Below are 72089 nucleotides of genomic sequence, written 5' to 3' on the forward strand. Positions count from 1 at the left end.
GTCGTGTTTTGAACTTATTACACCATCTAGAAACATTTAAAGAGCCGGCGACTCTATTAGCATTAGACGCAGAAAAAGTGTTTGATCGAATAAATTGGTCATACGCTTTCTCGACTCTCCAAACAATGGGGTTTGATGGTGGTATCTTATCCGCTATACGGGCTCTATACTCTGCCCCATCCGCTAGAGTGTACACCAACGGTGTCCTCTCCGGGGATTTTGATATTTCTAACGCCACCCGCCAAGGATGTCCCCTGTCCCCAATAATCTTTATACTCTCTATGGAGCCCCTGGCGCAGCACATCAAAAGACATATCTTAATTCATGGTATAAAAATTGGTAACAGGATGCATACTATCTCATTATATGCGGATGATATTATCTTGTCCCTTTCCCAACCCGTTAGTTCACTTGAATCAGTTATGGATGTCATTAAATCCTTTGGTAAACTCTCTTATTACAAGCTGAACACTCAGAAATCCCAGATGTTACCCCTACATTTAGACCCCGATACACTGTACTTTCTGAAAACTAAATATCCATTTGATTGGAGATTAGATGGTATCCAATACTTAGGCATTACCATATCACCCTCCTTCCGTGAACTTTACAAAGTTAATTACGAACCTCTACTTCAAGCTATCCAAGTAGAATCGGATAGACTCCTCCAACATGACACGTCGTGGATAGGACGCATAGCGGCATACAAAATGCTTCTTTTACCCAGACTATTATACCTATTCCGCACCCTCCCGATCAGTCTGCCCCCCAAGTTCTTCGTAACAGCGCAAAAAACCCTGTCCCGCTTTGTCTGGTCGGGGCGTAAACCCAGAGTGTCCCGACATATCCTGTCTCGTGACAAAACGTTAGGTGGTCTGAGTGTCCCAAACATACACAGCTACTATACTGCCACCTTAGTGGCACAAATTACAGATTGGTGGCATGATGACCAAGATATTCATTGGCTCCAAATTGAGTCCTCATATATATCTCCGATAAGCTTGAAGACCGCCTTGTTTTGGAACTTCTGGGACATTCCGTCGATTTACTCACTATCCCCTCTAACTCAGGCGACATTACAATGTTGGTCTTTCCTGCAACACACATCTACTGAATGAATCCCACTACTAAAGTCATACATCCCCATTGATATTTTCTCCATGATTGTTCCCAATCTATCAATGTCTTCATGGTCTCACTAATGTGTCTCACCTGTTTAAAGACAATTGCTTGGTGAGCTTCGAACATCTCACATCTCATTATTCCATTCCTACCTCAGATTTCTTTAAATACCTCCAGATTAGAAATTGTGTCAAGACTTATAATCATTTTGACACGGTGTGTCTTTTTAAAATGTTTGGATATCTTTCTAAACGTAGCAAGGGTCTGAGACCTGTGTATAACCTACTGCACCCACACTCATTCTTCTCTAAAACACATCCCATGCGGACATGGGAGAGGGAACTGAACTGCTCTTTTTCTGAAGAGGCCTGGGTAGCTGCGTTTAAACTAATCCACAAAGCCTTACCTTGTATTCAACATGTAGAAGCTGCTATAAAAACCTCGCTGAGGTGGTATTACACTCCAGATAGATTACACAAAATGTTCCCTGAAGCATCTCCTCTATGCTGGAGAAACTGTGGCCACACTGGCACTCTTTACCATACGCTATGGGCATGTCCTACACTTACCCCGTACTGGTCTCAGGTTTTTGCCCTTGTGTCCACAGTATCCAAATGTCATATTACACAGTCCCCTCAGATAGCCCTCCTATCTTTAGATATGGATCTAATTCCTTTACCTTTAAGATGTTTGATTTGCAAAATCTTGGTCATGGCAAAACTAGTGGTGACCCGCCATTGGAAGGAGATCGCCGCTCCGCTATTAGGAGAACTGATAACACTAATTAATACGACCTACGCATATGAAAAAATCGTATCCTTGGGTAATTCCTCGTTTCACAAATTCTCACTGATATGGAATCCATGGTCATCTAGTATATATTCTAATATATAAAATGATTGTTCATGCGGTCATAATATCATCTTGTCTCCCCGACATGGGACACGACGATCTGTTCAGGTGATATGTGTGGCATATATGTTCTTTGTTTGTCGGTTTATTTCTGTTCTCTCTTACTTTGTTATGATATAATGACGTCTCTCCAACCACGACTGTATTAACCCGTGTTTTATATGTAGAGATTATTTATTGTACTGCGGATATTGCAATGTTGAATGCAATAATGTTGTTATATTTACTTGCAAAAACTAATAAAAATTATTGAAACGAAAAGTAAAAAAAAAAACCTTTGCCTATTTTTTCCTAAAGAAATGATAAAAAACCAATAAAAGTTTAAAAGTTAACATAGCTGGTATCATAGTGTGGTTTAACCTGCTCGGTGAAAGGCGTAAAAATGTTTTATAAAAAATTATATATATATACAGTATATATATATATATATATATATATATATATATATATATATATATATATATGTACATATTTAGAAAATACGCAAATTGCTGGTTTTAGTCACCTAGTGCCCCAAAAAAATGAAATAAAAAGTGGTCAAAAAGTTTCTTGTATACCAAAATGTATCAGTAAAAACTACATCTTGTCCTGCAAAAAATAAGCCCTCACATCTCTAAGGGCATGACCAGACGTGGTGGAATTGCTCTGGAATTCCGCTGTGGACAGTCCGCAGCATAAATCCGCAGCGTACAGGTTTCTCCATTGCCTTCCACAGCTTTTTAGTAGGGTTCGTTTACACGGTGCGGACAATTCCGCTGCGGAGCATAGGCTGCGGTGCAGAATTTGGTGTCCACAGCATACACTGGTTGTTGCGGATGTGTAGCGGACTTGTTGCGGACTCATTGCGGAATTTCTCCATTGACTTCAATGGTGAGTCAAAATTCCGCAATGAAGTCCGCAGATGTTATGTGGGCTGCGGAGCGTATTGGTTTTACTAACATGACATTTCTTCATTCTGGCTGGACCTATGTATTTCTAGGTCTACAGCCAGAATGAGGAAGTCAATGGGGCTCCCGTAATTATGGGTGACTACGTGTGTGCACCCGTAATTACGGGTGACTACGTGTGTGCAACCGTAATTACGGGAGCGTTGCTAGGCGACGTCAGTAAATAGTCACTGTCCAGGGTGCTGAAAGAGTTAAGCCATCGGCAGTAACTGTTTCAGCACCCTGGACAGTGACTTCCGATCACAATGATGCAGTTTTTGTGGCAGTTTTTGTCTCAAATTTTTTTAGCCAAACAAAGAAGTGGACACAAAAGAAACGAGATACATTAGTCTATTCTTTATATCTTTCCTACCTTTTGGATCCACTTCTGGCTTTGGCTCAAAAACTGCACCAAAAACTGCCACAAAAGCTGCATCAAAATTGTGTGTGTGATCCTAGCCTAAATATATAACTGAGATGTACAACATACACTGAATGCACATTTTTAGCCCTACATACCATAGGGGTAAAGAGGTTCCTGAAAGCAGCATCCCTATAAGGGTATGTTCACACGTAGTGACCAAAAACATCTGAAAATGCAGAGCTGTTTTCAAGGGAAAACAGCTCCTGATTTTCAGACGTTTTTTTAAGCCATCCGCGATTTTTGCGGCGTTTTTCGTGGAGTTTTTTTAGGGTCGTTTTTGGAGCTTTTTTCAATGGAGTCAATGAAAAACGCTGCCAAAAATGTCCCAAGATGTGTCCTACACTTCTTTTGACGAGCCGTCATTTTACGCGCCGTATTTTGACAGCGACACGTAAAATAAAGGCTCGTGGGAACAGAACATCGTAATTCCCATTGAAAGCAATGGGCATATGTTTGTAGGCGTATTAGGGGCGTTTGTTCAGGCGTAATTCGAGGCGTAAAACGACCGAATTACAACTGAAAACACTGCGTGTGGACATACCCTCACTGTTACTGAACCATCACAATTAACCGCTATTACTGAACCAGGGGGAACCAAAATTAGTTTCAATTCCATATGTTCCTGGGTACTTTTGCCAAACCGAAACCCACACTTTCTATTAACTCCAAATGTGGTGCAATACTTTTTCTCGTGCACCTATATGCAAATTTACTGCCTCCTCTACCCCGCACATGCTGCTACGGCTAACACCCAACTGGATGCGATTAAAAATTAAGGCTATAACTTTCCCTTTTCCTTGTGCTAACTGCACTAGATGCCACCAAATGTGTACGTCTATTTAAACCCTCCTCTTTTTCCGAGCAATTTAACTTCCTCCTCCTAATAAAGATACTTTTTCCAGCACGGGCCGGACACTGGATGAAAGGATAGGGGAAGGCCAACATGACCATGGGTACAGGAAGGGAATGGTTTAAAATTGTCCTGTGAGGAGCGGAAAGATGGAAGGGGTGGTGACCTCAGGGGGGGGCGAGTTTAAGGGGCATATAGGGTGGGAGCGGGCATCTTCACGCCATTACAGAGCAGACAGCATTTAGTTATTGTCCCATCCTCCCTCCGTAATTTTTTCTGTCCTTGTGTTCGTTTTGTGGTTTCTTGGTAATGCTTGTTTTTTCTTTTCTTTTTCACAGGTGGATGGCTAGTGGTGACCTTGTTGGTGCGGAGTCACGATGGTATTGTGGCGGATTGGGGGTCCTTGGAGTTGGTGGTAAATTGATGTAAGGGGATTCATCCTAGGTATAGGGCTTATTTTGGGCTCCTGCTGGGTGGTGTCCCGGGCAGTAGTTTACATCCTTGGCAAGCCAACTGTGGATTAGAAGGGTGCCCCTGAGCCTGTAGGGAGACGACTGGGGGTAAATATTTATATAGGTGGGCAGTTTGGCGAAAGATTTGAAGCTCCAAGGACTTCCCTTCCTCGTTATGTTTTACCTATAAAATATTGTTTATGTTTATGTAAATGTGTTAATAAAATGGCTGCTGTGGCCGAATTTATCCAACCCACTGTCTTGGTGTGTTTATTGGGTGGGTAAGGGGAGGGAACAGTGAAGTGCTGCATTTTTGCTAGAGGGGGTTAAGAAAAAGATAGAAATAATAATAATAATAATGGACGAGCTCTGTAATCCCATGGTCATGACCTACAGTATATGCTAACCACAATACCACATAAGCTAACCTGCTTCCATGCTTATATGCCCAGTTAGGGGGCACTTCACTATACTGCACACCTTTCCATCGCTTTCATTTTCATAGTTTTACAGGGGAGAAGATGTGACAATTGAGTCTTGAAAATCATCTGCCATTTTGCATGATTTACCTGCTCGTGCCAGAAGCAGAGGTGTAGCATGAAGCTCCTGTGTCCCACCTACCATATGCCCTTGATAATACTGATGTCTTCTTATGTGGCAGTAAGGCCTTAGTGCCCATCAAGCACCATAGTCCTGGTGCTACTGTCACCTCTTCATCCCCTATAGCTACTCCCCTGGTCTAAAGTGACCCAGTATAAAAGAGGAAATTCTATACAGCTGATTCTACTATGATGTTCTGCCGAGTTTAGTTTATTGGACTTTTTTAATTCCTCTATGTTTGTGCCATATAAGGTGGGCATTGGCTTATTTGTTCAATCCTTCCCCAGTGACCCTTTTACAGCCTAAATATATAAAGGAGATCTGGTTTACATCTCTCCTAAAGTACTGCTCACATCACGTTTGCCTTCAGTTTGGTCTTTACGTCAGAGAAACAGATGAACAGAAAGACAAACAGAAATAGTGTTTCCATTTGCAATACCATTGATTTCAATGATATTTTTTTTCCTTTCAGTTGGTGTCAGTTTGCGTCCATTCCACTAGCTTTCTGGTTTATGGACAGAAAAAATAGCGTAGTGTATATAACGAAACCTAGCAGAACGGACGCAAACTGAAAGCAACTAAAAGGGAAAAAATAACATTGAAATCAATGGTCTTGCAAACGGAAACTATACTTTCTGTTTGTCTTTCTGTTCATCTGTTTCTCTGACGGAAAGACCAAACTGAAGGCAAATGTGATGTGAACAGGGCCTATTAACTAAACTTAGAAATATATCCATATATAATTATCCATCTAGTTATATTAATTTTCTCCCTGAAGTAAACAATAGAGTTAGAGTTAAACTATTGACATGATATGGAGGGATTGTTTTGCATTGTTCTTTCTACATGGCTCAGGAACTAGTAAATCACTGGGTATATACATACAGTGTACCTTGAGAAAGCTATAAGCGAAACGCGCGTCGGGGCGCACTTCCACACTCTAGGTCACACGATTCTCCTCAAAATATGGGTAAGTGCATTTACTGGATTCATAGGGACACTTGCTATTTTCCTAGGAACACTAGTCTCCTTAGGCAAACGGTCTAACGGTCTGGTCTGCTGTACTTTTTGTATTTGCATCTTATTTCTTATAGATGTACCCTGTGTAGGAGTAAATTCGATCATTAATATAAACTGTATACTCTGATGTGACTTAATATTCTGTTTAATATTGGTACTTGTGACTTAGTCAAGGATTCATTTTTAGATTCTCTGTTTTTTGTAATTGTGTGTATTTATTATTAATAAAGATGTGTAATTTTTTCACATGTGGATAAATACGGACTCTTTTTCTCTGGTTTATTATGTATTGTTAGAGTCTTTATCTCTAATTGTGTTAATGGGTGGTTGAGATTCTTCTCCCACCTTTATACCTATGCCCTGTGAGACTTCGCGTCTAAACATACAGTGTACAGTCTACTTCTGTAAAATAATGGCAACTTGAAAGCATGCTAGCATGTTTCCATGGCAGTGATCCAATGCTTTCATTAACTGTGTGCACTATATTGTATACAGGGGTGAAATTATTCAGAATGTGTGAAATAATAAGACTATATACAGACCACAAAGCCACAAGTAATGGCCGCCATTGGACACACTCGTATACTCACCTGACCCGCTGTCTTCTTGCTTCTGGCCAGAGCCCCTCCTCTCCTCCTGTCTCGGTTACTGGCAGCTTCCCCCTGGCTTTGCTGACTTGGCTACTGCTGCTTCAAGGACTGCTGCTTCAAGGAGGCGTGCACACTGACCATTCTCCTCTTAAAGGGCCAGAGCATGACAAAATCCACCCAGTTTCCTGGGTATAAAGGGATCTTCCCATATTGCTCCAGTACCTGAGCAATTAGGTTCTACACTATCTAGATAGTTGGTCCCGGCATCATGTTATATTTGGATTTCCTGTTACTGACCTCTTGCCTGAACTTTAACAATTCCTGACTGCTGCCTGCCCTGACCTTTTGCTCTGCTAACCATGAGCATCCACCTGTCGTCTGGCCTAACCTACCCTATACTTGACCCTGCATACTGTCTGCTGTTTCTATACAATTCTTGTGCTTGTCATTATTGCTAAGGTAGACTACTCTGGGGGTAGCGACTTGGGGACTAGCTTATTAGACTCCACTCCCTAGTTTAGCCCTATGCCAAATCCCTTAGTAGCCCAGTGCTTCCGCACCATCCAGTTGGCCGCCCCGTGACGGTCCGAGTGACACCACAGAATTTTTTTTTATTATTCTAAAGGGGGTAGCTTTCTTAGTGTTAAGTTCTGTTTCATGGCTAGCCTTCAAAGGATTATGTGTATTTATAAATTGAATTGCATTACATTATGTTGAAACATAATCAGCATATTTTGCATTTACATGGGAACATTTTGTTTTGACAAACATACATATATTATATTCATCAAACTATTTGACGTAATACAATGTTCTTCAGTTTTCTCTTAAAATTGAAGTAATTTATTATTATAAGAATTGTTTCTATACAAGCAGGTGCAAGATGATATTAACCCTGCAGGGCAGCTGAAAGTTTTATTCTACTTTTGCCCTAATGACACCATTTACAGAAAATTGTATTCGATTATTATTTCTTAAATAACACCAACATATTCCACAGTGTTGTATAGAGATTGTCACCATTCACATTAGTCCCTGTCTCCAATAGGGCTCACAATCTAATTTCCCTATATCAGACACAAATATACACACTGGGGCCAATTTCATATAACCCCAATTAACCTATCAATATGTATTTGGAATGTGGGAGGACCCGGAGGAAATCCACGGAAATATGGGGGAACATACATTCTGTCACAGCAATGCTAAGTCTTCGTTCACATCTGCGTTGGGACTTCGTTCATGGGTTCTGTCTGAGCTTTCCGTCAGGGCAACCCATGAACAGAATCCAAACTGAAACAAACGGAAACCAAACGTTTCCGTTTGCGTCACCATTGATTTCAATGGTGACGGATCCGGTGCAAATAGTTCCCACTTGTCACCATTGTGTAAAGGTTCCGTCATTTTGACAGAATCAATACCGTAGTCGACTGTACTATTCATTCCGTCAAAACGACGTAACCCCTAAACAACGGTGACAAACGGAAACCATGTGCACCGGATCCATCACCATTGAAATCAATGGTGATACATACAGAAGCCTATGTTTTCCATTTATTTCAGTTTGGATTTCGTTCATGTGTTCCCCTGACGGAAAGCTCAGACGGAACCCATGAACGGAGTCCCGACGCAGATGTGAACCAAGCCTTATAGAGGCTGACAGCTTAATTTATTCTTTACTAAACGTCTTTGTGTCAATGGCGACACAGATTTTCAATCAATATTGACTGATTGTTTGCTTCTTACTTTACTATGTCATATTTTGTTGTTATGGAATCGGTGGTCAGGGAAGATTCTGCTTTGAGTACAGCCAGACCTGCAGCTCCAGAGGCCACTGATGTCATACAGAACACACAGAATCCATTATCTTATATAAGGTTATACTTTTGACTCATACACATGACCGTAGAGGTGTGCATGGTACGTGACTACAGCACGGAAGAGTGTCATCCGCAGGCGGTCCGCAATCACGGACCGTGCACACAGAAGATGTGCATTTACTTAAATAAGCCTAGACCGTAATTGCAGACCGTATAATGACATGTCCTTTACTTTTTGCGGTCCGGGCTCCGAGCAATGCACAGACTGTGAAAACCACGGTGGGCAATGACCCATAGGATAGCATGAGTTCTATACTATCTGCAATTGTGGACAGTATACGGCCGAAAATGCAAGGTCATGTGCATGGGGGCTAAGCCTTAGCACCACTGCTAATTGTAGCGATTACAGTTGCTGGGTGCTTGCAGGCAAGAAATAGCACTGGATGGGGGGTTGTTGCTAGCTAATGTCCTACAACAGGATGGGGGAGGCACGTTGATGTATTATATACATATTTATTAGTGGAAATATTTTTAATGTTGATTATGAATAAATATTTGAACGTTAAATACTGTATGTATAGCCAAATGGTAGAATCGATTGCATTGTAGACTCAACAAAGAGTAGGATTTTTAAAGATATGTTCTCCTGTAGGTCCAAACTTGCTCACATGAGTTTCTTAATAATAGGTGTGTTCTTTGTAGACATATTGGCTTAATGAACCAACCAACCGGTTTTCATAGATTTTAGTGGACGAACAACAAATGGACTTACAATACATTTTATCCTATAGCTATTGCTACACACAAAATGAAATCATCTGGCATTCAGTGGCTAAGAGATGCAGAATTTTAGTGTTGCTAAGTCAAAAAAGTACATGTTGTCATCTGTTGAAGACCATGTCTTACTGCCATTATAGAATAATGGCCCATTCCGGAGTGAGATAGCAGTGTGATAAAGCTATTAAAATTAGTACAGGTTGGTAAATCTTTAGCTTATACTTGTCTACTTTGCAATACATTTAATTTGTCATTACCCTGTCCATCTTCCAAATTTCTGGAAATTTTTTAGAAGCTATAAATCACCCGACCTTATTAGTATGCTATAAAGTCATCTGCAATACAGAAGCCTGTTTTGGGGGAAATTTGCTTGTCTCCTAGTATATTAATCTTATGTTATCCAGAACCTTATCAATACTTTTGTAAAGTACAACTATCACTTTGGCTACACATCCAAAATATAATATAATGTATCATTTACAACTTGCCCTCTAATAAAAATAATTAGGTTTTACAAGATTTCACAAATAATTAATTAACTTATCAAGAACAACACAATTTAAGAATCATATTCATAAGGCTGCAGCTAAAACAAATAGGGAAGAAAAAATATGACTTAAAAAGATAATGAAGCCTACATTATTTCCATAAGCACAGTTCCCGTCGATTCCACTGTATATGAACTCATTCCATGCTCATTGCAGCATTTCTGATTTTGAGAAATGTGCTTTGTTTTTCTCTGCAGCTATTGTCATCTTCTAGGCAATGATTTATTTAGAAAACAACAAAAATCATATTACGCTAAAAAAATTATATGAAATAATTTTCTAGACCACAGAACTTAATTTATGTTTCAGTAATAAAGTGAATTGGAAAAATAATTGTAAAAATCCTAGAAATGTAGTTTAATAACAATTGTTTTATTGAGTGCTGGTTACATTAAGCCACTAGGTTTCCTAGGTTTTCCTATTCTTAACAAGAATTATAATATATGTCTTCTTAAAAAGACCTCTGAGGGGTTTCCCATCTGATTTTATATATGCCCATGGATGTCCGGATTAAATGCTAAATTTTATTTTCTTGTTTTGTTTTGTACCTAATCTTATCTTTCACAAAAATATTGTTACTATAATGCGGCAGTAAGCAGTGCAGGACTGGAGTTCATTGGGCCCGCCAAAGGAAATAATTCTGAGAAGCCCACAATCCAAGTATACAGAACACGTGCAGGTCTATTTTTCATTGTACAATAAACTTTGTTGTTGACATGACAATGCTCACAAAGCTCATACCATTAACCCCTTCCCGCAAATGGGCGTTACTGTACGACCTTTTTTGCGGTGTGTTCCCGCAAATGGGCGTACAGTAACACCCTGAGAATGAAGCGGGCACAGGAGCTGCGCGTACTTCATCCTCAGCGGGTGTCGGCTGTAATATACAGCCGACATCCCATTGCAACGGTGGCGATCACAGTTATCTCCGATCGGCGCCGTTTAACCCCTTAAATGCTGCTGTCAATAGTGACAGCGGCATTTAAATGATTGACACAGAGGGAGGGGGCTCCTCTGTACCCCGTTGGCCCCCGCGAAAAATCGCATGGTGCCGATGGTTGTTATGGCAACCAGGAAGCCTAGAAACGGACCTAATAGGCTTAACTGTCAGTTGTAAAATGACAGTTAAAATACACTGCACTACACAAGTAGTGCAGTGTATTGTACAGGAGATCAGAAGATAAGATATTCAAGTCCCCTAGTAAGTGTAAAAAAAAGGGTAAAAAGTAAAAAAAATGTTTTAGATAAATAAATAAAAGTTTTACGTAATAAAAACAATAATCACCCTGTTTCCCTGATCAAGTCCTTTATAATTAGAAAAATAAAAAAAACGATACATAATAGGTATCGCCACATTCGTATCGGACTGTCCGATAAAAATATCATATTTATCCCACAACGGTGAACACTGTAAAAAAATTAAATAAAAAACAATGGCATAATTTCCTTTTTTGGTCACATTGTTTCCCAAAAAAATGGAATAAAAAGTGATCAAAACGTTGCAAGTACCCCAAAATGGTAGCAATAATAACTACCGTTTGTAACAAGCCTTAACACAGCTCCGTTGACAAAAAAATAAATAAAAACGTTATGGCTCTCAGGATATAGTGACACTAAAACATTATTTTATTTAGAAAAACGTGTTTTTATTGTGTAAAAGTAGTAAAACATATAAAAACTATATAAATTTGGTATTGCCATAATCGAATCAAACCGCAGAATAAAGTAAACATGTTGTTTATACTGCACAGAGAACGCAGTTAACAATTTATAAAAAAAGTTAGAGAATTTTTGTTGATCTCCTCACCTCACAAAAAACGGAGTAAAAACTGATCAAAAAAATTCACATGTACCCCAAAATGATACTAATAAAAACTACAACTCATCCCATGAAGATCAAGCACTCACACAGATCGTCAACGGAAAAATAAAAGGTTATGACTCTCGGAACGCAATAATGCAAAACGACGGCCCAGACTAATTTATATGTGCAGCATTTCTTTACCTAAAACCCCACGTCATCATTTGCTAGCCCCCACTGGTAGACCCTGTACATGCAGTGGAAACTATGACATTTTGGGATCTGTGCTACATATGGGGCTAGTGAAGGAGTCAAATATTAGGCAATGCTGGAGTGCAGATATTTTGTACAATGCCACGGACGCCCTTTAGAAGTGCGACTCCTGCACCCAAAAAAACTGGGGATTGGATAGGATTGGTTCAAAGTGTACGTCCATGGATAATTAACTTTATTATTCATTTACCCCATTAATACATCACCGTATTATACTCCGCCCAGTTTACATATACCTTGATGTACTCCACCCAGCTTACATATACCCTGTTGTACTCTGCCCAGCTAACATATACCCTGATGTACTGTGCACAGCTTACATATACCCTGATGTACTCCGCCCAGCTTAAATATACCCTGTAGTACTCCGCCCAGTTAACATATACCCTGATGTACTCCGCACACCTTACATATACCCTGATGTACTCCTCACAGCTTACATATACCCTATGCTTCACATAGATTACATATATCCTGATGTACTCCGCACAGCTTACATATACCCTGATGTACTCCGCACAGCTTACATATACCCTGATGTACTCCACAGAGATAACATATACCCTGATGTACCGCACACATGTTACATACACCCTGATGTAATCCGCACAGCTACATATACCCTGATGTACACCGCCCAGTTTACATATAACCTGATGTACTCCTCACAGCTTACATATACCCTGATCTACTCCGCACAGTTTACATATACCATGATGTACTCCGCCCAACTTACATATAACCTGATATACTCCTCACATTTTATATATACCCTGATACACTCCGCCCAGCTTACATATGCCCCCACATTATAAACTGAAACAACAGTAAAACACTAAACAATTCTACTACCAATAAAAATCTGTGCTCCAAAAGCCAAATGGCGCTCCTTCTGGGCCTGGCAGTGTGCCCAAACAGCAGTTTCTGATCACATATGGGGTAATACTGTGCTCTGGAGAACCCGCTTAACAATTTATGGGGTGTGTTTCTATAGTGGCACAATCTGAGCACAACACATTGGGCACTGAAATAGCATATCTTTGGAAAAGGGCAATTTTCAATCTGCAACATCTACTGTGTACTAATTTCTGCAAAACCTTTGGGGTCAAAATGCCTACTGCCTTCTAGATGAATTCCTTGAGGAGCGTAGTTTCCTAAATGGGGTCACTTCTCGGGGGTTTTCACTGTACTGGTACCTCACAGGCGTAGCTCGTTTCTCCAGCACCTGGGGCAAAGATTCAGTTTGGCGCCCCCCAACCTCTTTCCCGACATCTCCTTCCCCCTCGCCATGTTTGTTTTCTCTACCAACCAATGACGTGTCATTTATTTTCCATATTTTTTTTATGTAACTCGAGCATAAAAATATTAGTACATTTTACAAGCAATATAGTTCTATACACAACACAAGAACCAAGCTCATTACATACATACAGAACCAGAACAAAGCTCAGTACATAAATACAGCTCCATAACCAAGCTCAGTACATACATACAGCTCCACAACCAAGCTCAGTACATATATATATAGCAGCAGAACCAAGCTCAGTACATATATACAAGACCAGCACAAATACAGCTCAATTTAGTGCAACCCCTGCCGTATAGGTCTGCACTAAATTGTTTCAAGCTCACAACATGGCCTGAACAATGGTAACGATATGCTGGGAGTCGCTATTTCACAAAAAAAAATCATATCATAATCATACCACCCATCATCTCGCTGCAGATCATACACTGACTACAGTACTGATTAGAGGCAGAATAAACATTTACATTAAGTGACTCACCAGTGATGTCTCAGATTCTAATTCTTTTTCTCCATCCGGTCCAGATCTCTATGATGAATTCTCCTGGTCACAGCCCATTTCTGCAGTTTGCCGCTCAGATGTCTTCAGCTTCTCACTTTTCAAACATTTCTACACCTAGAAGCAAAGATAAAGTTCTCATTATACCACACACTAAGCCCCTAAATATAATAGCACCATACACTGCACCTCTAATAATAATAGCACCATACACTGTGTCCCACACACACACCATGCTCCCTGTAGATAGTGTTTGCCATAGAGCCCCCTGTAGATAGTGCCCCCATAGAGCCCCCTGTAGATAGTGCCACCCATGTAGCCCACCCCTGTATGTAGTGTCCCACATATAGCTCCCCCTATAGTGCTACACAGATAGCCCACCCCTGTTTTTAGCCTGTTTGCAGATATAGCCCACCCCTGTATATAGTGCTCCACATATATCCCACCCCTGTATATAGTGCTCTACAGATAGCCCACCCCTGTATATAGCCCCCCTGAAGATATAGCCCACCCCTGTATATAGTCCTCCACATATAGCCCACCCGTGTATATAGTGCTCCACATATAGCCCACCCCACTATATAGCCCCTCCTGTAGATAGAGCTCCCCATAGATAAATTCACCCTGTAGATAAAGTCCCCCTGTAGATAAAGCCACCCCCCCCCCCCCCGTAAATAATGCCACACACTTTTTTATTAGGATAACAAAACAAACTATACAAACTCACCTTAATCCCGTTCCGGTGGCAATGGAGACCTGCTTTTTTCTGACCAGATCTCCTGGGGTTGAATAACACAAGCAGCGCGATGACATGATCACGCTGCTTGCGTCTATGAAGGGCAGAATGGCTTTCCCTGTAAATCAACGCCTTTCAACAACGCAAGCGGCGCAATGTATCGCTCCTCTTCACTCGTAGAAAAGAGCTGAATGGCCGGGCATGGAACGTACCCAGCCATTCATTGCTTCTAATTGTACCTGTGTCCTATAGACGCAGGTACAATTATAGTGCAGGAGGGGGTGGCAATTTCTGGTTTCAGTGGCGCTGCCAACCCCTCAGAGAGGCAGCAGGCCGCCGTCATGGACGGTGCGGCCCTGGTGCCCCCCTCTAAGTTGCGCCCGGGCACATGCCCCATCTGTCCCCCCTAGCTACGCCCTGTGGTACCTCAGCGCAATGCAACATGGCGCCAAAAGCCAATTTTGTAAAATCTCCACTCCAAAAAGAAAATTGCACTTTTTCACTTTAGACCCTTTCCGTGTGTCCAAATAGCAGTTTACAACCACATATGAGGTATTTCCCTACTCAGGAAAAATTGTGTAACAAATTCTGGGGAGTCTTTTCTCCTGTAATCCTTGTGGAAATTAAAAAATATGAGCTAAAGCTACATGTTATTGGCCCAATTCTAATAGGGGTATTGCTGTAATCATGAGAAATTGCTTTACAAATGTTGAGGTGCTTTTTCTCCTTTATTCCGTATAAAAATTAGAAAATTCTATGTTTTTTCAGAAAAAAAGTAAATTTTTATCTTCACATACTAATTCCAATAAATTCAGCAAAAAACCTGTGTGGTCAAAATGCTAACTATACAACTAGAAAAGTTCCTTGAGGGCTGTAGCTTCCAAAATGGGGTCACTTTTGGGGGTTTTCCACTGTCCCTCCAGTGCGTTACAAACGCGACAAGGCACCGAAAACCATTCCAGTAAAATCTGTGCTACAAAATCCAAATGAGCGCCTTCCCTTCTGAGCACTGCCGTGGGTTCAAACTGCAGTTTATTACCGCATATGGGGTATTTCCGTAATCTGGAAAAATTGCTTTACAAATGTTTGGTTGCTTTTTCTCCTTTATTCCTTGCAAAAATTTGAAAACTCTAAGTTTTTCCAGAAAGAAAGGAGATTTTAATTTTCACAGACTAATTCAAATAAATTTAGCAATTAACCTGTGTGGTCAAAATGCTAACTATACCACTAGATAAATTCCCAGAGAGGTGTATTTTCAAAAATAGGGTCACTTTTGGGGGATTTCCACTGTTTTGGCACCACAAGACCTCTTCAAACCTGCCATGGTGCCTAAAATATAGTCTAGTAAATAGGAGGCCCCAAAATCTACTAGGTGTTCCTTTGCTTCTAAGGCCGGTGTTTCAGTCCATTACCACACTAGGGCCACATGTCGGATATTTCTAAAAACTGAAGAATCTGGGCAATAAATATTAAGATGCATTTCTTGGGTAAAACCTTCTGTGTTACAGAAAAAAATGTATTACAAATGAATTTAGGCAAAATAAAATGAAGTTTGTAAATTTCACCTCTACATTGCTTCAATTCGTGTGAAACGCCGAAAGGGTTAACACCGTCCCGACATATGACATACAGATACGTCATAGCCGGGTAGGGGAAGTATGGAGTGTGCTCACGGAGTGAACCCGCTCCATACGATGCGGGTGTCGGCTGTTTGTTACAGCCGACACTTCAGAGTAACGAACGGCATCACGCTGGAGCGCGATCCCGCTCGTTTAACTCGTTAAATGCTGCAGTCAATAGCGACCGCAGCATTTAAATCGCCCCCTCTAACAGCTCATTGTGCCCCCTGCAACACAATAGGCCCCCAGGTCCGCCATCTTTGTGCATCTATTAAGCCCTGCCTCAGTAAGGGCTTAATAGATGCCTGTCAGAATCACAATATATATATTGTGCAAGCGATCTAACGATCGCTGGTTCAAGTCCCCTAGGGGGTCTAATAAAAAAAGTAAAAATGAGTTAAAGTTTTTTTTTGTGTAAAAAAATATATATATATATATTAAAAGTTAAAAAAAAAACCTTTTCCCATTTCCCCCCTAGAGCATAGTAAAAATATTAATAAAAAAACATAATTGGTATCGCCGCGTCCGTAAAAGTCTGAACTATTACAATATATCATTATCTAACCCGCATGGTGAACACCGTAAAAAAAACAAAATTGTAAACGCCAGAATCTCTATTTTTTGGTCACCTAATCTCCCACAAAAAATAAAATAAAAAGTGATCAAACCGTCGCATGTACACCAAAATGGTATTATTAAAAACCACTGCTTATCTCGCAAAAAATAAGCCCTCATACCACTTAATCAACAGAAAAATAAAAAAGTTATGGCTCTCGGAATTTGGCGACACAAAATAAATTTTCTTGTATACACTTAGGTTTTTACTTGTAAAAGTAGTAAAATATAGAAAAAACTATATATATTTGGTTTCGCCGTAATCGTATTGATCCACAGAATAAAATTAACATGTTGTTTTAATTGCACAGTGAATTCCGTAAAAACGGCGTGCAAAAAACCATGGAGGAATCGCTGTTTTTTTCATTTTCTAACCCACAAATAATTTTTTTCCCCTTTCCTAGTACATTATATGGCAAAATAAATGGTGCTACAAAAAACTATAACTCGTCCCACAAAAATAAAGCCCTCATAGTACTATATAGACGGAAAAAATAAAGACGTTATGGCTTTTGGAAAGTGGGGAGGAAAAAACTAAAATGAAAATCTGAAAAAGGGCTGCGGCGGGAAGGGATTAAAATACTTTCTGAATGCTGTTTTGAATACTTTGAGGGGTGCAGTTTTTAAAATGGGATGTTTTATAGGGGTGTCTAATATATGGGTGTCTCAATGCCACTTCAGAACTGAACTGAAAATATAGCCTTTTGAAATTGTCTTAAAAATGTGAGAAATTGCTGCTAAAGTTCTGAGCCTTGTAACGTCCTAGAACAATAAAATAACGTTCAAAAAACAATACAAACATAAAGTAAACATGGGAAATGTTATTTAGTAACTATTTTGTGTGATATTACTATCTGCTTTACAAGCAGATACATTTAAAATGAGAAAAATCATAATTTCTTCAAATTTTCTCAAAATTCGGGTGTTTTTCTCAAATAAGCAATGAATTTATCGACCAAATTTTTCCACTAACATAAAGTACATGTCACGAGAAATCAATCTCCGAATCGCTTGGATAGGTGAAAGCATTCGAAAGTTATTACCACATAAAATGACACGTCAGATATATATTGTAACGGATATGGCCGGGGGTCGTCGTTCAGACTTACCCTCAGACGGCCCCAGCCATGGACATCTGTCTTCACGGCATCAGCTCCCTCCAGGGAGACGCCGGCACTCACTTCCGGGTCCTCGGACTGTTTCCCGCAGGGTGCGCCCGTCCGCGCGTGCACGGCTTTTAAGGGCCAGTACGCGTCCAGCTGTCACCCATCAATAATTTGCCCAAATGGCTGCTGGACTATAAAAAGGGGCTCTGCCCACTTGTTCCTCGTCTGAGCGTTTTTGTATACCCAAGTATGTCTTGCAATTGGTCTCCCAGTGTTTTCCAGTTCCCAGTGTTACCCGTTCCTGCTGCCTGTACCCTGTATCCCGTTCTATCGTATCTACTGAGTCAAGTCAAGACATGTCTTCTGCTGCACCCACGGTGCCACCTGCTGTGAAAGTCAAGTCGTGCTTCGGCTACTGTCTACATTGCCTCAGGTACCCGTTCCGAACTATAGACATTGTTTTGTACCTTGTTGGCCAGCTGCTACCCAGTTACGCGGTACGGCCCAGTGGGTTCACACCCCGCGTCGTGACAGTACGCTCAGGCCATGGACCCTGCTGGCCAAGTCAAGGGCCTGTCATCCTTCCAAGCCATGCAGGCGAACCTGCAGGATCTGCAAGCATGACAGGATCAACTCTTTGTGGCAGTAGACTCCATGGCACAGCAGCTAGGGGCGCTAACTACTTCCTTCACTGCTCCTATTCAAGCTCCTCCAATTGACCCTCCTGCTACACCTCCTGGTAGTCCCAGTTCGGACCCTCGGTTCTCACTGCCATTGCCACCTCGGTTCCATGGAGCCGCAAGTTTGTGCAGGGGGTTTCTGAATCAATTGCAAATCCACTTTACTCTGCATGCCCTAGCATTTCCTTCAGACGGAGCCAGGATCGCCTTCAATATATCTTTACTTGCCGGCAAGGCCCTGGCATGGGTGAATCCAATCTGAGTACGACAGGGACCCGAGATTTCCATGGGTTTGTGCGATTGTTCCATTCCGTATTTGAGGAGCCTGGACGAGTCTCGTCGGCAGCCACTGCTATCTTTAACCTGCATCAGGAGGACACCTCCATGGGCGAATACACCATCCAGTTCCGGACTCTGGCAGGAGAATTGTCCTGGAACAATGAGGCCTTGGTAGCATTCTTCTGGCATGGCCTATCACCCGAGATCAAGGACGAACTGGCTGCTCGAGATCTCACAGCTGCCTTGGACGACCTGATTCTACTGGCTACCCATGTGGACATAAGGCTCAGGGAGAGATCTCAAGAGATTCTACAGGAGAGACGGCTTCCTAGACTGTCACCCAACTTCCAGCAACCCCTCTTGCCTTGTTCTTCTGCTGCGCCCGAGGTTCCGATGCAGGTGGATCGACTTAAACTGTCCATTCCAGATAAACAGCGCAGGCGCACCTCTGTAATGCATTTGTGTTCCCAGAGGCCAAAGAAACCCCAACGCCTGGGATAGGTTGGGGAGACAACCCTGGGCGCTACGGCGTTTAATAGAAAACTCTCTTCCAAACTGTTTATTCCTGTGACCATCGTCGCTGGCGAGAGACCTCATCCGGCCTCTGCCTACCTGGACTCTGGCTCTGCAGCTAATTTAATCTGCCAAGACCTTGTGGATCTTCTTCAATTGCCCACTATTTTGCTGGAGAGACCGTTGATCGTTGCCTCGGTAGATGGACTGCCCTTGCCTGACCCAGTATTGTCCGTGACCAAGCCATTAAGACTTCAAGTGGGAGCTCTTCATTCTGAGCTCATCTCCCTGTATGTCCTGTCCAACGCCGTCAACCCCGTGCTGCTAGGTTTGCCTTGTCTCCGTCTACACGCCCCAGTCCTGGATTGGAACTCCGGAGAGGTTCTCCAGTGGGGCCCCAGGTGTCTCGACCGCTGTCTGGTGCATGTCCATCCGTCCCAGCCTTCTCCGCATCAGTTATTTGTAGGGTTGCCTCCTTGTTACTCTCAGTTTGCTGATGTCTTCAACAAAAAGGAAGCAGAGACATTGCAACCACATCAAGCATACGATTTCCATATCGACTTGGTTCCTGATTCGTCTACTCCACGCGGTAGAGTATACCCTCTCTCCTTGCCAGAGACCCAGTCTATGTCGACCTACATTAAGGAGAATCTGGAGAGGGGCTTCATACAAAAGTCTTCATCCTTGGCCAGAGCTGGGTTTTTCTTTGTCAAAAAGAAGGATGGATCTCTTCGACCCTGCATTGACTACCAAGGCCTCAACCAGATAACGGTGAAGAACAGGTACCCATTGCCGTTGATTTCGGAACTCTAAGATCGCATACGGGGGGGGGGCGAACATTTTTTCCAAGATAGACGTGCGGGGGGCTTACAATCTCACCTGGATCCGTCAGGGTGATGAGTGGAAGACTGCATTTAACACACGGGATGGACACTATGAATATTTGGTCATGCCCTTCGGCCTATGTAACGCCCCCACAGCATTTCAAGAATTTGTCAATGAAATTTTTCGTGATCTCCTCTATGTCTGTGTTGTGGTGTATCTCGATGACATTTTGATTTTTTCCCCAGATCCAGTAACTCATCAGAGTCATCTACGCCATGTGTTGCTTCGTTTAAGAGAGAATTATCTTTATGCAAAGCTGGAGAAGTGTGTGTTTGAAAAAAAGTCTCTTCCCTTCCTGGGCTATATCATCTACTATTAGGGTCTCAAGACCCTGAGAAGGTAAAGGCTGTCCTGGAGTGGCCACGCCCCCAAGGCTTAAGGGCCATACAACGCTTGTGATTCATCAGATCTTGTGACTCATCAGGGCTATGTCCGCCAGGTGTTGCTTCGATTAAGGGAGAATCATCTTTACACCAAGTTGGAGAAGTGCGTGTTCCAAGAGAAGTCTCTACCCTTCCTGGGCTATATCATCTCTGATCAGGAGATCAGGGTCTCAAGATGGACCCGGAGAAGGTCAAGGCTGTCCTAGAGTGGCCACGTCCCCAAGGCTTAAGGGTCATACAACGCTTCCTGGGATTCGCCAACTTCTACAGATTGTTCATTCCCAACTTCTCTACTTTGACAGCCCCCATCTCCACCCTCACTAAAAAGGGTATGAATGGCAAGGTATGGACTCCAGCTGCGGAAGTCGCATTTAAAACCATAAAGCTGGCCCTGCAGGAGTGGAGACACCTACTGGAAGGTGCAGCTCATCCTATCCTGGTCTTCATGGACCACATCAACTTGACCTACCTACAGACGGCTCAACAGCTGAATCCTCGTCAAGCCAGGTGATCATTGTTTTTTGCACGGTTCCGGTTCGAACTCCACTACCGGCAAGAATGTGAGGGCCGATGCCTTGTCTAGGTCACCTGAGACAGAGGACACTGTGGAGTCCCCACAGAATATTATCGATCCTTCCTGCATCTACTCTGTTAACCCTCTGCAGGTTAGAGACATTCCTCCGGGAAGAACATTTGTATGTCTGGCTGACCGAGGAAGAATCCTTCGCTGGGGGTCACAGTTCCAAGCTGGCAGGTCACGTGGGTGCTCGTAAGATCCGAGACCTAATTGCCCGTCAGTTCTGGTGGCCAACGCTGCCCAAAGACATCATGGACTTTGTCTCTTCCTGTACGGTGTGTGCAGCAAACAAAGTTGCGCACTCCAGACCAGCCGTTCTGCTCCAACCACTGCCTGTGTCCGATGCCCCCTGACGGCATATTGCTATGGACTTTGTCACATATCTGCCTCTCTCTGCGGGATTCAGTGTGATCTGGGTGGTGGTGGATCGTTTTTATAAAATGGTTCATTTTGTTCCCCTGACTGGCCTGCCTTCCGCTGCTCGACTAGCTGACCTCTTCATACAACACATCTTCCATCTGCACGGCTTGCCCCTGCATATTGTCTCGGATCGAGGGGTCCAGTTCACCTCAAAGTTCTGGAGAGCACTCTGCGGCCTACTCAGTGTAAAATTGAACTTGTCCTCAGCTTACCATCCTCAGTCCAATGGACAAGTCGAAAGGGTTAACCAAATTATGGAGAACTATCTGCGGCACTTTGTCTCCAGACGACATGATGACTGGGTGCAGTTGCTCCCGTGGCCGGAGTTCCCTTATAATAACCATACCAGTGAGTCCACCACTTCCAGTCCATTCTTCATAGTCTACGGCCAACATCCTCAAATACCGCTGCCTGCAGCCGACTCTACCTTCAGGGACTTTCTGCAGATATGGCAGCAGACACGATCTTCTATTCTGCTGGCAATGGACCGCATGAAGAGAAAGGCAGACACTAGAAGACGAGAACCTCCCCAGTTTCTTCCAGGTACTAAGGTCTGGCTGTCTCCCAGGAATATCTGGTTGAGGGTGCCATCTTGCAAGTTTGCCCCCAGGTTCCTTGGACCCTTCGAGTTACTACTACAGATCAATCCTGTGTCGTACAAGCTTCGACTGCCTCCTACCCTCAAGATCCCTAACTCCTTCCATGTCTCCTTGCAGAAACCCGTGGTCCTGAACCGCTACTCCAGGACTCCTAGTTCCGCAGTGGCTCCTGGCTGTTCATCCCGAACTTTCGAAGTGAGGGAGATCCTGGCCACCAAGAAAGTGGGAGGAAGGACATTTTATTTGATGGATTGGAGGGGATTTGGTCCAGAGAAAAGGTCTTGGGAGCCAGAGGAGACCATCGATGCCCCTGTCCTTGTGAAGAAATTTATTTCCCGCTCTTATCCCAAGGGGAAGGGGCGTAAGAGGGGGGATACTGTAACATCTATGGCCGGGGGTCGTCGTTCAGACACCCTCTGACGGCCCCGACCATGAACATATGTCTTCGTGGCGTCAGCTCCCTACAGTGAGATGCCGGTACTCACTTCCGGGTCCTCGGGACTGTTTCCTGTAGGGCGCGCGCACTCGCGCGTGCACGGCCTTAAAGGGCCAGTACGCGTCCAGCTGTCACCCATCAATAATTAGCCCAAATGGCTGCTGGACTATAAAAAGGGGCTCTGCCCAATTGTTCCTTGTCTGAGCGTTGTTGTATACCTAAGTTTGTCTTGCAAATGGTCTGCCAGTGTTTTCCAATTCCCAGTGTTACTCATTCCTGCTGCCTGTACCCTGTATCCCGTGCTATCGTATCTACTGAGAAAGTCAAGTTGTGTCTTCCGCTGCACCTACGGTGCCACCTGCTGTGGAAGTCAAGTCGTGCCTCCGCTACTGTCTACATTGCCTCAGGTACCCATTCCGAACTATAGACATTGTTTTGTACCTTGTTGGCCAGCTGCTACCCCGCTGCGTGGTATGGCCCAGTGGGTCCACACCCCACGTCGTGACATTCCCAAAAAGATTCTAGCGCTCTGCCTGTGACTCCTTCTCTCCTCCTAACATCACTGTACATATATGGACAATTATGTAAGGGGCTTCCACAGAGATGGAGTCCCAGAGCAGAGTCGCTAGCGCTCTGCCTGGGACTCCTTTTTTCCTCCTGACATCACTGTCCATATGTGATCACTGTCCAACAAGTATTCCCAGGATCTCTTGCTAGTTAAAGAGGCTCTGTCTTCAGATTATAAATTCCCTATCTCCTACGTAATCTAATCGGCACTGTAATGTAGATAACAGCAGTGGTTTTTATTTTAGATTTATGCTAATGACTTTCTTAATAGACAACTAGGCGTGTTTTTACCTTTTGACCAAGTAGGCGTTGTAAAGAGAAGTGTATGACGCTGACCAATAAGCGTCATACACTTCTCTACATTCATGTACTCAGCACATCGTGATCTTGCGAGATCACGATGTGCTGTCACTTACTCACACATTAACTATACTGAAGTGTCTTGATAGTGAGTAGACATTGCCTCCAGCCAGGACACAATGTCTATTCACAATCCCGACACTTTTGTAACGTTTGTGTGTGACTTACTCACACAGCACATTGAGATCAAGCTTTGCTGTCATTCACAGCGTGATCTCGCGAGATCACGCTTGCTGTCATTAAGTCCCGCACAAACGTTACCGAAGTGTCGGGAGTGTTAATAGACATCGCGTCCTGGCTGGAGGTGATGTCTATTCACTCTTAAGACACTTCAGTAAAGTTAATGTGTGAGTAGGTGACAGCACATTGTGATCTCGCAAGATCACGATGTTCTGAGTACATGAATGGCAGAGAAGTGTATGGCGCTGATTGGTCAGCGTCATACACTTTTCTTTACAACACCCACTTGGTCAAAAGGTAAAAATGCATCTATGCTCAACAGATAGCCCAACCCTGTATATTGCCCCCCTGTAGATATAGCCCACCCCTGTATATGGTACTCCACATATAGCCCACCCCTGTATATAGTGCTCCACATATAGCCCACCCTAGTATATAGCCCCCTGTAGATAGAACCCCCTGTAGATAAAGCCCCAAGTAGATAAATCCCCCCTGTAGATAAAGCCACCCCCGTAGAGAAAGCCACCCCCCGTAGATAATGGCACACACTTTTTTATTAGGATAAAAAAATCAAACTATGCAAACTCACCTTAATCCCGTTCCCACGCCGTCCAGCAGCAATGGAGACCTTCTCTCTACTGTGTCTATAAAAGGCGCTAATTGGCAGGGCAGAATGGCTTTCCCTGTCAATCAGCACCTTTCAACGATGCAAGTGGCGCAAAGTATCACGCCACTTCAGTCGTAGAGAGGCGCTGAATGGCCGTGCAAAGGAACGTACCCGGCCAATCATTGCTTCTAATTGTACCTGTGTCCTATAGAAGCAGGTACAATTATAGTACAGGAGGGGTTGGCGATGGCTGGTTTCAGTGGCGCCTCCGACCCGTCAGAGAGGCAGCAGGCTGCCGTTATGGACGGTGCAGCCCTGGTGCCCCACCTGTCCCCCTTAGCTACGCCCCTGCGGTACCTCAGCGCAATGCAACATGGCGCCAAAAGCCAATTTTGTAAAATCTCCACTCCAAAAACAAAATTGCACTTTTTCACTTATTTTGTTCAAATAGCAGTTTATAACCACATATGGGGTATTTCCCTACTCAGGAGAAATTGTGTAACAAATTTTTGGGTGTCTTTCCTCCTGTATTCCTTGTGGAAATGAAAAATTATGAGCTAAATCGACATGTTTATTGGCCCAATTCTAATAGGGGTATTGCCGTAATCATGAGAAATTGCTTTACAAATATTGAGGTGCTTTTTCTCCTTTATTCCGTATAAAAATTAGAAAATTCTATGTTTTTTCAGAAAAAAAGTAGATTTTTAACTTCACATACTAATTCCAAAAAATTCAGTTGGGTCGAAATGCTAAATATACAACTAGAAAAGTTAGTTGAGGGCTGTAGCATCCAAAATGGGGTCACTTTTGGGGGGTTTCCACTGTTTAGGTCCCTCCACTGCGTTGCAAACGCGACATGGCATTGAAAACCATTCCAGCAAAATCTGCGCTACAAAATCCAAATGGTGCTCCTTCCCTTCTGAGCACTGTCATGGGGCCAAACAGCAGTTTTCACCGCATATGGGGTATTTCCATAATCTGGAGAAATTGCTTTACAAATGTTGGGTTGCTTTTTCTCTATTCCTTGCAAAAATTAGAAAATTCTAAGTTTTTCCAGAAAAAAAGGAGATTTTCATTTTCACAGACTATTTAAAATAAATTTACTCTCAAGACACTTCAGTAAAGTTAATGTGTGAGTAAGTGACAGCACATCATGATTTCGCAAGATCAAAAATGTGCTAAGTACCTGAATGGAGAAAAGTGTATGACGCTGATTGGTCAGATGTTAGGAATCTAACACGAGCAGAGTATCTGGCACTTAAATTATTGGCAGATAATAGTGATCTGACGATCAAACCTGCAGATAAGGGGGGTGCCATAGTTGTTATGGACACCTCCCTTTATCTGCAGGAAATGGATAAACATCTTAATGATGTTAATGTTTATTCTCTACTATCTGGTGACCCCGAATTTGTGTGTCTCCGTGAACTTGAGTTCCTGATTACTAATGCTTTTGAAAATAAGATCATTGATAACAATCGGAGTGATTTTCTCTCGGTTAAATTTCCCATAACCCCTGTTCTATATCGTCTGCCGAAGATTCATAAGGACCCTGTGAGTCCCCCAGGATGTCCCATTGTATCGAGGAGCAATTCCCTTTTTGTCCCTGCAGCTATGTTCATAGATAAGATTCTCAGGCCATTTGCCATAGGTGCAGACTCGTATATCAGGGATACCTTAGACTTCCTGGTCAGAATACATGACCATTTGGTCCCTTATTGGTCGGTCCTTGTTACCCTTGATGTGGGGAGTCTTTACACCTCAATAGATCATCAGCAGGGTATTGGAGCCACTTTTTTCTATTTAGAGAGGGCTGGGTTCTCTGATGAATATTGATTTAATCAGATCACTTCTAGAATTTGTTTTAATGAAAAACTATTTTCTAGTAGGTTCTATTTGCAGAAGAGGGGGATGGCTTTGGGGTGAAATATGGCCCCCACATATGCAAATATTTACATGTGGCAGATTGAGGAGGACCTCGTCTATGTATCTCACCACTTCAGACATGTGCTGCGGTGCTGGCGGTACATAGACGATGTCTTCCTCATCTGGACCAGTTCATCTGGTGAACTACAGGAATTTTATAAATTTCTGAATGACTTGAATCCTACAATCAAATTTATAATGTCATATTCTGATTAATCTAAGGAGTTTTTGGACACAAATATTTAATCTAATAATGCTTTGACCTCTGACCTATTCTCAAAAAAAAACCAGATAGGAACAATCTCCTACATTATGAAAGTGGACACCCTAGAACAATGTTGAAATCTCTACCCTTTAGCCAATTGATCAGAGTAAAGAGGGTAGTCAGTGAGGAGGATAAATTCTCCTCACGACTTGACCAAATGTGTGGGAAATTTAGGGACAAACGTTATCCCATAAATCTGTTAGAGATTAATAAAAGAAAGGTACAGACACTAGATAGACACGACCTCTTGAATACGTTTAAAACTAATGAAAAAGATGCACATATACCCTTTGTATCGACCTTCTCCACCGCTGGCCCTGAGATCTGTACTATTCTTAGGAAGGACTGGAGTGTCCTTTCCAGGGCTTTTACAGGTATTATTGAGTTTCAAGATATGCCTATTATGGCTTATAGGAGGGGAAGGACTATTAAGGATCACTTGATTAAGGCCGATATCGGGTCGAAGGCAGTTTCACAAACATTTTTGGCCCCTCCTGAATATCCGTTTGGTCCACACATTTAGATAACAGGAGGTTACTTGCCATGGGCTGTGAGATGATTTTGGTATTTCTCCCTGGTTTAGTTTGTCTTTTGTGCATGTTAGATATGAAGTCTAATTTTGACTTTTTTCCATGCATATATTTTTTTGTGTTTGTATATGTCTTTTTGTATATATTGTGATTTTTTAATCATTATTTTTTTGTTTCCCTCTTTCTTTCACAGATATTTACTGTATTGGGAAATTAATTGATGGTTGTTTGGAAAGGAACAGAGGCCTTTCTAGGTACCTACATTTACATTTTTGTATAATGGGGTTAGGATATATCTTTTGGTAGCAACTGTATGACACTTGTGACATTGGATTGGCGGTAACACTCCAAAACACTCTTTATCTTAAGATACAGAAATACTATTAACGTACCCTGCATTTGCAGTGGTAGGTCAGGTGGCTGATATACCATTGACTAGTGGGCTCTGTAGGGCAGATCCAGTTTACCTGCCCTAAGTAGGGAGGATTGTGTAATTTTTTTGCTGCCTTGTACAGTCCTGTTATCGATGTATTGTAGTTGGCGCATGTGTAGGAATGGTGAAACGCAAATGCCATTTTGGCGCATGTTCAACAGTATTTTTTCTTGTCCTCTGCGTTCCATTGACCAGATTTCTGGTTTTGATGCTGCTGTTCCAAATGTCTCTACACCGGATGCTTCATTTTTTTCTAATTGGCCTCTGTCCCTCTCCAATGTAACATAATTGCTTATTATATACATTTCATATGAGCCCCCACTCGACCCCCCGTGCCATTAAGGATCCCACCAAATTTCAACCCTTTACCTGGAGCCGTTCAAAAGTTATGAGGGTGTTCCAGAACTTTTGGTGGGCACTGTATATATATCTCAAAGACTAAATAATTAAATTCAGCTTCAACATATTTGGTCAGTAACTAATCAAGCAGGTGATAATGTGATATATACAGTATAATAACGTAATATCATCTCAAAATCAATTAATAATCATACTAATGAACTATTATTTCCTCCCCTTGCCTGTAGGAATAAGTCAGAGTCAAAACTACCCCACCAAACAGTTTGTTGGCGCCATATAGTCTGGTGCAGAGATTTGTAAGGAGTGGGTAAGAAGGCTCCCCACCATTTCCTTTTTTTTAAATACTTACTGTAAATAATAACACTGATTAATCCCTTAACGACCACTGTCAATTTGGGGTACCTTTTCAGATGTGCTGACTTTTTACGACGGCGCTTCAGAAAAAGATTGCAGTGCTTCACCCTCTAGTTTCAGTTTTGCCGTTATCAGGCAGCTGCTGGAGGTTTAGACAGGAGGGACAGTGCACAGCAGCACAGAGGAGCAGACTGTCAGGGAGACTCCAGCACCTGCCAATCACAATCTCTGACAGTCTGCCCTCTACAACTGATGTGCTGTGCCCCTGTTCCCTGGCCTCAATTGACTCCCCCTGCACATTCCCCCCGCCTCTTCATCAGCACGTGGGACCGATGACCACTAGAATGCGGCCGGCAGCAGCAGCCCTGGAGAGTTTTGTTTCACTTGTGTGCGGTGTGGGAAGCTATGGGCCCCCTGCAAGCCTTGGGCCCCGGGCGACCGCCCGAAACGCCCATATGGGGATCCGCCACTGTATACTGGTCATGAGTGGCAGACAGTAGCCGCATCGTCACACCCGTCATGTAGATTGCGTGGGTAAGGCTACAATACCTGCATAATCGGGAGTAAAACACAGCCACAGCACTGCTCTGACAGCGGAGATCCGAAAAATGTTTGCTCTCTGCCGTTTAACCCTTTGTATGCTGAGATCAATGCTGAGCCCGGCATACAATAAGAGAGTCCCTGTGACATATATTGGGGTCTATTGGGGTTACTTGAAGGTATATACTTTGGTATGTCCTAAGAACTGACGGTATACTATTAGTCCATTTTGGTGATGCATTAAAATATATAGCTATATGCCAGTTCTTTATCGTTAAAAAAAAATCCCCTTTGGTATTAAAAAAATAAACAATATATAAATAATATTACAATAAATGTAATTTTTTTTTAGAAAACATACAATAATGTACACATATGTGTTATCCTCACAAATTGAACAACCTGTAAAAAAAATTTATACCATCATTTATAATGATCGGTGTATGGCGTGAAAAACAACAAAGTAGAAAAAATGTAGTGGAAATGCTTATTTATTACATTTCACCCAAAAAAATCTTTATATACACTACCGTTCAAAAGTTTAGGGTCACTTAGAAATGTCCTTATTTTTGAAAGAAAAGCACAGTAGCAGAATTAATCTAAGTCTCTCCCTCCCTCCTTTGCACATGCGCTGGTATTGGCCGGTATCTGCTGGTCCATTTGGCATATTCAGATCTAGCGCGCCTGCGCCGATCCTACATCCATCATTTACACTATATTCGTAACGGCTACTAGTGCGCATGCGCGGCCCCTTATCTATCATTGGTTCATGCTACGCAACTTGTTACTGGCCAAGCCGCATATCCAGACGGCTATACACTCTTCGTCCATCGTATTGGCCACTTGTTCCGACACGCCCCAATGTACATACGTCATCAGATACACCTTTATTAGGATTAGTTTTCTTGCCGCACCGCCATTAGACCCGTGTACCCCTGAGGACACTACTTGTTAGCGAAACATGTCGGGGGGGGGGATCTCTTTGTTTTAATTCCTGCCTTAAGCCGCACCTACTGCTATATCACTTAGACAATCTAATTTTGAATTGCTACCAGTGACGGCTTTCATGTCTGTTGACACAGCGCTGCAATTGTATCAGCAGTTTACTCTCATGTCCGGCTCTTGGCAGTGACAATTTTAATAATCATATATGTGGTCTTTCTCATTTGCTATACGTAGCACATTAAAATATTGCTTCTATTTTTAGGGTAGTTGGGAAAAGGGGTTTGTCTGCCTGCAAGCATTCTTTTTGTTTATTGTGTATTATACCTGCCAACTACACAGGGTCTCCATTTAGTTTGTGTCCTTAGTTTGAGAAATAGACGCCTCACAGGTCCTCAACTGGCAGCTTCATTAAATAGTACCCGCAAAACGCCAGTGTCAACGTCTACAGTGAAGAGGCGACTCTTGGATGCTGGCCTTCAGGGCAGAGTGGCAAAGAAAAAGCCATATCTGAGACTGGCTAATAAAAGGAAAAGATTAATATGGGCAAAAGCACACAGACATTGGACAGAAGAAGATTGGAAAAAAGTGTTATGGACAGACGAATCAAAGTTTGAGGTGTTTGGATCACACAGAAGAACATTTGTGAGATGCAGAACAACTGAAAAGATGCTGGAAGAGTGCCCGATGCCATCTGTCAAGCATGGTGGAGGTAATGTGATGGTCTGGGGTTGCTTTGGTGCTGGTAAAGTGGGAGATTTGTACAAGGTTAAAGGGATTTTAAATAAGGAAGGCTATCACTCCATTTTGCACCATTCCATACCCTGTGGACAGCGCTTGATTGGAGCCAATTTCATCCTACAACAGGACAATGACCCAAAGCACACCTCCAAATTATGCAATAACTATTTAGGGAAGAAGCAGGCAGCTGGTATTCTATCTGTAATGGAGTGGCCAGCGCAGTCACCAGATCTCAACCCCATAGAGCTGTTGTGGGAGCAGCTTGACCGTATGGTACGCAAGAAGTGCCCATCAAGCCAATCCAACTTGTGGGAGGGGCTTCTGGAAGCATGGGGTGAAATTTCTCCCGATTACCTCAGCAAATTAGCAATAGCGCTTCCTTACATATCGCCATGGCGGCGCCGTGATGCTATCTCCCAAGAGGTGATTTCCTGTTTTAATCTGTTTTTAATAATACACACACATGATACGCACAGGTGCGGACACTATCTTTAATTGGATACTTTAACTGTATTATAGGTTTTAGACATGTATACTGTTGATTATTCATCTTATTCTTACACTATATGTTTGACATTACTGTGTTATTTGGCACTATATATTTATTACTTTATTTATACTATGCTGATATATACTTTTTTTCTGATTGCTATTGATTCATTGATTTAATTGTCACTATGTTATATACTTGGAATGTATCACATGTTATTTGCTTGAGAAAGGCTCTAGAGGATAGAGCTGAAACGTTGCACGCACAGGGGGCAATAAATATACCCTTTATCATAATTTCTGCGGAGTGCTGCCTCTTTTTTGGATACTATTGGAATTAGAACGTGGTCTGTTCCTGAGGAGTTGCACCCACCGTATACTGGTGCTGCTGGATATATTTGTCTAACTAGCTTGTTGACCTATCTAGCTTGCACGGTTTTTTCTACAAAATGACTACCACTATTACTGAAGCCACAGATGCTTTGCCTCCTGAAACATTTGTCTACACTGATGAGGATATCAAGCGGATTCTTATGGGCCTTGATGGTGAGGTGGATTTTCTCATCACTCCCTCTTCCACTGATCTCAAAAGAAAGATGGAAAATGAAACAAAAAGAGCTACTACATTACAACTCCATTTGATGACCCTGGGGGAATATTATAAACATCAACGAATACCAAGAGGATTACGTTCAAACGTGAGCCCAAATTTATTTTCTCGAAATGAGTTTTATTGCAACAGGCTGAAACAGATGTCCAATAAATATGCCTTTGATGTTATTTTGCTTAACCTGGAATTTCTGCAACAAGAGATTCAGACGGTACATAAAAGTATGGAGGAGATTGATACCACATTAAAATCTACGATTGATGACCAGGAGTACGTCAAATTCTCTGATAATCTCAGATTACAAGTTCAAAGATTAAGGATGGAACAAGAAGAGGTTAAAAGAAGAAAATGGAATAGAGACGCAGAGGATTATTCTAAAGGACGTGTCTACAATTGGCAAAATATAGAGAATGGAGATAGATTCAACTACCGGGATAACAGAAGAAAGAAAAAATCTACTTTACAAGGTGGACTTACCACTACTGATTCCCCGTCTTTTTTGGGGGAAACCCCGGCAACTTCAACGCCAGCAGGAAGCGTACCAGACGTGGGGGATCAAGGCACCACTGGCGACGTCAACTACAGAGGCAACAGACCGAGACAGATGATGAAAAGGGGCTCGATGGCACTACGGAAACGCTAGTTGTAAATATATCCACTAAGGTATTGTCTGAACCACAACTTAGTCTCTTGGAGAAGGGGCTTTCTTTTTGCCCCTCATCTCTGACAGACTGGTTCCAGATTGAAGCTGATCTGTTTAAATTTTTCAGAGCCATTAAACTAAAATGTTGGTTTTCAGATAAACCCTTATTAGATCGAAATGTCGTTACCAATTCTGAATTGAATCTTAGGAGGTTTGGTTTGTTTAAGGAGAGTAATTTTATGCCATCTACCAATTTACCGGTTGTTGATGCGTTTGTTACAGCTGTGAAAGATGATATTGAGAATCTTAAAACAAAATGTACTGATATATTTAAATTTGCACATCCTAATCTGACTACAGAAGAGTCCAAAGCATTAGAGGAACTAGCTGGGGATTCTGACATTACAATAAAACCGGCTGACAAAGGTGGGGCAGTAGTGGTAATGGATACTAGTGGATACCTTAAAGAAATTATGAGACAGCTTAATTATAGCACGGTCTATAAAAGGATTTCATATGACCCCAAATTTGAAATTAGCAGAAAGATTAAAAATTTATTGGATGAAGCAGTGTTAGGTGGAATCATAGACGATAAATTGGCAGAGTACTTACACATTATGCAACCTAGAACACCGGTTTTATACATGCTTCCAAAAATACATAAATCTCTGGTTGATCCTCCTGGCAGACCCATTGTGTCAGGGATAGATTCTATTTTTTGCCACATTGCTATTTTTCTTGATAAGATCTTGAGGTTATATGCCTTAGGGGCAGCTTCATATATTAGAGATACATCTGACTTTATAAATAAACTTAATGAAGTAGTTCTACCCACAGATTTAAAAATTACATTGGTATCGTTCGATGTGGTCAATTTATATACTGTTATAGATCACAAAAAGGGTATACAAGCTGTCAACAATTTTCTTGACACGTCAGACTATACACCTGACTGCCGCACCTTTCTTTTACAATTATTAGAGATCGTTTTAGGTATGAATTATTTCCTATTTGGGGATACTTTCTATCTTCAACTGCAAGGAACGGCGATGGGGTCAAACATTGCCCCCACTTACGCCAATATATTCATGCGCAAATTTGAAGAAATGTTTGTCTATGGATCAAACCACTTTAAACATGTCATTAAGTGGTGGCGTTACATAGACGATATTTTCATGATATGGTCAGGAGACAATGATATGTTATTGGATTTCTTCTCATGTATTAACGTATATGATGATAAGATTAAATTTACAATGGTACAGTCGGATACTGAAATTCAATTTCTGGATGTTTTGGTTAAGGTCAATAATAATATTTTTAGTACTGAGCTCTATACGAAACCAACAGATTGTAATAATCTCCTTTTATACAGCAGTAACCATCCACGCAGTATGGTAAAAAATTTACCAAGTAGTCAACTGATGAGGGTTAAAAGAATAGTTAGCGACACAGATATTGCCACTGTAACCCTTGAAAAAATGGTAAACCGTTTTCGTACTCGGGGATACCCCAGGAAAATTTTGAATGAACATAAGTTTAAGGTGTTACAAACGGATAGGGATACTCTCCTTAGACCTAAAACAACTAAAATACAAACTGATCGTATCCCATTTATATCTACATATACGGACCAGAGTAAGGCCATTACGGACATCATCAGGCGTCATTGGCCTATGTTGAAGAACTGTTTGACACATATCCCAGAATTTTCGAGATATCCACTGCTATCATATCGCAGATCTCAAAGTCTCAGGGACAGATTGGTGAAAACCGATGTTGGGTCCCTTAAACCCACTGGACAGACATATTTGACTAAACCCAAGGTTGGGTGTTTCCCATGTTTAAATTGTATAAACTGTAGTCACATGCTAAAAGGTCCAACTCTTATACATCCTACTACACAAAGAAATTTTCAAATTAGACACTATCTAACATGTAACACTGATTTCGTCATTTATGTTCTACGATGTCCCTGTCATCTATTATATGTGGGTGAAACCACACTTGAGTTGAAAATCAGACTAAATCAGCATAGATACACGATTAGGAAAAAACGTTTGGACTTACCTGTTTCGAAACATTTTTCGGAGATGGGCCATACGGAGCATCAACTAAAATTTTGGATCTTGGATCATATTCCTCCCCTGAGACGAGGTGGGAATAGGATTACACTATTAAAAACTAGGGAGTTACAATGGATTAAGAGGCTCAATACCCTTAAACCAAATGGACTTAATGTCGATTATGTGTTGAGTGGAGTGGTGTGAGTTCTCCTTCGTTCCATCATACCCCATTATGTGGATCCGCTTGATATTTTTATTAGTAGATATAAATACTAACATGTTGATTCATAGGGTTATTACCTTTTGAGATACTAATATTATTATCTTCTTCTTTTTACTCTAGAGCGTTCTTTTGAACTTGTTGGAAGATCACCTCTACGGACAAAGAACATCACGATTTTTTCTATATATCAATACTTTTGAAAAAATATTAATAAAATAATGAAACAATTTTTAAACATTTTTTTGCATTGTATTCTTTTACGGATATCATACTGTGAAACTATATAAAATATTATACTATTACATATATTCTGCCATGTTATCTCTAGAGGGTGTAAAAAATATATAGACTATGATCAATCTTTGTATTGAGAGGTTTTGGACATGTATGAGGTATACGATATTCACTTTGAAGTTCAAAAAAAGCATATATAGGGGTCAGGGGGAGCAACATGACATTGTGGCATATGACATGTCTTCATTGTCTATGTTCCTCCAACATTGGGGTGGAAATGGGCATTTATAAAATGGCCATTGACCAACCTGTATACTCCGTTGCTCATTAAAGTATTTTAAATCCTGAATGTGAATGAGGTTATACCACCGCGTTCTTACCTCCCTCTCATCTTTATTTTGGATATTTTATCCTGATATACGTTGTGATATATATGCACTCTCTACAGATATAGTCTTAAATCTAGATCGGGAGCGATATTGTCCCTATATAGGTATGTTCTGGCATTCTGTACATACCTTTCTTGATATATTCCCTATTATGAGATATTTTTCCCTATTCAAAAATGGCTGCGTCGCGTCTGCGCTCTTCTGCGCATGCGCGATCCACATACCGGATATCCGTAATATCTAGTACATTGCAAAACTTCTACGCATGCGCAATAGCGCTTCCTTACATATCGCCATGGCGGCGCCGTGATGCTATCTCCCAAGAGGTGATTTCCTGTTTTAATCTGTTTTTAATAATACACACACATGATACGCACAGGTGCGGACACTATCTTTAATTGGATACTTTAACTGTATTATAGGTTTTAGACATGTATACTGTTGATTATTCATCTTATTCTTACACTATATGTTTGACATTACTGTGTTATTTGGCACTATATATTTATTACTTTATTTATACTATGCTGATATATACTTTTTTTCTGATTGCTATTGATTCATTGATTTAATTGTCACTATGTTATATACTTGGAATGTATCACATGTTATTTGCTTGAGAAAGGCTCTAGAGGATAGAGCTGAAACGTTGCACGCACAGGGGGCAATAAATATACCCTTTATCATAATTTCTGCGGAGTGCTGCCTCTTTTTTGGATACTACTAGATAGATAGATAGATAGATAGATAGATAGATAGATAGATAGATAGATAGATAGATAGATAGATAGATAGATAGATAGATAGATAGATAGATAGATAGATAGATAGATCGATACAATGCATTTGGAAAGTCTTAAGACCCTTTAAATTTTTTTACATTTTGATATGTTGAGGCCTTGTGCTAACATAAAATAGAAAAAAAATCTAGTTTTTCTCCATCATTATGGGTGGGGTATTGAGTGCAGAATAATGAGAGGGGAATATGTTTTGTTTTGTTTTTTTAATTTTAGCACATGACCTTAATTTTAAAATGACTATTAAATTGGTGTAACCCACCAACTAAAAGCTACTTAACCAAATAACAAAATGTTAACAGTAGTAGAAATATAGACAATATCATTGTGGGTACAGCAAGATAAAGGGTAACCTTACACACCAGTAAGAATGAGCTTCTTTTAATTAAACAAGGAGGAGAATACCAGAGATGTGACATTTACAGAAGATTTGAACTAGATAGAGATCATAATTCAGTGCTCTAAGAGAAACAAATATGTGACTTAAGGTCATACAACATCAATAAAATGCCAGCAATGTAATTATAAAACATTATATGGAATGTGTGCTCTATATATCTGGAAGAATGTAATAGTAACAAAGTCTCCGTTTTTAAACCAGAGAAACATGCGCTAAAAAAAAGTAATAAAAATATGCTGTCATTTTTTGCTATGTTGTATTTACTGTCTATTTTTGCTGCTTTGTAAAGCAATTTATTCGACTTCTACATTAAAAGTTAATTGTAAGTAATAGAGCATGTATGGGGGTAACTTCTAAAAAAAGTTGTAGAGCATAATTCATGCACCATTACCTTAGTGATGTCTCATGTTTGCCCCTTTATATAAAGCTTTTTACTTGTTTTACATTGGTGTCAGTGGAGCGCAGCACAACCTAACTTAGCTGATGGGAACTGTGACTCCTGTCAAGTCCTGCTCTAGTAAGAATCAGGCAGGATGGTCTCAGATGCCGCTGCCCTTGTGTACTGTGCGTTGGTTGAAAAGAAGGAGGAGTTCATGTTGGGAACAGGGCCAGTGTTAAGGGGAGGCAAACTTGGCAATTGCCCAGGGCCCGCATCCTCTTTGGGCCCCCTGCCCACTATAGAAGTCATAGTGGGCTTACTCATGCCCAGTGGCATCGCTAGCACCTGGGGGGCCCCGATGCTAGCGATAGCCACATTCAATTGTATCTGCGGCCTTCTGGATTCATATACAATTGTATACTATAGACTGCAGGCCACGTTAGGCCACGTTATATTGTGTTATTATTGTTAATATTAGTCTTATAATAGTGAATTGTATTTAGTAACATTATGCAGGTAATATTTCATCTGGTATAGTGGTATGATTTAATAACTGTATATGTATATAGATAATTTTTTTGTGTGAGAGGGGGACATTTGCTTTGGGGCTTGCACACTCCTGGACGCGCTAGAAATCAGCGATGCAGTTCTCTGAATTGACTGTGACTGCATTATTGATACAGTAATTCAGCATTTGGGGCCCCACTTTTATCTTTGCCTAGGTCCATACTTTGTCTAAAACCGGCCCTGGTTGGGAGAGTGTACGAGACCCAGGACTGTGTAAGGCACTGGAGAGTTATTAGAAGGCTGTGAGGTGGGTCTGAGAAGGTGACCAAGGAGAAGACACTGCTGAGATTTGCTCCTCAGAAGTTAACTCCTAGTACAGAGGCCTTATAGGTCATGGCAAAAGGGAGTATAAAAGTGAGACTGCCATAACCCCTCCACCATCAAAAGTCACAAGTGGTTGAAGTAAATTATGCATATTACCTGTTAATGAATGTAACATGTATTCTGCAATTGAATTGAGAAAACATTTAGTAAAGTGTTCATCTGCAACGCAAGAAACAAGTAATTGTCTGCTCTTCTCATGCCCCCCCTAGATAATACTGACATTCTTTAACATTATCCCCAAAAAAAGATAACAGGGTAGCACAAACACCATTAGTTACAAACCACAGAGACAACTCTATGCTCAATATAGTAAACCAAACCAGTAATTTATATTTTTATTTACCAAGTAATGTTATCTCCATAGTGTCTACCCTTCAGGAAAATAAAAAGGAAAAGAGAAAAAAATAGGGGAGGGGCAGGGGGGAGAAGAGGGGAAAGAATGTGTATTTTACACTATTTGCACCATTCCATTATCTCTCTGCCTTCTCTAAATTGTATCCAGACACCCCATGTATAAATAAACTCTTCATTAGTATTATTATCAAAGGCCAGCAGCCAGCATTTTCTCCATGTGCATGAAATGGTTAACTTCTATAGCCCATTTATTTAAAGTTGGGGCCTGAGTAGATTTCCAATGACGTGGAATAATCATTCTGACTGCCATACGAAAATGCAGCAGAATCCCTTTCTTTAGTGAAGAGAACGAACCCGGTAAGACTGATAGTAGACCTATTTGGGGAAATATTTCTGCATTACTGTTTGTGAAAGTATTAACCCCTTCCCGCTATTGGTCGTGACTGTACGCCCTGATTGACAGTGCATTCCCGCAATAGGGCGTACAGTCATGCTGTAATGACGATGTAGGGAGACAGACAGGTGAGCCCTAATCTACCCGCCACTCAGTCCCTGCCTACTTGCAACGGCCCGTCCTAGGTGACGGCGTACAACTGGGCGACGGTTCCTACGCTCAATAAGTGCACGGCAGACAAACAGACAAGTGTACACAGAAGCTAAGGGAAATGGGGCAGTTGCCCATGGCAACACAGTGAGCAACAAGAGTAGTGAACGAGCCGAGTCAAACCAGGAGTGCACGAGGTACAAATCGCAGAGCAGGAGCGTAGTCAGTAAAGCCAGGGTCAAAAATGAAGCAAGGTCAATAATCATAGCAGGAGCAGCAGAGCCAGGAAACAGGAAAGAATCACAGGCAAAGGAGGAGCAGGAAATGCAGGTATAAATAGACAGAGGGCGGGAGCTAGCTCCGTCTGGCCAGGCTGTGATAGGCTCTCCCACTCCTCAGCCTCCCAGCCTGACTGGTAGAAGATCGTGTCACTCTCTCAGACTTAGGAGCAGGTGCAGACTGATTACCCACGGGCGTCGACACAGAAGCTGTGTCTGGCAGATCCTTTAAAGTACCCCCCCTTTTAAGAGGGGCCACTGGACCCTTTCTAGGTGGACCTGGCTTATTGGGGAAGCGAAGATGGAACCTCCTAAGCAATACCCCAGCGTGAACATCCCGGACGGGTACCCAAGTCCTCTCCTCAGGGCGTATCCTCTCCAATGGACCAGGTACTGGAGGGAGCCTTGGACCATCCTGAGGTCCACAATCTTGGCCACCTCGAATTCTACCCCTTCAGGGGTGAGAACAGGGACCGGAGGTTTCCTTGAGGGAGTCAAGGACGTGGAGCAGCGTTTAAGGAGGGAGGCATGAAGCACGTCGTGTACTCGAAAAGACGGGGGTAACTCCAGTCGCAAGTCGACAGGGTTAAAGACTTCAATGACCTTGTACGGCCCTATATATCGGGGAGCAAATTTTTTGGACGGGACTTTAAGGCGCAAATTTTTAGAAGATAGCCACACCAGATCTTCGACCACAAACAAGGGGTTAGCAGAACGTCTTCTACCTGCCTGAGTCTTTTGTATGCTATGGGACACCTCTAGGTTCTTCTGAACCTGGGCCCTGACTGTGCACAGTTCCTGATGAACGACATCTACCTCGGGATTGTTGGAACTACCAGGTGAAACGGAGGAGAACCGTGGATTAAACCCAAAATTACAGAAAAAGGGGGAGACCCCTGACGAGTTACTGACCTGGTTATTAAGGGAAAATTCAGCGAGGGGAATGAAGGAGACCCAATCATATTGACAGTCAGAGATAAAACACCTTAAATATTGTTCTAGAGACTGATTAGTTCTCTCAGTTTGGCCATTAGTTTCAGGATGGAAGGCCGAGGAGAAGGACAGATCAATCTCCAACTTTTTAAAGAAGGCTCTCCAAAACAATGAAACAAATTGTACCCCTCTGTCAGAAACAATATTGACATGAACCGCATGGAGACACAGGATGTGTTTGACAAACAAGGTAGCTAACGTCTTAGCATTGGGTAGTTTCTTGAGGGGCACAAAGTGGCACATCTTACTGAAACGGTCTACTACAACCCACACCACCGACTTGCCTAGAGATGGAGGCAAATCGGTGATAAAATCCATGGAGATATGGGTCCAAGGTCTCTGGGGAATGGGCAAAGAACATAGTAAGCCCGCTGGTCGGGACCTGGGAGTCTTGGACCTAGCACAAATTTTACAAGCGGCGACGTAGGCCTTAACGTCTTTAAGCAACCCAGGCCACCAATAGTTTCTGGCAATGAGATGCTTGGTACCCAGGATGCCTGGATGGCCAGGTAGTGCAGAGTCATGATTTTCCCTGAGTACCCTTAGCCGGAAGTGCAGGGGAACAAACAGCTTGTTCTCAGGAAGGTTCCCGGGAGCTGAACCTTGATCAGCCGCAATTTCGGAGACTAAGTCAGAATCAACAGTGGAAATGATTATACATGGAGGCAAAACACATGCAGGATCTTCCTCCGAAGGAGGACTGGCCATGAAGCTACGCGACAGTGCATCAGCCTTAATATTTTTAGACCCAGCCCTATAGGTGACCAAAAGGCTGAATCTAGTAAAAAAATAACGCCCATCGAGCTTGTCTCGGGTTTAGCCTCCGGGCAGATTCTAAGAAAACCAGATTCTTGTGGTCGGTAGGGACCGTTACCTGGTGCCTAGCCCCCTCCAGGAAGTGGAGCCACTCTTCAAATGCCCATTTAATGGCTAAGAGTTCGGGGTTCCCAATATCATAGTTACTCTCAGTGGGCGAGAACTTCCTGGAGAAGTAGGCAAAGGGACGGAGATGGGTGAGGGACCTGGTACCCTGGGACAAGACAGCACCCACTCCCACCTCTGAGGTGTCAACCTCCACGATGAATGGCTCCATTTGGTTAGGCTGAATCAGCACAGGGGCCGAGATAAAGCACTTCTTAAGGACCTCAAAAGCCTGGACCGCCTCTGGAGGCCAGTGGAGGAGGTCAGCACCTTTGCGAGTAAGATCCGTAAGAGGCTTAGCGATGACCGAGAAGTTAGCAATAAATCTCCTGTAATAATTAGCAAACCCCAGGAAGCACTGTAACACCTTCAGGGAGGCAGGTTGGACCCATTCAGCCACAGCGTGAACCTTGGCAGGGTCCATGCGGAATTCATGAGGAGTGAGGATTTGACCCAAAAATGGTATCTCCTGCACCCCAAACACACATTTTTCAGTTTTAGCAAACAGTTTGTTTTCCCGAAAGGCCTGGAGCACCTTCCTGACATGCTCAATGTGGGAGGACCAGTCCTTGGAAAACACAAGTATGTCATCAAGGTACACTACAAGAAATACCCCCAGGTAGTCTCCTAAAATCTAATTTATGAAATTCTGGAAGACCGCGGGAGCATTACACAACCAAAAGGGCATGACAAGGTATTCAAAATGACCATCGGGCGTGTTAAACGCAGTCTTCCACTCATCCCCCTCTTTGATGCGGATAAGGTTATAAGCCCCCCGTAGATAAAACTTAGAGAACCATTTGGCCCCTGAACCAGATTGAAGAGATCAGCAATCAAAGGAAGGGGATACTGGTTCCTTACTGTTACCTTATTCAAATTTCGGTAGTCAATGCACAGCCTAAGTCCACCATCCTTCTTCCCTACGAAGAAGAAGCCAGCACCTACCGGAGAAGTAGAGGGGCGAATGTAACCGTTGGCCAGGCATTCCTGGATATACTCTCTCATGGCTTTACATTCGGGACAAGAGAGATTAAATATCCTACCCTTAGGGAGCTCAGCTCCTGGTACCAAGTCAAGGTAACACTTTGGATGCCTTTATAGAAAAAACATCAGCGAAGTCCTGAATAAACTCAGGTAGAGTGTTCACCTCCTCAGGGAGAGAGATAAAATTAACAGAAAAACATGACGTCAAGCATTCATTACCCCATTCGGTAAGATCCCCAGTATTCCAGTTAAACGTGGGATTATGCATCTGCAACCAGGGAAGGCCTAAAACCAAATCGGACGATAATCCCTGCATCACCAGTACAGAGCACTGCTCCAAATGCATGGAGCCAACAAGGAGTTCAAAAACAGGGGTATGCTGTGTAAAATAACCATTAGCAAGAGGAGTGGAGTCGATACCCACTACCGGGACAGGTTTAGGCAAGTCAATCAATGGCATAGCTAGAGACATAGCAAATTCCACAGACATAATATAAGCAGAAGTCCCTGAATCCACGAAGGCACTGCCGGTGGCAGACCTATACTCAAAAGAGACCTGAAAGGGAAGCAAGATCTTATTAGGTTTCATATATACGGGAAATACCTGTGCGCCCAAATGACCTCCCCGATGGTCACTTAGGCGCGGAAGTTCTTCCGGCTGCTTATTCTTACGCCTAGGACAGTTGTTCACTTGATGCTTGTCATCCCCACATTAGAAGCAGAGACCATTTTTCCTGAGGAACTCTCTACGTTATTGGGGAGAGACGGAGGCCCCGAGTTGCATAGGTTCATCTGTGTTTTCCGTGGAAGAATGAAGCAACGGAACCTCGGGAGCCATCATGGGGGGGTCAGAGGGGAAAGCACAAAAACGTTTCAGTCGTCGTTCCCTGAGACGTCGGTCAAGACGTACCGCTAAAGACATAACCTGATCTAGGGAGTCAGAAGAGGGATAACTAACTAACAGGTCTTTAAGGGCGTTCGACAGACCCAATCTAAACTGGCACCTCAAGGCAGGGTCATTCCACCGAGAAGCTACACACCACTTCCTAAAGTCAGAACAGTTCTCCTCAACGGGTCTCTTACCCTGACGTAAGGTCACCAGCTGACTCTCGGCAAAGGCAGTCTTGTCAGTCTCGTCATATATGAGCCCGAGAGCGGAAAAAAAAAGATCAACAGAGGAAAGTTCAGGGGCGTCAGGAGCCAAGGAGAAGGCCCATTCTTGGGGCCCGTCCTGGAGCCGGGACATAATTATACCCACTCGCTGGCTCTCAGAACCTGAGGAGTGGGGCTTTAAATGGAAATAGAGCCTACAACTCTCCCGAAAGGAGAAAATAGTCTTCCGGTCATCTGAGAACCGGTCAGGCAACTTGAGGTGGGGTTCTAGAGGTGAGGTGGGGGGCACTACCAGGTTAGCATCATGCTGGTTGTCCTTCTGAGCCAGGGCTTGGACCTGTAGGGAGAGGCCCTGCATTTGGGTCTCAAGGGGGTCCATAGTTGTGTCAGGGACCAGGGTAGAAAAGGTATATGGGCCTGTGATTATGTAATGATGATGTAGGGAGACAGACAGGTGAGCCCTAATCTACCCGCCACTCAGTCCCTGCCTACTTGCAACGGCCCGTCCTAGGCGACGGCGTACAACTGGGCGACGGTCCCTACGCTCAATAAGTGCACGAGAGACAAACAGACAAGGGTACACAGAAGCTAAGGGAAATGGGGCAGTTGCCCACGGCAACACAGTGAGCAACAAGAGTAGTGAACGAGCTGAGTCAAACCAGGAGTGCATGAGGTACAAATCGCAGAGCAGGAGCGTAGTCAGTAAAGCCAGGGTCAAAAATTAAGCAATGTCAATAATCATAGCAGGAGCAGCAGAGCCAGGAAACAGGAAAGAATCACAGGCAAAAGAGGAGCAGGAAATGCAGGTATAAATAGACAGAGGGCGGGAGCTAGCTCCGTCTGGCCAGGCTGTGATAGGCTCTCCCACTCCTCAGCCTCCCAGCCTGACTGGTAGAAGATCGTGTCACTCTCTCAGACTTAGGAGCAGGTGCAGACTGATTACCCACGGGCGTCGACACAGAAGCTGTGTCTGGCAGATCCTTTACACACGCCCTGTAGATGAAGCGGGCACCGGAGCTGTGTTCTCTTCGTCTTCAGCGGGTGTCAGCTGAAATACACTGCTGACATCCCGCTGCAATGGCGGCGATCATGCTTACCGCTGACGTTTAACCCCTTTAATGCAGCAGTCAATAGCGACTGCCGCATCTAAGTGGTTGACCGAGGCAGGAAGCTCCCTCTGTACTCCATCACCCCGCCTGCGAGCGATCACGGGTGCCGATGTTTGCTATAGGAACGGCTTCCTGGTCGGCCAGGTATAGAAGCCTGTTACAGATGTAGCCATCTTTAACTTGACTCGAAGCGTGATTTCACACAATAAAAGCCATTGGAAAAGTCATTGAAAAAGTCAAGATAAGGGATATAGCCATTGTTTATTTAATGCGTTAAAAGTCAAGGTAAAGATGGCTACATCTGTAGGTCTTGCCAAAGGCAGGACCTAATAGGCTTTAGGGTATGTTCAAACAGTATGTTCAAACTAAAAACAACTGAAAATACAGAGCTGTTTTCAAGGAAAAACAGCCCCTGATTTTCAGCAGTTTTTTCAGCAACTTGTGTTTTTTGTGGTGTTGTTTTGGGTCCGTTTTTGGAGCATTGAGTCAATGAAAAACGGCTCCAAAAATGGCTCAAGAAGTGACAAGCACTTCTTTTTTACGTGGCTTTTTTTACACACTGTTTTTCCCATTGAAATGAATGGGCAGATGTTTGGAGGCGTTCAGCCCCCGTATTTTTAGCAGTTTTTCGGGGCATTTAGGGCCCAAAAACGGCTGAAAATAAGCTGTGTGAACATACCCTAACTGTCAGTTGAATAATGACAGTTACAATAATCTGCACTACATAAGTAGTGCAGTGTATGTACGGGGGATCAGAAGATCAAAATCTTCAAGTCTCCAAGAAAGTGTAAAAAAAAAAGTGAAAAAAGTAAAAAACAAATCTTAAGAAAAATAAATAATTCAAAAGCTTTAACCCCTTTAGGACACAGCCTGTTTTGGCCTTCAGGACACAGCCTATTTTTTCAAATCTGACATGTGTCACTTTATGTGGTAATAACTCCGGAATGCTTTTACCTATCCAAGCGATTCTGAGATTGTTTTCTCGTGACATATTGTACTTTATGTTAGTGAAAAAATTTGGTCGATAAATTCAATATTTATTTGTGAAAAACTTCAAATTTTAGCAAAAATTTGCAAAAATTTGCATTTTTCTAAACTTAAATGTATTTGCTTGTGAAACAGATAGTAATACCACACAAAATAGTTACTAGTTACCATTTCCTATATGTCTACTTTATGTTTGCATCATTTTTTTTCACGTACTTTTATTTTTCGAGGACGTTACGAGGCTTAGAACTTTAGCAGCAATTTCTCATATTTTCAATAAAATTTCAAAAGGCTATTTTTTCAGGGACCAGTTCAGTTCTGAAGTTGCTTTGAGGGCCTTATATATTAGAAAGTCCCCATAAATCACCCCATTTTGAAAACTGTACCCCTCAAGGTATTCAAAACCACATTCAGAAAATATTTTAACCCTTTAGGCGTTTCACAGGAATTAAGGCAAAGTAGAGGTGAAATTTACAAATTTCATTTTTTTTGCCGAAATTCATTTGTAATAAAAAAAAATCTGTAACACAGAAGGTTTTACCAGAGAAACGCAACTCAATATTTATTGCCCAGATTCTGCAGATTTTAGAAATATCCAACATGTGGCCCTAGTATGGTAATGGACTGAAACACAGGCCTCAGAAGCAAAGGAGCACCTAGTGGATTTCGGGGCCTCCTTTTTTTAGGAATATATTTGAGGCACCATGTCAGGTTTGAGGAGGTCTTGTGGTACCTAAACAGCCGAAACCCCCCCAAAGTGACCCCATTTTGGAAACTACACCCCTCAAGGCATTTTTCTAGGGGTATAGTTAGCATTTTGACCCCACAGTTTTTTTGCAGACTTTAGTGGAATTAGTCTGTGAAGATGAAAATCACCTATTTTTCTGTGGAAACATAGAATTTTTTCATTTTTACAAGGAATAAAGGAGAAAAAGCCGCCCAACATTTGTAAAGCAATTTCTCCCGATTACGCCAATACCCCATATGTGGTCGTAAACTGATGTTTGGACCCACAGCAGGGCTCAGAAGGGAGGGAGCGCCTTTTGGATTTTTTGAAGCAGATTTTGCTGGATTGGTTTTCAGTGCCATGTCGGGTTTGCAACGCCCCGGAGGGACCAAAACAGTGGAAACCCCCCAAAAGTCACCCTATTTTGGAATCTACACCCCTCAAGGAATTTTTCTAGGGGTATAGTGAGCATTTTGGCCCCTCAGGATCTTTTTTAGAGCTAGGGTGACCAAAAAACAGCGATTTTGGCGCTTTAAATTCTTTATTTATTACAGCGTTCACCGTGCGCAATAAATTACGTTTTAATTTATTCTGCCGGTCGGTACGATTACGCCGATACCATATGTGTATAGTTTTTTTTAAGTTTTGCAGCGTTTGCACAATAAAATGAAGTTTCTATAAAATAATTTATTTTCTGGGACACGCTATTCTGAGCCGTAACTTTTTTATTTTTTCGTCAAAAAAGCTGTGGGAGGTCTTGTTTTTTGCGGGACGGGTTGTAGTTTTCATTGGTACCATTTTGGGGTAAATGCAACTTTTTGATCACTTTTTATTCTATATCTTGGGAGGGGTGGTGACCAAAAAATAGCGATGCTGACCGTTTTCAGTTTATTTTGTTTGCGGCGTTCACCGTGCGGAAAAATTAACATTATAGTTTCATAGATTGGGTCGTTACGAACGCGGCGATACCAAATATGTGTACTTTTTTTTAACGTTTTCATTTTTTCCCTATAATAAATGACTTATTATAGGAAAACAAAACCTTTTATTTTTACACTTTTATAAAACATTTTTCTTAACTTTTTTTTACTTTTTACACTTTATATTTTTGTTTATTAACTTTTTTTTTTACTTTTTACACTTTTTTTTTTTTGACCTGCAGCTCTGATCGCTGCTAGAATACATTACACTACCTAGGTAGTGTAACGTATTCCAACTGTCAGTGTGACGTCACAGTCACTCTGACAGTTGGTCTACGAGGATCAGCAGAGGCTAATCCTCATAGGCTGACATACATGGCAGACCTGGGGGCCGTTGTCTGGCCCCCAGGTGCCATCACAAGCATCAGAAGCCCCCACGATTGCATGGGGGCTGCTGATGCGCTACAAACCCGCTACATGCGGAGATCGCAATCGAGCCCCGCATGTAACGGGTTAATTGCCGAAATCAGCGGCGATGAGCCGCTGATCGGCAACACTGGAGAGTGTCAGCTGTCGGGGACAGCTGATCTCCAAGTTCCCGATGCACACTGTCGCCGACAGTGTGCATCGGGAACGGCACAGTGACTTTCTGTCACTCTGACAGGAAGCCTATCAGGACCAGCCGAAGGTTGGTCCTGATGGGCTTCTGTCCATGGCAGACCCGGAAGCCATTGTTTGGCTTCCGTTTGCCATACTAACTATCGTCAGACCCCGCGATTTCGGACGGGGGTCTGCCGATATGTTAGAAACCCCTAAAATTCGGCGATTGCACCCGATCGCCGAATTTAAGGGGTTAATGCGCCGAAATCAGCGGCAAAGGACCGCTGGCCGGCAAGAGGGGAGTGTCAGCTGTCGGCGACAGCTGACCTCCTGGTTCCCGGTGCACACTGTCGCCGACAGTGTGCACCGGGATTAACTCAGTAACTGTACGTCCTCGTGCGGGAAGTAACTTCCTGCAACGACGTACAGTTACGTCCTGGTGCGGATAGGGGTTAAGTAATAAAAACAATAATCGCCCTGTTTCCCTGATCAAGTCCTATATAAATGAAAAAAATGAAAACATGAAAAAAACTATACATAATAGGTATTGCCGCGTTCGGAATGGCCTGAACTTTGGAAAATCATGTTATTTTTACTGCACGGTGAACATCGCAACATTTTTTTAATAAAAAATAATGACGGCATTTCTTTTTTTGGTCACCTTGTCTCAGAATTTTTTTTATAAAAAGTGATCATAAAGTTGCAAGTACCCCAAAATGGTGTCCATAGAAAATACAGTTTGTCACACTAAAAATAAGCCCTCCCACAGCAATATGAACTAAAAAATAAAAAAAAAATATGACTGAAAATGGACACTAAAATATTACTTTTTTTTTTAGAAAATTGTATTTTTATTGTGAAAAAGTAGTAAAACGTACAAAAAAATATATACTGCTGTAATTTTATCGACCCACAGAATAAGGTTAACATGTTGTTTATACTGCATGGTGAACCCTGTAAAAAGAAAACCAAAACAGTGCTAGATTTGCTGTTTTTTAGTTTCCTCATATCTCAAAAAATTGAATAAATAGTGATAAAAAAAATATTGCATGTACTCCAAAATGGAACCAATAAAAATTACAGCTCGTTCCACAAAAAACAAGCCCACACACAGCTCCGTCAACGGAAAAATAACACGTTAGGACTTTCAAAACGCAATGATGCAAAATGATGCAAAATGACGGTCCAGACACATTTTTTAAGTCCAGTAGTTTTTCACTAACAACCCCACATACTCATTTGCTAGACCCTACAGGTGGACCCCATAGATGCAGCGGAGATGAGGAAACTTTAGGTCCTTGTGCTGCTTTATAGGTCTAGTGAAGAAGTCAAAGATTAGGTAATACTGGAGCGCAGATATTTTGTATAATAACCAAAAAACCCAGCCTGTGCATAAAGGATTGGTTCAAAGCGTACCACACCAATCCATGGATTATTAAATTTATTATTAATTCACCCCATGAATACATCATCGTATTATGCCCTGATGTACTCCACCCAGCTTACATATACCCTGATGTACTCTGCAGATTACATATACCCTGATGTACTCTGCCCAGCTTACATATACCCCGATGTACTCCGCACAGCTTACAAATACCCTGATGCCCTCCGCCCAGTTTACATATATCATGATGTACTCCGCACAGCTTACATACACCCTGATGTACTCCGCCCAGTTTACATATATACTGATGTACTCCGCCCAGCTTACATATACCCTGATGTACTCCTCACAGTTTACATATACCCTGATGTACTCCGCCAAGCTTACATATACCCTGATGTACTCCTCACAGTTTACATATACCCTGATGTACTCCTCACAGCTTACATATACCCTGATGCACTCTGCCCAGCTTACATATACCCTGATGTACTCCGCCCCCAGCTTACATATACCCTGATGTACTTCACACAGAAAATGTAAGGAGGAATCCTCCAGCTCACCATTTATCAGGATTTGACTGCAGGCAGCGCCAGGATCGCCGCGACGGCACGCGGCGTTGAAACAGGAAAGAAGAAAGAGGCGATGATCCAGCGCTTGTTAGACTTTTAAAAATTAAAAGCCATGAGGAAGGACGCAGTGCGCGTCTGAAACGCGTAGGCAAACATCCCTGATTCATCTCCCTGTACCTGGAAGCCATCTTCTGTTTTTAAGAAGTTTCGAATAAAATTGAAACTAATGTTTCATTTTCAAAAGTTTAAAAGTTTAAAAGCCTCTTTCTTCTTTCCCGTACTTCACACAGCTTACATATACCCTGATGTACTCCGCCGAGCTTACATATACCCTGATGTACTCCACACAGCTTACATATACCCTGGTGCACTCCAGCCAGCTTACATATGCTCCACATTATAAACTGAAATACCAGTAAAACCCCAAACAAAACTACTATCAAGCAAAATCTGCAGTCTATATGCAAAATGGCAGTCGCTCTAAGCCTGGTAGTATGCCCAAACGGCAGTTTATGACCAGTTTATATGGGGTATTAATGTACACTGGAGAACCCGCTTAACAATTTATGGGTTGTGTGTCTCCAGTGGTACATGCTGGGCACAACACATTGGGCACTGAAATGGCATATTTCTGGAAAATGGCAATTACGTCAATTACGTACGGTTGAAAAAAGACACATGTCCATCAAGTTCAACCAAGGGATGGGAAAAAGGGAAGGGATGAAGCAAAAATTCTACACATTCACATAGGAGCTGACATATTTTTTTTCTAGAAAACTATCTAAGCCTTTTTTAAAGCCGTCTACTGTCCCTGCTGTGACCAGCTCCTGCGGTAGGCTATTCCATAGATTCACAGTTCTCACTGTAAAGAAGGCTTGTCGCCTCTGCAGATTGAACCTTTTATTCTTTTTTACATGGAACAGGATTTCACCATATTTTTTGTTTGTGCCATTCATATATTTCATATATTTATTCAAATGAATCATGCCCCCCCCCCCCTTAGTCGTCTCTTTTCAAGGCTAAAAAGGTTTAATTTTTTTAATCTTTCCTCATAACTTAGATTCACCATGCCCCTTATTAGCTTCGATACTCCTCTTTGTATTTTTCTAACTCCAGGGCAGTTATCTATGAACTGGAGCACAGAACTGAACTGCATATTCTAGATGAGGCCTCACTAATGCTCTGTAAAGTGGTATTATTATATCCCTGTTCCGCGAGTCCATGCCTCTTTTAATAAGCGACAATATCTTGCTGGCCTTTGAAGCAGCTGATTGACATTGCATGCTATTTAGTCCATTGTCTACAAGTACACCCAGATCCTTCTCAACAAGTGACTCCCCCAGTGTAGCTCCCTCTATGGCATATGATGTATGCAGATTATTTGTACACAGATGCATAACTTTACATTTATCTGCATTAAACCTCATTTGCCAAGAGGATCCCCAAACACTTAGTGTGTCCAAATCGGCTTGTAATTTATGAACATCTTCCATAGACTGAACAATACATAGCTTGGTGTCATCTGCAAAAATAGAAAAAGTGATATTAATCCCATCCTCTATTTCATTAATAAATAAGTTGAATAATAGTGGTCCCAGCACGTAACCCTGGGGTACATCACTTATAACCGGGGACCATTCAGAGTAGGAATCATTGACCACAACTCTCTGGATTTACAAACTATATTTTCTAAACCTATAGACCTCAATTTACCCATTAGACGTCTATGAGGGACAGTGTCAAATGCCTTTGCAAAGTCCAAAAACACTATATCCACAGCGGCCCCTCTGTCTAAGCTTCTACTCATCTCTTCATAAAAACAAATCAGGTTGGTTTGACAACTTCTGTCCTTAGTAAAACCGTACTGGCTGTCACTTTTAATACTTGTAACATTTTTCCCACGATGAATGTTAAGCTTACTGGTCTATAATTACCCGGGGAAGACCTAGAGCCCTTTTTTAAAATAGGCACCACATTTGCCCAGCGCCTGTAACTTGGCACTATACCTGTCACTAGAGAATCACTGAATATTATGAAGAGGGGGACAGAAATAACTGAACTAATTTCTTTAAGAACTCTAGGGTGTAACCCATCTGGTCCTGGGGCCTTGTGCACATTCATTTTATTTAACTTAGCTTGGACTATATCTACATTCAGCCAAAAAACTACAGGGTGGGTCATTTATATGGATACACCTAAATAAAATGGGAATGGTTGGTGATATTAACTTCCTGTTTGTGGCACATTAGTATATGGGAGGGGGAAAACATTTCAAGCTGGGTGTTGACCATGGCGGCCATTTTGAAGTTGGCCATTTTGTATCCAACTTTACTTTTTTCAATGGGAAGAGGGTCATGTGACACATCAAACGTATCGAGAATTTCACAAGAAAAACAATGGTGTGCTTGGTTTTAACGTTACTTTATTCTTTCATGAGTTATTTACAAGTTTCTGACCACTTATAAAATGTGTTCAAAGTGCTGCCCATTGTGTTGGATTTTCAATGCAACCCTCTTCTCCCACTCTTCACACACTGATAGCAACACCGCAGAAGAAATGCTAGCACAGGCTTCCAGTATCCGTAGTTTCAGTTGCTGCACATCTCTTATCTTCACAGCATAGACAATTGCCTTCAGATGACCCCAAAGATAAAAGTCTAAGGGGCTCAGATCGAGAGACCTAGGGGGCCATTCAACTGGCCCACGACAACCAATCCACTTTTTTCTTGTGAAATTCTCGATACGTTTGATGTGTCACATGACCCTCTTCCCATTGAAAAAAGTAAAGTTGGATACAAAATGTCCGACTTCAAAATGGCCGCCATGGTCAACACCCAGCTTGAAAAGTTTGCCCCCTCACATATACTAATGTGCCACAAACAGGAAGTTAATATCACCAACCATTCCTATTTTATTTAGGTGTATCCATATAAATGGCCCACCCTGTATATTAATCAATGTATTAACAGCACTGACACTGGCTACATCAACTGCTTTTTCTTCTGTTGACTATACAGAGCTAAAGAACCCATTTAGTAACTCTGCCTTCTCTTGTTCCCCTGTGACCAACTCCCCATTACAACTATTTAGGGGTCCTACATGTTCAGACCTTGGTTTTTTTGCGTTTATATACTTGAAGAATTTTTTGAGATTTGTTTTGCTATCCTTGGTCATCTGCCTTTCATTTTGTATTTTTGCTGATTTTTTTACTTTTTTGAAGATTTTATCAAGCCCTTTGTAATTTACAAAGGCTACAGCTGTACCCTCAGATTTGTATTTTTCAAATGACCTTTTTTTTGTCTTATATTGTGCTTTTTACAGAAGGTGTAAGTCATGTGGGGTTTAATTTTAGTTGTTTATACTTGTTACATATAGGAATACATTTTGCACTATAATTATACAAAGTAGATTTTAAGATCTCCCATTTATCATTTGTACCATTATTGGACATTAGTTGTTCCCAGTTTATTGCAGTCCTGGGGAAATTGGCCTTCTTAAAATTAAGTGATTTTGCCCTCCTGTGTTTGTTTTTTACAGTATAGGTAAAATATAACTATATTGTGATCACTGTTACCGAGGTTTTCACAAACAGTGACACTCCCAACAACCTCTGCATTATTTGAAATTACATGATCCAATAGTGCGTCACCCCTAGTTGGGTCTTCCTCAAACTGGGCCATAAAATTTTCCTGCAACAGATTGAGGAAATGTCTCCCCTTGGCAGTTGGTAGCAATTAATATCCCGGTAATTAAACATCTATTGTGTATTATTTTTTGCAAAACGCTTGTGGGGTCAAAATGCTCACTACACTTCTAGATGAATTCCTTGAGGGATGTAGTTTCCAAAATGGTGTAATTTTCGGAGCTTTCCACTGTACTGGTACCTTAGCTCAATGCAACATGGTGTCTGAAAACTCATCTTGTAAAATTTCCACTCTGAAAATCAAATGGCGCTCCTTCCCTTTAGAGCCTTGCTGTGTGTCCAAATACCAGTTTATGACCACATATGGGGTATTGCCTTACTCGGGAGAAATTGCATGACAAATTTTGCAGTGCCTTTTCTCCTGTATTCCTGATAAAATGAAAAATGTTGAATGACATATTATTATAAAAAAATGTAGATTTAAATTTTCATCGCCCAATTCTAATAAAATCTATGAATCACCTTTGGGGTCAAATTATTGACTGCAACCCTTATTTAGTTCCTTAACCCCTAGGCGCACCAGGACGCAACTGTACGTCCATGTGGCCAGTGTCTTAAGGCACAGGGACGTACAGTTACTGTGTGGTTCCCGGTGCACACTGTCGACGACAGTGTGCACCGGGAACCGGGAGGCCAGCTGTCCCTGACAGCTGACATTCCACTTTATGCCTATCAGCGGCATATTTCTGCTGATTTCTCCAATTAACCCCTTGATTGCGGTGATGGATTGCAATCACCGCATTCAGGGGTTTCTAGCTCATCGGCAGACCTCACAATGAAATCGTGAGGTTTGCAGATGGCTAGCATGGCGATCGGAGGCCAAGTAATGGCCTCCTTGTCTGCCATGTACGGAAGCCTATCAGGATCAGCCTGCTGATAGACTTCCTGTCAGAGTGACAGGACGTCACTGCCGTTCGCGATGCACACTGTCGATGACAGTGTCTGTGACAGTGTCGGCGACAGTGTGCATCGAGAACCGGGAGGTCAGCTGTCCCTAACAGCTGACACACCACTAGTTGCCAATCAGCGGCTCATTGCCGCTGATTTTGGCAATTAACCCGTTACATGCGGGGCTCGATTGCGATCTTCGCATGTACAGGGTTTGTAGCACATCAGCAGCCCCCATGTAATTGTGGGGGCTGCTGATGCTTGTGATGGCACCCGGGGGCCAGACAACGGCCCCTGGGTCTGCCATGTATGCAAGCCTATGAGGATCAGCCTCTGGCTGGTCCTCGTAGACTAACTGTCAGAGTAACTGTGACGTCACACTGACAGTTGGAATACATTACAATACCTAGGTAGTGTAATGTATTCTAGCAGCGATCAGAGCTGCAGGTAAAAAAATAAAGTGTAAAAAGTAAATAAAAAATTAAAAAAAAGTTAATAAAAATGTTTTACAAAAGTGTAAAAATAAAAGATTTATTTTTCCTATAATAAGTCTCTTATTATAGGAAAAAAATTAAACCGTTAAAAAACAGTACACATATTTGGTATCACCGCATTCGTAACGACCCAATCTATAAAACTATAATGTTATTCTTACCGCACGGTGAACACCGCAAAAAAAATAAACTAAAAACAATGCCAGAATCACTATTTTTTGGTCACCACCCCTCCCAAAATATAGAATAAAAAGTGATCAAGAAGTTGCATGTACCCGAAAATAGAACCAATAAAAACTACAACCCGTCCCGCAAAAAACAAGCCCTTACACCGCTTTTTTGACTGAAAAATAAAAAACTTACGGCTCTCAGAATATGGTGACACAGAAAATTAATTATTTTTATAAAGAAGTGATTTTATTGTGCAAATGCTGCAAAACATAAAAAAACTATATACATATGGTATCGCCGTAATCGTATCGACCCGCAGAATAAAATAAAATTGTCATTTATAGCGCATTATGAACGTCGTAAGAAATAAAGAATTTAAAACGCCAAAGTCACTGTTTTTGGCCACCAAAGCTCTAAATAAAATGTAATAAAAAGTGATCAAAAATTTGCATCTACCAAAAAATGGTACCAATAAAACTACAGCTCATCCTGCCAAAAATAAGCCCTCCCATCGTTCAATTCATGGAAAAATAAAAAAGTTATGGCGTTTGGAAGGCGGGGAGTGGAAAACTAAAATGGAAAAGCAAAAAAGTATCAGTCCTGCAAAGGTTAATTAATTTCTATTAAAAAAATAAATTATTACCACATGTGGGGTATTGTCGTACTCGGGAGAGATTGCGTTACAAATTTAGGGCAACTTTTTCTCCTTTATCCCTTGTGAAAATGAAAAAATTCAACATTTTACGGGACAAAAATGTTTATATTCATTTTCACGGCCTAATTCTACTAAATTCTGCATAAGACCTGTGTGGTATAAATGCTTACTAAACCCCTAGAAAAATTCCTTGAGGGGTCTAGCTTCCAAAATGGGGTCACTTTTGGGGTGTTTCCACTATTTTGTTCCCTCCAGGGGGTTGCAATCGCGACATGGCACTAAAAACCAATCCAGCAAAATTTGTGCTCCAAAATCCAAATGGCGCTCCCCCCCTTCTGAACGATGCCGTGGGTCCAAACAGCAGTTTATTACCACATATGGGGTATTGCCGTAATCGGGAGAAGATGTTTTACAAATGTTGGGGTGAATTTTCTTCTTTATTCCTTGTAAATATTAAAAATATCTATGTTATTTCAGAAAAAAAGTAGATTTTCATTTTCACAGACTAACTCCAATAAATATAACAAAATACCTGTGGGGTCAAAGTGCTAACTATACCCCTAGATAAATTCCTTGAGGGGTCTAGTTTCCAAAATGGGGTCACTTTTGCGGAGTTTCCACTGTTTTGGCACCACAAGACCTCTTCAAACTCGACATGGTGCCTAAAATATCATCTAAAAATAAGCAGGCCCCAAAATCCACTAGGTGCTCCTTTGCTTCTGAGGCCGGTATTTCGGTCCATTACCGCACTAGCGCCATATGTGGGATATTCCTAAAAACTGCAGGATCTGGGCAATAAATATGAAGTTGTATTTCTCTGGTAAAACCTTGTGTGTTACACAATATTTTTTATTACAAATGAATTTCGGCAAAAAAAAGAGAAATTTGTACATTTCCCCTCTACTTTGCTTTATTTCCTGTGAAACGCCTAAAGGGTTAAAATACTTTCTGAATGCTGTTTTGAATACTTTGGGGGTGCAGTTTTTAAAATGGGGTGATTTATTGGGGTATTCTAATATATAAGGCCCTCAAAACCACTTCAGAACTGAACTGGCCCCTGTAAAAATAGCCTTTTGAAATTTTCTTGAAAATATGCGAAATTGCTGCTAAAGTTCTAAGCCTTGTAACGTCCTAGAAAAATAAAAGGATGTTCAAAACACGATGCAAATATAAAGTACACATATGGGAAATGGTAACTAGTGACTTTTTCTGTGTGGTATTATTATCGGTTTTACAAGCAGATTCATTTAAATTTAGAAAAATGCACATTTTTTTACAATTTTCTCTAAATTTTGGTGTTTTTCACGAATAAATATTGAATTTATCGACCAAATTTTTCCACTATCATAAAGTACAATATGTCACGAGAAAACAATCCCAGAATCGTTTTGATAGGTAAAAGCATTCCGGAGTTATTACCACATATAGCGACACATGTCAGATTTGAAAAAATCAGCTGTGCCACAAGGTCAAAACAAGCTGCGTCCTAAAGGGGTTAAGGGGTAAACTCTCAAAAATGGGGTCACATCTGGGAAATTTCTGCTGTACTGGTACCTAAGGAAGCTTTGCATATGCAACATGGCGCCTAGAAACCAATTCAGCAAAATATGCGATCAAAAAGCCAAATGCCACTACTTCCCTTCTGAGTCCTGCCATGTGTCCAAACAGCAGTTTGCAATCACATATCAGGTATTGCTGTACTCGGGAGAAAATGCTTTACAAATGTTGAGGTGCTTTTCTCCTATAGTCCTTGTGAAAATGCACAATTTTGAGCTACAATTACGGCTTATTGGAAAAAAAAATTATATTTTTTTATATTTTCACATCCCAATTCTAATAAATTCATCAAAAACCTGTGTGGTCAAAATGCTCACTACACACCTAGATTAATTCCTCAAGGGGTGTAGTTTACCAAATGGAGTCACCTTTCAGGGGTTTTTACTGTACTTATACCTCAGGGGCTCTGAATTGCGCCCAAAAATCAATCCAGCAAAATCTGTGCTCCAAATGCCAAATGGTGCTCCTTCCCGTCTGAATCGTGCCATGTATCCAAATAGCCGTTTACAACCACATATGGGGTATTTCCTACTCTGAAGAAGTTTCTGTACAAATTTTGTGGTGTTTTTTCTCCTTATTTGTTGAGAAAATGAAACAATTTGAACTGCAGCTACATCTTATTGGGATTTGTATTTATTTTTTTAAAATTTTCACTGCCCATTTCAAATAAAATGTATGAGACCCCTGTGGGGTCAAAATGCTCACTACACCCTTAGATTAATTCCCCAATGGTTTTAGTTTGCCAAATGGAGTCACCTTTGGGGATGTCACGACCCACTGGGCCGTACCGCGTAGCGGGATAGCAGCTGGCCAAACAGGTACAATGTAATGTCTATAGTTCAGAAAGGGTACCTGAGGCAATGCAGACAGTAGCGGTAGATTCAGGCTAAGATGAGGCTCCGACAGTAGAATGACACCCGGCGGGGTGCGACACAATAAATGCAGCGGAGGGCACAACACGACTCCAACTCTTGACGGCACAGAGGCACGGTAGCACGAGATACAGGGTACAGGCAGCAGGAACGGGTAACACTGGAAACTGGAAAACACTAGGAGACCATTTGCAATGACAAACTTTAGGTAACACAACAATGCTCAGGCAAGGAACGAGAGGGCAGAGTCCCTTTTATAGTCCCGAAGCATTCTGGGCTGATTGCAGTATTCTGCAACTATGCGCGTACTGGCCCTTTAAGGCCGTGCATGCGCGGGCGCGTGCACCATGTGGGAGATAGTGTCCGGACCTGGAAGTGAGTGCCGGCATCTTTCAGGAGGGAGTTGCCGACGGGAACTCACTCGTCCATGGCCGAGACCGTCAGAGGGTAAGTCAGGACGACAGTCCACGGCCATAGATGTTACAGGGGAGTTTCTACTGTACTGGTACTAGAGATGAGCGAACTTTTCAAAAGTTCGGTTCGGCTAGTTCGCCGAATTTCACAAAAAAGTTCGATTCGGACCGAACTAGTTCGGACCGAACCTGTCACTTACGTGCGCCGAGCATGCTACTGTCTCGGGTGCTGATAGAGTTAATGGGCTGCACTAACTCTTTCAGCAACCTTGACAGTACATGCTCGGCGCGCGGAAAATACAATTTAAATGTAATAAAAAAATAAAAATTATACGTTCGTACTTACTTTCCTCCTGTCCGGCCTCCAGCGATGACGTTTCATCCCTTTCGCCGCTGCAGCCAATCACAGGCTGTAGTGGCGGTCACGCACGTCAGGATGACGCTTCATCCCACGTGACCGCCTCTGCAGCCAATCACAGGCTGCAGCGGCGACATGGATGAAACGTCATCGCTGGAGCCCGGACAGGAGGAAAGTAAGTATGAACGTATTATTATTTTTTTTTGGCATGTATGTATGTTGGCATGTATGTATGTATGTATGTATGTATGTATGTTGTCATGTATGTATATATGTGCATGTATGTTTGCATGTATGTTGGCATGTATGTATATATGTGCATGTGTGTATGTATATTTGCATGTATATATTTGCATGTATGTTTGCATGTATGTATGTTTGCATGAATGTATGTTTGCATGTATGTATGTATGTTTGCATGAATGTATGTTTGCATGAATGTATGTTTGCATGTATGTATGTATGTTGTCATGTATGTATGTATGCATGTATGTTGTCATGTATGTATGTATATATGTGCATGTATGTTTGTATGTATATTTGCATGTATGTATGTTTGCATGTGTGTATGTTTGCATGTATGTATGTACATACATGGCATGTATGTATGTTGGCATGTATGTGTATATTTGCATGTATATATTTGCATGTATGTTTGCATTTTATGTATGTATGTATGTATGTCGTCATGTATGTATGTTGTCATGTATGTATATATGTGCATGTTTGTATGTATATTTGCATGTATATATTTGCATGTATGTATGTTTGCATTTATGTATGTTTGCATGAATGTATATTTGCATGTATGTATGTATGTATGTTGTCATGTATGTATGTTGTCATGTATGTATACATGTTTGTATGTATGTATGTTTGCATGTATGTATGTATGTTGTCATGTATGTTTGCATGTTTTTATTTTTGCATGTATGTTTATATATATGTGCATGTATGTAATTATGTTTGCATGTATTTATGTTTGCATGTATATTTGTGCATGCTTGTATATATGTATGTATCTTTGCATGTTTGTATGTATGGTTTCATGTGTGTGTGTATGCATGTATGTATGATAGTTTGCATGTATGTATGTTTGTTTGTATACATGTCTGTATGGCCATGTATGATACTGTCTGCTGGCGCCCTGTATCAAAGTCAACTTCGCGGCAGGCTTCTATACATGGTATAACAGTCAGTATCACACATTAAACTGAATCTAAGCTTACAACATGTTTTATTTCATTTTTTATTTTTTTTACAGGTTTGGTGTTTTGACTACGTCGGTTTCGAGGACTACTTCGATGACGTTTTTTTTTTCTACAATAAAATGGTTAATGAGGGTTGTGTTGGGGGTGCTTTATTTCAATAAAATATTTTATCTATATCTTTGTCTTTTTTTTTTCAAATTTTATTACTACCACTTTAGTAATGGCCGCTGTCTGAGTGACAACATCCATTACTAAGGCGAGGCTTAGTGTTAGCCGGTGCAGAGGCTAACACTAACCACCATTATTACCCCGGTACCCACCACCACCAGGGGTGCCGGGAAGAGCCAGGTACGATCCAGTACCCGACCATCTGTTGTGATGGTCGGGTTCTGGGGCGGCCGCAGGCTGGTATTATGAGGCTGGGAAGGGCCAAAAACAGTGGACCTTCCCACCCTTGTAATGCCAGGCTGCTGCTGCTGCGTTGTATCTGGCTGGTTATAAAAGTGGGGGGGACCCCACGTCATTTTTTTTTTATTATTTATTTATTTTTAATTTTTTTTTAAAAAGACATGGGGTTCCACCCAATTTATCATAACCAGCCACATACAACACAGTGTTATTAGCCTGGGAATGGACAAAACCAGTGGCCCTTCCCACCCATGTAATGCCAGACTGCTGCGGCCTTGTATATGGCTGGTTATTAAAAATGTGGGGGACCCAACGTCTATTGTTAAATTTGTTAAATTCCAAAAAAAAAACGACGTGGGGTCCCCCCCATTTTTATAACCAGCCCGATACAACACAGCAGCAGCAGCCTAGCATTACAAGGGTGGGAAGGTCCACTGTTTTTGGCCCTTCCCAGCCTCATAATACCAGCCTACGGCCGCCCCAGTACCCGACCATCACGACAGATGGTCGGGTACTGGATCGTACCAAGCTCTTCCCGGCACCCCTGGTGGTGGTGGGTACCGGGGTAATAATGGGTGGTTAGTGCTAGCCTCTGCACCGGCTAACACTAAGTACCGCCTTAATAATGGACGCTGTCAATCAGCCAACTACCATTATCTAGGCACTAATAAAGTTTTAAAAAAAACACAAAGACAATTCTTTTTTATTGAAATAAGAAATCCCCAACAAAACCCTCGTTAACCATTTTATTAAAATTTTAAAAAACGTAGATCTACGCAGTAGTCCAACGAATCGAAGACGTAGTCCAATCGGTACATCAAAATCTGCAACAACATAAAAAAACAGTTATCAATGTGAACAATAACAATACTTCTACTCACCTACACACATATATACACGCACGCACACACAAACAACCATACACAAACACACACATATATACACAAACACAACAAGATATACACACACATACACACATAAACAGACAAACACACACACACATATACATAAACACACACATATACACACACCCATATACACAAACACACACATATATAAACACACACACACAAACATCTACACACAAACATATATACAAATACACCCATATATATACACAAACACACCCATATATACACAAACACACACATAAACACACCCATATACACACATATACACAAACACACACATATACAAAAACACACACACACAAACATCTACACACAAACATATACACATACACCCATATATATACACAAACACATATACACAAACACACCCATATATACACAAACACACCCATATATACACAAACACACATATAAAAACAGACAAAGACACATACCCAAACACACACACTGTTTCTTTTAAATGCTGCTTGGGAACCCGCTCGATCCACTATATAAGGCTGCGCTATAGTGCAGCATTTAAAAGAAACAGGATCCTGACCTGTCCATAGAGTTTAAGGCAGCACAGAGTATTTAGGGAGATGAGCGTGCAGATTCAGTGCTGCTGTGAACTCTGCTCTTACCATTACGTAGCTCTCAGTCTGTTACCTCTCCTCCACTCCTGTCCTCAAGAACACCTTCACATGATTGGCAAGTCACCACGTAATGGTAAGAGTAGAGTTCACAGCAGCACAGAGTATTTCAGGAGATGAGCGTGCGGATCTTGTGCGGGGTGGTGACTTGCCAATCATGTGAAGGTGTTATTGAGGACAGGAGTGGAGGAGAGGTAACAGACTGAGAGCTACGTAATGGTAAGAGCAGAGTTCACAGCAGCACTGAATCTGCACGCTCATCTCCTGAAATACTCTGTGCTGCCTTAAACTCTGTGGACAGGTCAGGATCCTGTTTCTTTTAAATGCTGCACTGTAGCGCAGCCTTATATAGTGGATCGAGCGGGTTCCCTAGCAGCATTTAAAAGAAACAGGATCCTGACCTGTCCACAGAGTTTAAGGCAGCACAGAGTATTTCAGGAGAGGAGCACGGCCGGCCACAGGCAGCCGGTCGTTTTTCCAAGACGTGCTCCCATTATGCACACGACCGTAAAAACACCCGTTATTGTGGGTCGTAATTACGACCCGCCATAACGGGCTCATAGACTTCTGTTACCCATGGGTACCTTCCCGTTTTCTCACGGGAAGGTGCCCGTGCCGTTAAAAAAATAGAACATGTTCTATTTTTCTATTTTACGGGCCGTGCTGCTATAAAATTTAGGGTATGTTCACACGACAGCGTCCGTAACGGCTGAAATTACGGGGATGTTTCCGTCTGAAAACATCCCCGTAATTTCAGCCGTAACGGCATCTGCAGGCGCTTGAACGCGGCGTCCATTACGGACGTAATTGGCGCTGCTATTCATTGGAGTCAATGAATAACGGCTCCAATTACGGCCAAAGAAGTGACAGGTCACTTCTTTGACGCGGGCGTCTATTTACGCGCCGTCATTTGACAGCGGCGCGTAAATATACGCCAGGTGTGAACAGACAAACGTCTGCCCATTGCTTTCAATGGGCAGATGTTTGTCAGCGCTATCGAGGCGCTATTTTCGGGCGTAATTCGGGGCAAAAAATCCCGAATTACATCCGTAATTAGTGCGTGTGAACACAGGGTATGTTCACACTCACTAATTACGGACGTAATTCGGGCGTTTTTGCCCTGAATTACGTCCAAAAATAGCGCCTCGATAGCGCTGACAAACATCTGCCCATTGAAAGCAATGACCTGTCACTTCTTTGGCCGTAATTGGAGCCGTTATTCATTGACTCCAATGAATAGCAGCGCCAATTACGTCCGTAATGGACGCGGCGTTCAAGCGCCTGCATATGCCATAACGGCTGAAATTACGGGGATGTTTTCAGGCGGAAACATCCCCGTAATTTCAGCCGTAACGGACGCTGTCGTGTGAACATACCCTTATAATGACAGCACGGCTCGTAAAAGCGGCCGGCCGTGCTCGTAATTACGAGTCGTAATTACGAGCACGACCCGTAAAATAAAAAAATAGAACATGTTCTATCTTTTTAACGGCACGGGCACCTTCCCGTGAGAAAACGGGAAGGTACCCGTGGCTAACAGAAGTCTATGGGCCCGCTATTTCGGGTCGTAATTACGACCCTTAATAACGGGTGTTTTTACGGTCGTGTGCATGAGGCCCCGTAATGACGGGTGGCTACATGTGTGCACCCGTCATTACGGCAGCGTTGCTAGGCGACGTCAGTAAATAGTCACTCTTCAGGGTGCTGAAAGAGTTAACTGATCGGCAGTAACTGTTTCAGCACCCTGGACAGTGACTACCGATCACAATATAGAGTACCTGTAAAAAAAAAAAGACGTTCACACTTACCGGGAACTCCCTGCTTCCTCCAGTCCGGTCTCCTGGCCGTTGCCTTGGTGACGCGTCCCTCGCGACATCCGGCCCGACATTCCTTGATGACGATGCAGCCCATGTGAGCGCTGCAGCCAATCACGGGCTGCAGAGGCCTCTGCATCCAATCACGGGCTGCAGAGACCTCTGCAGCCAATCACAGGCTGCAGAGGCCTCTGCAGCCAATCACAGGCTGCCGCGTCAGAAAAGAAGGTCGGACTGGAGGAAGAAGAGAGACTCGTCCGCAAGACAACGACCAGGTACGTATGAAATGCTTTTTATTTTATTTTTAATCAGCAGCCTCTTTTCTCTATCAGTGATTGATAGAGACAAGTGGCTGCCGATTTGTATAATATTTTTGACCGGGTTCGGTCAAAACGGGTTCGGCCGAACCCGGTGAAGTTCGGATTCGCTGCGAACCGAACTTTTCCGGAAGTTCGGACCGAAACCGGGTTCGGTTGTCCCGGTTCGCTCATCTCTAACTGGTACCTTAGGGGCTTTGCAAAAGCGACATGGTGCAGAGAAATCAATCCAGCAAAATCTGCGCTCCAAAAGCCAAATGGCGCTCCTTCTCTTCTGGGCCTTGTCGTGTGCCCAAACATCAGTTTTTGATCACATATGTGTTATTTCCCTGCTCTTGAAAAGTTGCTTTACAAATGTTGGGGTGCTTTTTCTCTTTTATTTGTTGAGAAAATGAAATATTTTGTCTTAGTGGAATAAAATGTAATTTTTCATTTTCACTGCCCAATTCCAATAAAATCTATGGAACACCTGTGGGGTCAAAATGCTCACTACACCCCTAGATTAATTCCTTGTGGGGTTTAGCTTCCAAAATTGGGTCTTTATTGAGGTATTTCCTTTGTTTTGGCAACACAAGATATCGTATAACCGACATGGTGCCTAAAATATACTCTAATAAAAAGAAGGCCCCAAAATCAACTAGATGCTTCTTTGCTCCTAAAGGCCTATGTTTCAATCCAGTAGCACACTAGGGCGACATGTGATATATTTCTAAAAAATGCAGAATCTGGGCAATAAATATTGAGTAGCGTTTCTCTGGTAAAACCTTTTGCGTTACAGAAAAAATAGATTCAAACTGAATTTCTGCAAAAAAAAAAAAAAAAACCTGTGAAACGCCTAAAGGGTGAGGGGTGCAGTTTTTAAAATAGGGTGATTTATGTTGCTTTTCCAAAATATAGGCCCCTCAAAGCTACTTCAGAACTGAACTGGACCCTATAAAAATAGGCTTTAGAAATTTTCTTGAAAATGTGAGAAATTGCTGCTAAACTTATAAGACTTGTAACGTCCTAGAAAAATAAAATTATGTTAAAAAATGATGCCAAAATAAAGTAGACATAAGGTAAATGTTAACTAGCAACTATTTTGTGTGCTATAACTATCTGCAATTTTTCTAAAAATGTTGCTGTTTTTCACAAATAAGCAATTAATTTATCAACCAAATTTTACCCCTGATATAAAGTACAATTTGTCACGAGAAAACAATCTCAGAATCGCTTGGCCAGGTGAAAGCATTTCAAAGTTATTACCACATAAAGTGACGTGTCAGATTAAAGAAATCGGGCTCTGTCATTTAGTCCAAAAGTGGGTGCGACAGAAGGGGTTAAACAATAAAAATATCCTCTCCCTTATTCTGTAAATAGTTGGGCATTCCCACCAGATATATATCATGGAACCAATATGATTACCGCAAAGCTAGCACATTTCCAACACCGAAGGGTTGAATTTATGTAGAAGAGTTGCACAATAGTACCTTCAGGTAACAATCTTTCGCCATTCCACTTTAGACAGTGGTATTCCCAGGTCTATTTCCCATGAACCCATAAAAGAGAAAGCAACCATATTCTCTTGATATTGTTAGAGGTCATAAATAAATAACACTGGCTTGCATTGGCTACGGGGTTCTAGTATTACTGCTTCCATTGGAGTATGCATTTATAGCCTATGAGGCTCCGGAAAAGATCCAAGAAAAGGACCTTAATTGTATATATGCAAGCCATGGAATCCTTTTTTCTGGGCAGTATTCTCCAACCTCCATATATGTTGGTAGTGCATTCTGGTCATTTATTATTTCCAATAACCTAGTCTGAGATACCCTGACCAAGATCAAGAATGACTCAACCCGACTTCAGGTGGAAAATCTGGTTTATCAAATAAAGGGGTTAATTGGTCCACCTTACGTGATATTGTGGTGTTTCTGAGTATTTTCCCCATGTGTATAAGAAGTGCTGAGTAAGCAGTGGAAGGTTTTGGCAGTTATGTATTTTATTCATCCACGGAAGAGAATTTAAAGCCCAGGGGATCAAATTCTACTCAAGTCTCACCCATTGTTTTGTATCTGAGGATTTAAACCAATCTACTAATCGCATAAGTATTGAGGCTTGATAGTATTTTCCTAGGTTTGGTAGACTGATGCCCCCCTGTGTCTTAGAATGACATCATATATTAAACCATATACGTGGATATGTTGTTCCTATATGAATTTACTAATTGCTTTTGTTGATCAGACATAAAATTTGGAAGGTATTCGTATAGGTACAGTTTGAAACAAATATAGCAATCTTCGCAATACCTTCATTTTTATAGTAATTTTTCTCCCAGAGCATGAAATGTGTCTCATGCTGTAATTGTCTAGGCCTTTCATTATACTATGTAAGATAGAAATATAGTTCAACCTAAACAGTTCCTCATGGTTGGTGGGGATTTTAACACTTAGATATTTTATTGATGTTTTTTGCCATTTAAAGAGGACGGAGTCTGCTAAGTATTGAACCATGTCAGCTGTGTATGTAATATTTAGAACTTCTTTTTTAGAGGGGTTACCCACAACCGGATAACAGTGTATGATCGGTGCGGGTCCAACACCTGGACTCGGCACCGATCAGCTGCCTCCAAGCGCCGAATGTTTTGAACGGTATGCAGTAGTTATAGCCGGAAGCAGATGGCTCCAACAACTGCATAGCCACCGTTGTGCAGAACTTAAATAGGAGCAGAGTTGCAGTTCTGCAGAACAGTGCCCGGAGGCAGCCAGAACAGCTGATCGGTGCGGGATCCTGTTTTCTAACCCGTGCTGATCATATACTAATGACCTATCCTGTGGATAGGTCATCAGTTGTCCAGTCATAGATAACCCCTTTAAAATTACTCATCTGACTAATTATTTCCATTTCTTTCATTGTAGAGGGAAAGGAAATTTTTGGGTTTGTTACATATAATAACAAATCATCTGCATATAATCCTAATTTATATTGACCCCTTGTTATGCCTTGTACATCTGGGTTATTGCGAATTGCCACTGCTAAGTGTTTCATCCCTAATGTATATAGTAGTGGGGAGAGAGGGCACCCTTGGCATGTGCCAGTTCCAATTTTAAGTGAGTCTGATAAAAGTCTATTGACCCTTACTATAGCTGTCGGCTGTTGTTATAATGCCATTTTACCTAGCATACAAGGTCCTATCCCAATCTGATCTAAGGTTCTGTTTAAAACCATCCAGTTATCCCTCGAATGCCTTTTCGTTAGCTATAGAAATCAAACAAGCACGTATATTCTGTTCTTGAATACTTGATATCAATAATAATGTTTTGTTTGTATTGTCCCATGCCTCTTCACAAAGCTAACCTGGTCATCTTTAACGATCCCTAGGATGTATGGTGAGATATGTGATGTCACAATTTTTGAAAAGATCTTAACATCAACATTTATTAGTGATATTGGGTGGAAATTAGGGCACTCATTTGGTTCTTTGCCTGGCTTGGATATTACTGTTATGTGTGTTTCTAGGGTTTGAGTTTTTAATAATTTATAGAATTTGTTATTAAACCTTCAGAGCCTATATTTTTGCCCAACGGAAAACTTTCAATTGCATCTTTAATTTCCTGTTCTGTGAATGCTGTTTAAAGCATTCTATTTTCCCCTTGTTCTAAAATGGGGAGTGCAGTTTCCCACATATATAGATTTCCATTTTGCATCTCAGTAACACTGTAGGCATGTCATTAAAGTGGCCAAATATATTATACAGGGATTCATAGTTTTCTCGAAATGTCTCGACTATTTATTATTAACAACTGTAAGATTTTGCTTAGTTTTTAATTTAAGGATATATGTTGTCTGTGTACGTGAATGTAATGTTTTACTCAAAAAGTGTCCACATTTAGCCGCACATTCATAATGATAGTGTTTAGTAGGTCTCTAAACCTAGTATAGTATAGATCTAATAATGATCTTAATTTGTCTCTAGCCATAGTAATTCTGTCAAATCTTTTACAAGTAAGCTGGATATATGTTTTTTCTATAATTCCCTAATCTGCTCTGTCAAACGGTTGATTGTAAGTCCTTTTTCCTTGTTTTAGTCTGGATCCATGTTGATACGCATTTCAAATCTTCCCATTGGATCGGTAGGGAAGTAGGGTCGTGCTTATGGTTAACTAAGAACTCCTTAATAGTATTTTGGAGTGAAGCCACACATAATACATCTTTTAACAAGTTATCATTCAGTTTCCAATGCTGATTTTTTTTTTTTGGAGGAATCAGGTATGTTTAGAGTGCAGTACACCGGTGCATGGTCAGACTTGAAGAAGGATGCCGTGTAAGTAAGTGATGATTCATCAAAAATAAATCTATTCTACTGTATGATGCATGTAATGAGGAGTAATATGTAGAATCCTTAACACCCGGATGCATTGCTCTCTATCAGTTGTGCACTGTGTAGGGTAGAAAAAAGCTCCTATAAGTGAGAACGTGGTTAATAACTCCTACCTGATGACACATCTAATAAAGGATCCAATGCAAAATTTAAATCCCCTCCTATCACTACCAAGCATTCTCCAAATAACTCCATTTAACGTATGAATGTTCGGCATACCTTAATCAGATCCTGATTAAGAAGATATACGTTTGCTATTGTGAATATTTTAGAGTATATTGCAATTTTAATCCCCCCCCCCCCACCACCCAACATCATATTCAGTAGCCAGAACAGTGTGTGGTAATGACTTATGAATTCCTATAGTCACACCTTTGGATTTGTTTTCTGCATTAGTACTATGGTACCTTGTTGGATAGTATCTATTCTTAAATTGAGGAATGTAGTTAGTCATAAAGTGTGTTTCTTGTAGGAGAAGAAAATGTACATGTGGTAAAGGACCTGGCCCCTCGTTTCCGGTGCATTCATGCCACAAACATTATGGGAATGCATCCTAATTTGAGCCAAATTGGGGTGCAGGAAAGTGAAAAAGATGACTTACAAGAAAAAAGTTGAGAGATAGATGAGGGAAAAAGACAAAAAAAGGGGTAGAGAAAAAAAAAAGTTGTAATTTAGACGTTTAAAATAGAAATTAATGTTCACTCCCTAATTACTAAACTAAAGGGTAAATAACAATTGAGGATGCCAAGATCTAATCCTGGCACCAACCTATTTGGGGGGGGGGGGGGGCTTGTCTTGACCGATCCTAAGAGTACCTGTGGTCCTCACCTCTGACAAGTTTCCATTTCCCCATACCAATTCTTTTACAAACTAAGTATGGAAAGTTCATCTATATTTGCTTATCCTCTTCATAAATTATAGTACAGCAACATTTCTATAGTATACTGTTTTCTAATGTATCTCTCTAATATTAAATCTGTATACTATATAAATGGCATACTAGACATAGGGCCTTATTCCTAGTAAAAATCCTTTCCACAACAATATTTGCCTTCAATAAGTATTTTATAGTTGTATGCTCTAATATATAATACGCCAAACATGACCAACTGACCGCTTGACTTATACTTTGGGTGAAAAACAGACATCTTGATCTAGGTCAGTTCTCGTCAGTGTCATATTAAAGGCTATCACTTGAGAGAAAGAAAAAAAGGCACACAGCGGTGCAGACAATGTCAGAAGAAAGAAGTTGTCAGGTTGTGCTCACCTGGTGGTGTCATGCTAGGCGCATGCCAAACTTGTAGGCACGTTTTTTGTAGTCTGGAAGTCCATGGAACTGCGAGCCAAAGTATGGGATCACGGCCCGTAAAATACGCAAAATAGGACATGCTCCATAATTCCCGGCACGGTTCTGCTTCATGGACACCCATCCGTAGCGATGCGGAAAGGTGTCCGCGGACGATAAAACTGAATGGGTCCGTAAAAATGTGGACCATATTACGGTCCGCGGTTTTTATGGTCGTGTGCATGGGGCCTAAGAATGCCTTTTGAATCATCATTTAAGGATGATATCCCCTTCACTAATGACTGGGAGGGATTTATGGAAGATTGCTCCAGGGACATGATGCAAAGACTGCTGAAAAATAGAAAGCAACTGTGTAACTAAGCTGGCAGTTTTCAATCAACACCCTGATTATCACTACATCAATAAGAATATTACAAATCAAATTCACAAAATCGAACAAAACACAGTTAAGAAAAAATCCTATAAACTAGCGAGAGATAGCCTCGACTATCTATACAATCAAATTAGGTGTTTGCCCCACTCAGAATTGAGTGACACAAAACCATCCATACACCAACAAAAAACACCAAAGGGGAAGCCCTTCCTTCCAAAAAACCGTCAGAACACATGTGCGCCTAACCCTATTACAAATAAATATCAAAATAAGAGAGGCAAACAATAACTAATAAATAGTGCACGCTATATGCTAATTACTCTTTAAAGGGTCATGGGATGGTGACACTATCCTGTAGAGTCAAACAATTCTAACTCCAAACCCAGCTTTCCATGCTTGGCTGACATCCTCCTGGCTGTTCTACATCACTACCAGTCTCCTCCAACTTCCTTGGAAGCACCATTGCCTTGTACTCCATGGGTACGCACCGTTCAGCGAGGTGTACTCTGCCCAGCTTCATCGCTGCAGCACACATGCCAGGGGAGTACAAGGCAAAGGAGAAGCGTGGTAGTAATGTAGAACAGACAGGGGGATGTCAATCAAGATCTGGGGGGCGCCAATTCAAGTTTTGCCTCAGGCAGCAGAAAAGCTAGAATCACCCCTGATTGACATTTATCGTTTATCATAGATATAATTTCAGGATGCCTCTGGGCCTTGTAGTGCTGGGGGAGAATAGTGTGTCAGTATATTGTGTGGTGCGTTTGGTTGTTGCTGGGCAGCTAGTATGGCCTGTTCTGTTATTTTAAATTAATATAGTTATTTTTCAGTGATTTTTTTGTAAAAGGAGTGTAGGGACTCACAATACGATTGGGACCCTTGACGTGGGTTTCGAGCTTAGGTATTTTGTCTAAAATATCAACCAATACCTCATGTTTATCATTGACATTTATTGTTTATCATGGATATCATTTCAGGATGCAGCTGGGACTTGTAGTGCTAGGTGAGAATAGTGCGTCAGTATATTGTGTGGTGCATTGGACGGTGCTGGGCAGCCTGCCTGGTCTAATAGTATGGGCGTGACTAATAGGCTGTATGCCAGCATGACACACTTTTAAAAGCTATATCTGTGTGCAATGTTAATATTATGCAGCCACCTCCCTCATGAATAGGAGGCGTGAGAGTGTCTGTTCATCAGTATATTGCACCTGTGTAGTCTCCCTCTATGTAGCATTTTGGTTTATCTGCATCCTGCTGGGAAGTGGTGTGTGTACCTGCCCTTATGAGTAGAGGCCCTTTTACACCGGCCGATACTCGGCTGGTGCAGCGAGTGCCGATCAACGAGACATCAGCGCTCGCTTGCTCATGTCACACGGAGCTATGGATAATGATGTCGTTACTCGGACCGCTCGTCCTCATACATTATTATCATGTTGGCAGAGCATCAGGGAGATGTGCTGCTGACAATGATAATCTTCTACATTTTTTAAACTATACGACCAGAAGATGAACGAGCGTTTGCACGTTCATCTGCTGATCGTTCCCCTGTTTACACGGGGCAATTATCACCAACGAGCATTATATTAACGCTCGTCTGTCCGATAATCGTCCTGTGTAAAACCCCCTTAAGTATGTCCTGTTGAGTGATTTTATACTGTGTCATACGATTAAATGTTCCTTTTCCTTTGAATTATCAAAACAATGCAAATTTGAGACTTAGAATGGCACAACAAAAAGAGATCCTACAACTAGGCTTGTAGTGAGCCATAAGGATAAAAGTGTCTGGATGGGATTGGAAAATCAATGTAATCTTATTGCACTATGTAATTAAGTTTACATTCAGTGAGACATTACTGCTATGTAGCTTATTTGGAGAAAAACTGACAGCATTGTAAAATAAAACCTTATCTACTACAAGAGTCTAAATTATTCTTAGGTCTTTATAGTTACAGATGCAATGTGCAACCAATTGTTTCCAATTGCAATCACTATAATGAATAATTTTTATGGCAGCACTGCTTACTAAGCTGTGGTTTAAGTATGTTTGTTCCATTGCTAAGTCACAGCTGATGCAGCAGATAATGCAAAATCTCCATTCTCACGAAGCATATAATTCTATGAACTTACAAGCACTTCTGGTCGCAGTTTCCAGGAAGGTGATGATGGTATGCAGGACTTATTGGGGCTTTCAAGTCAAGATTTTACATTGAATGCAGAATCATGACAATTTATTGTACAGTCGTAATCAACATAGAGCGCAACATATTTACATTGTAGCATGTGTAGAACAATCTTTTTTTTTTGCTCTGCAAGACACAATTGAAACATTATAATGACTTTCATTAAAATATTAAAATGAAGTCAAATAACTGCCTAATAGTAACATTATGTGAGGATTTGATGTGTGCAACATCTGTGTGTAGAGAGACTCGAGACCAATTCACTGAAGGTTAGTAAGTTGCTAGGTGAA

Source organism: Rhinoderma darwinii, chromosome 2, assembly GCF_050947455.1.
Source record: "Rhinoderma darwinii isolate aRhiDar2 chromosome 2, aRhiDar2.hap1, whole genome shotgun sequence".
NCBI classification, from domain to species: domain Eukaryota; kingdom Metazoa; phylum Chordata; class Amphibia; order Anura; family Rhinodermatidae; genus Rhinoderma; species Rhinoderma darwinii.